General features: G+C 41.4%; 3 protein-coding genes across 4 annotated transcripts; 1 reads left to right on the forward strand and 2 right to left on the reverse strand.

Moving 5' to 3' along the window:
- Positions 1-14,843: 14,843 nt before the first annotated feature.
- Positions 14,844-30,036, forward strand: LOC135527111 (isotocin receptor-like). Of its 2 annotated transcripts, XM_064955763.1 has the most exons (3): positions 14,844-14,861; positions 23,200-24,115; positions 29,645-30,036. In XM_064955763.1, the coding sequence occupies exons 1-3, from the start codon at positions 14,844-14,846 to the stop codon at positions 29,896-29,898; spliced, it is 1,188 nt and encodes a 395-aa protein (XP_064811835.1). In that variant the 3' UTR covers positions 29,899-30,036. The 2 variants fall into 2 exon arrangements, with proteins under 2 accessions (XP_064811835.1, XP_064811841.1); XM_064955769.1 differs by lacking the exon at positions 14,844-14,861 and having other exon boundaries at positions 23,182-24,115.
- Positions 30,037-36,806: 6,770 nt separating this feature from the next.
- On the reverse strand, positions 36,807-39,488 carry LOC135527128 (caveolin-3-like). Its single transcript, XM_064955778.1, has 2 exons — positions 39,230-39,488; positions 36,807-37,692 (listed from the first exon to the last, which is right to left on the reverse strand). The coding sequence occupies exons 1-2, from the start codon at positions 39,350-39,352 to the stop codon at positions 37,351-37,353; spliced, it is 465 nt and encodes a 154-aa protein (XP_064811850.1). The 5' UTR covers positions 39,353-39,488; the 3' UTR covers positions 36,807-37,350.
- An 18,100-nt stretch (positions 39,489-57,588) lies between these two features.
- LOC135527135 (caveolin-2-like) lies at positions 57,589-59,437 on the reverse strand. Its single transcript, XM_064955784.1, has 3 exons — positions 59,094-59,437; positions 58,484-58,671; positions 57,589-58,339 (listed from the first exon to the last, which is right to left on the reverse strand). The coding sequence occupies exons 1-3, from the start codon at positions 59,331-59,333 to the stop codon at positions 58,189-58,191; spliced, it is 579 nt and encodes a 192-aa protein (XP_064811856.1). The 5' UTR covers positions 59,334-59,437; the 3' UTR covers positions 57,589-58,188.
- Between the last annotated feature and the right edge of the window lie 12,652 nt (positions 59,438-72,089).

Here is a 72,089-nt window from a genome sequence, read left to right on the forward strand (position 1 = left end):
GTTTGAGAGTGTAAAGAACTGCAACGCTGCTGGGTTTTTCACACTCAACAGTTTCCTATGTGTATCAAGAATGGTCCACCACCCCAAAGGACATCCAGCCAACTTGACACAACTGCGGGAAGCATTGGAATCAACATGGGCCAGCATCTCTGTGGATGCCGTTGACACCTTGTCGTCCATTCCCCGACAATTTGAGGCTGTTCATAAGGCAAAACGGGGTTGCAAGTCAATATTAGGAAGGTGTTCCTAAAGTTTTGTAAACTCTGTGTATATTTCAGTTGATACACCTGTGATGTGTCTGATATACATGAATAAAAATGTATTTACTTTGGACCTTTTCAGTCAAAAGCTCTAGGTGTATACATCTTGATGTTTAAGTTACGAATTTGAAGACCAACGTGACAAACATGTTATGAAAAGTTATTTTTTGGTAATATTACCATAAACAAAATGAAAATGTGTTGTTTTTAGCAACACTTTATTGCATTTGGGTACCCCAAAATGTGGCCATTGAAAAAACCTTGATAGTTGCATAGCCCAGCAGACTCACCTGTGGATATGACATGTTAGTTTTTATTAAAGGGAGACATGCACAGGGAGGAGATACAATCATAGGCCCTAGATAATATGCTATGTCATCACCACACAGACAGACTGACAATTCGAAAGAGGAAGAGCCTCACCCCTGACCTAGCGCTGGCCCAGGATCTCCTGCCTAACCCTCTAATCACAGTCTCACCAACAGGACATTGCTCAAGGAGTGGACAGGCGTATGGTGCATAGGGCTTCTCCACTCATATGAGTGGTATATTAGCTTCTGAAATGGTATCATGCAATGTAATGGAAAAAATAATATCATGACTTACTGACACAGAGTGCTCCATGTTCCTGCTGGTAGCAAGCCTCAACCTGGATGCAGATAAATGTCCTGTCTTACATGGAACCCAAACGGGCTGCGTGCGTGCGCCATTTTATCCCCCTACACCAAACGTGATCACAACACGCAGGTTAAAATATCAAAACAAACTCTGAACCAATTACATTAATTTGGGACCAGGTCGAAAAGCGTTATAAACATTGAGTTGTTATTTGACCTGAAATGCACAAGGTCCTCTACTCCGACAATTAATCCACACATAAAACAGACAAACAAATTGTTTCTTGTCATCTCTCCTCCTTCCATGCTTTTTAATCTTTGAATTGATATGGTGATTGGTATCTAAACTTTCATAGTATTACTACACCGACCGGCAACACAGTTTGTCTTTCATCTCCTCATAACCAATGAGGAGATGGCACGTGGGTACCTGGTTCTATTAACCAACGAGGAGATGGGAGAGGCAGGCAGGACTTGCAGCGCCATCTGCTTCAGAAATAGACGCAGACTCTCGAAATAGAGAAGATGCTTGTTGACGCGCCCGATCAGTGTGGGTGCAATAATTGAATAAAATAGATTTCTACATTTATTTTGTAACACTCACGCACGGGACGTGAGTGGTGTGGTCAGCCTATTAGAGTATGGTTGCATCTACCTCCACCAGGCTCCAACCTGCAGAGACGAACTAAAGAAAATGTTACCTGTATTTCAGTGGCAGTAAGTACAAAAGGTTGCTACAACCTACCCTATGAATGAAAGTTTACAATGTAGTGACACATGAGCAGACAGTTGCACATTCTTGCCTGCATCTGGATGATCTAGGGTGAAATCTTTAGTCCAACAGTTGCAAACAAGAATTTATATTGGACTAATTCCGATATGTTTATAACCGTTTCGTTCTGTTTGCTTCCTTATAAAAGTTTTTCAGCAGAAACAACTTTCATATCCACATATGAACAGCTTGTTGTATTCCTTCTCGAGTCTATGCACTCTCCTCCTTTCACATTGTCCCTTTGCTTGTGGACTTCAAAGCACAACACATCAGCTGTCTGTGACCAGGCGAAAAAACCTTTCCAAGCCAAATCTTCATATGATAACCTCTACTCACAGCCCACATTGTTGTCACCATATTAGCTAAAGTAACAACATAGTCAACATAGCTAATAGAACTAACGTGTTAGTAAACCCGCCACAATCATGCAATACAGTGTACAGCCAATAAGCAGTTTAGCAGTTACACCGACGGGCCCTGGTGGCAATAAATGAGTAAAACCAAAAGCTTTCCTTGACTTGGAAGAGTTCCAATGTTGGATAGTCATAGCCAGCTAGCTAACATATCATCCCTCTATTTGACCTGGGTGTTTGAGTAGGCTAAACTAGCTTGCTGCACTTGCTAGCTAAGTAAATTAAAGTGAAAAAAAAGAAAGAAATATAGCTACACTACATGACCAAAAGTATGTGAACACCTGCTCGTCAAACATCTCAATCCAAAATCTTGGGCATCTATGGAGTTGGGACTTGCATCCATTCAGACACAAGAGCATTAGTAAGGTCGGGCACTGATGTTGTCCGATTAGGCCTGGCTCGCAGTTCCAATTCCAATTCATTCCATAGGGGTTTGATGGGGTTGAGGCCAGGGCTCTGTGCAGGCCAGTCAAGTTCTTCCACACCAATCTTGACAAACCATTTCTGGAAGGACCTTGCTTTGTACACAGGGGCATTGTCATGCTGAAACAGGAAAGGGACTTCCCCATACTGTTGCCACATAGTTGGAAACACAGCATTGTCTAGAATGTCATGGTATGCTGAGGCGTTAGGGGGCCCAGCCCGAACCACTTGTCCGTGGGACTGCCAGATGGTGAAGCGAGTCCAATGGCGGTGAGCTTTACACCACTCCAGCCGACGCTGGCCTTGTGCATGGTGTTCTTAGGCTTGTTTGCGGCTGCTGGGCCATGGAAACATTTCATGAAGCTCCTGACAAACAGTTATTGTGCTGATGTTGCTTGCAGAGTCAATTTGGAACTTGATAGTGAGTGTTGCAACCGAGGACAGATGATTTTTACAGGCTTTTACACGCTTCAACACTCGGCGGTCCCATTCTGTGAGTTGAACCTTTGTTGCTCCTAGATGTTTCAACTTCACAGAAAGCAGCACTTACAGTTGACCGTGGCTGCAGTTGACCACCCTATGACAGTGCCACATTGAAAGTCACTGAGCTTTTCAGTAAGACCATTCTACTGCCAATGTTTGTCTATGGAGATTGCATGGCTGTGTGCTCGATTTTATACATCTGTCAGCAATGGGTGTGGCTGAAATAGCCGAATCCACTCATTTGAAGGTGTCCACATACTTCTGTATATATATATATATATATAGTGTAGCACTCGCTCTCTTGCTCCTCCTTCATTTTGGAAGAAATCTATTTGTTCAAAAATTGTCTTTCTCTCTCTTTGAGTCATCTATTCACTACATGTTATGCACCACAGTGCTAGCTAAATGTAGCTTATCCTTTCAGTCCTAGATTCATTCTCTGATCCTTAATTTGGGTGGACAACATGTCAGTACATGCTGCAAGAGCTCTGATAGGTTGGAGGATGTCCTTCCGGAAGTTGTCATAATTAGTGTGTAAGTCTATGGAAGTGGGTGAGAACCATGAGCCTCATCAGTTTTGTATTGAAGTCAATGTACCCAGAGGAGGATGGAAGCTAGCTGTCCTCCGGCTACACCATGGTGCTACCCTACAGAGTACTGTTGAGGCTGCAGTAGACCTTTTTTTGAAAAACAGCGTGTTTTAATCAATTATTTGGTGATGTTAATATATTTTTTATAGTTTTGTCAAAAAAGGATAACTTTTTAAATGTTTAACTAAATTTAAAAATGATCACATTCACTGAGGAGGTATTCAGTCAGGAGTCTTGTCCTCCCCTTCCTCCTCTGAGGAGCCTCTACTGCTGTATTTAAGATTCATGTATCAGTTTGCGTACTTCATTATTCATGTCTTTAAATGGCAAAAATAGAGCTGACAACAAATATTCATGCCATTTTGTGGCTATGACAAATGACATGGCATCCATGTGAATTTATAGCTAAGCTATTATTTATATTATGGCAGCACGTCTCAACTCACTAACAACTGTTACCTCAACTTATTCTATCATGACACCATGCTCCTTATTTGACTGTGGTTTATCTGCTAGCTACCTTAGCTAGTTGAATGTGATTGTTAAGGGCTAATTTTGCAGCCCAACTAAAAATAATATGGTGATTAGCCTAGGTAGCTAGCTAGCTAACTACATGACAGCTCTAATAATTCTTGGGTAGGTACAACAGACAGTAAGACAAAAAAAGTACATGAGTTTGACAGAGAGGACTAACTGATGTCTCCAACTAGCCACACACCTCTCCAAAGTGTGCACGGTTCCTAAGCAATTTCAATGCACTTTCTTCAAAGAAGAGTCTTCATCAATAAGGTCATTATTTAAGCTTTCCTAGCTGTGCCGTTGAGGAACTAGAGCAAGCACACTTAGTGTGCTAGTAGTTATTTAATTTGGAACACAACGCTGCATCCCCACCATCACACAATTACTGTTACTGTTTATCCAAAAGCAATCCATTATAAATTGCAATCTGTGTCAGCTGGGCATGATTTGAAAGCTTGTTCTATTGTCAACATGACTAGCTAAGTTACACTATAAAATTTGATCTTACAGTGTTAGGCTTTCACAAGGCAATTCAGAGAAACAGATCGTAATTTTAGTGCTCATATAATTGAGTCATGATGGTTGCATTCAGGTGCATGTGACAGGCAAATTTTCTTCACAATAAATAAACATAGGCTCATTCTGTTCAAAACAACCCAGTGTATGACACCATGTCATCTTGTAACTGTACTTCAAACATACTGATCATAGGTACTGTCAACTGATACATTGACACTGTATATGACATGAGTTTTATGATTTGGAAATGTGAAGTGCTTGCTTGTATAACATTAAAGCAGTGTGTATTATAATACTCAACATCTTTCAAAATGCAAGGAGTCATCTTAATTTGCAGCATTTACCTCACTCAGAACCCAGAAAAAGTTGCCCAATTACCACGAGGGATGTGGGCAACTTTTTGTCACCCGTGGTGCTCATGTTCAGAACATCTGTCAGTCAAAATCCATATAGTACTGTGAAGCACAGAGCCAGAGCTCTGACGAGTGTTACGGCTACTGAAGAGGAGGTCATCACTTCAGATGTATGAGAGAGAGGTGCTCATCTGAATGCTAAGAACCCTGAATAAAATCTCAGTCAAACAGCAAAGGGACATTCAGTGATGCCCTCTCTTTCTCTCTCTCGCTCTCTATCCAGTGATCACTCACTTTCACATCTGTTCCCATAAGGTGTTGAAAAGCTTTAAGCCTTCAGTAGGTGTAGGAAAGAGACCATTAATCAACCTGGGCTCCTGGGGTCCGGTGTGGCTCCATTGGTAAAGCATTTCGCTTGCAACGCCAGGGCTGTGGGTACCAGTTCGAAAAAGGACAAATTATGTATGCACTCCCTGTGCTGTAAGTCACTCTGGAAAAGAGTGTCTGGTAAATGACTTAAATGTATATGTAACCTTCTAAAGGACCGCTAAAAACTCTGTTTTTTTTCCTTCTGACATCTGTTCCGTTTGCAGTGACCCGTAGGACAGTGGTATTAAACAGCTGAGAAATCGAACAGTCTTGACATACTGTTTAGCATATTAACGCTGCTGTTTTTTTTATAACTGCATTACCAGAGATCTGTGTGTTAGTGTTATAGGCTTAGACTGAAATCTGTGAATATAGAGGGCTTTTCCCAAAAATTGTTGCTACTTCTCTACTTCACTGGAGCACCATTTGGAATGCCTTCTGGAACATGTGAACGTTCATGTGCCTTAATAACAAACGAATACACTTGTTAAATTACGAGTCTCGTTGGTTTAGCCACGGAAAAGGGATCAAACTTCCAGCTAACCCTGATAGGCTGAGATAATGAGTCTGTCTATAACATGAGCTGGTCTGTATGTGTAGGTATTCCTTTCTAACAAGGCTTTTTTTGAAAGATATCAGATAGTAGAACTGTGTTGCTCTCCACTCTCCGAGTTTTGAAATCAGTGGAATTAGAGTATGATAAAATATTGTAATCAGACTACAGATTCTTTTGAAAAACTAGATTACTTCGAGAATTACTTTTAAATTCAGAAAGGATGTTTTTGGAAAAAAATATCATTCAAATCAGCATTGAAAAAAGGTGCAAGTTAAACAATTTCTAACCACCATTTATTTAACCAGGAAAGTCAGTTAAGAACAAATTTCTTATTTACAATGACAGCCAACTCTGGCTAAACCCAGACAATGCTAACCTAATTGTGCACCACCCTATGGGACTCCCAATCACAGCCAGATGTGATACAGCCTGGATTTGAACCAGGGACTGCAGTGATGCCTCTTGCACTAAGATGCATTGCCTTAAATCAATGTGCCACTCGGGAGCCCAAGTCAGAGACCACTATGAAGACACCACCAAATGTGTTTGATGGATCACGGGAAAAGAGCAGGAGTAGACTTTTGTCTTCCAATGGTGCAACTGCTGTCAGCATTCCAAAGATTATCCAACTTGAATAAACGCTTGGAGGTAAGGATGACAGCAGTGCTGTATTCTATGGCCATACGGTTATCACTTATTATTGATATCTACACGGCGCATTGATGTGAATCACACTGCTGCTCTCTCATTTAGCTATTTGCGCCTACGGATTGTGGTTGTTGTGGATGGCTGTTCACAAATCTAAATGTGTATTTGAACCCAATAATGGTTGAATTCAAGAAGTTTAAGCTGCCTATCAATCATTGTTTTTGAAACCAGTGGACAGCCAGTGAAAAATGGGCTCTTGCAACAGCTGCATAGTGCAATCCCAGCCTGTGGAATAAAAGTGGGGATCAATATATTGATCTAATTATTTAATTTTCGAATAATCTAATTATTGTTCAATCTAATTCATGCTGATTAAAAAGAAATCCACCGGCCTAACGGACACATGCTCAAACTCGCACACTTTTGATAGACTTAAAGAGGAAACCTGTAGTTGCTACATCCATTTTTGGATTTATGTTTATATCCACTGATTCTTGATGGACTCCATGAGAACCCAAAATATAAGCTTGTTTTTCTCTATTGTAAATGTAAATAAACACTGTATAGCCTCATAACATGGTTAAAACAATACTTTTGATATCATGGATGGTCAGTCCTTGCATCCATAGCTCTGTCTATTAATCTGAGAGTGGTAACATTTCTCCAGGCCCATCCATCAGCTTTTTACCAAAACAGAGGCAGGGAAGCTGTTTTGTTATTGTTTCATCTGTGGATTTGCCTTTTAAACAGCTGCATATTATCAAGATATCAAAGTGTCACCAACAAAAAGGTAAACAATAGGCCTATAGCAAATGCAGCATATGGCATTCATTTTCCACATGTAAATAGCACTTTTCAGTAGTGCTCAAAGCATGACATTCCATGAGTGGAGCATTTATTTTTCAACTGGAATCAATGAGCCCAATCAGTATTCCATGATGGCAAAATCATAAACAACTACTCTGTAGCTAATAAGTCCTAAACAACTACTCTGTAGCTAATAAGTCCTAAACAACTACTCCGTAGTTAATAAATCCTAAACAACTACTCTGTAGTTAATAAATCCTTAGTTTTGGGGTTAAGCTCGGGTAAAATAATTTGGCTAATCTATACTTCCATATTTCCAAGTCCTATTCTTGAAGATCAAGGGGTATAACATTTACTGGAATGACTGGAATTCTGATAGACTTTGGTTTTTATTGTAAAAATATAATTGAATTGTATTATTATATGTAGTAGAACGCGATAGCTTAGAAGAAGCCTACATAACCAATCCATAAAGTAACATTTTACATCCATATGTGGCCAGCTATGTAAACTTTAACATTGATTTATCCTGCAATAGATGTGGTTCAATTTGTAACATACATTTTTGCCTTCTTCTAATGCCTCTTAAGGGGAATGTAATCTAAAGGGAACTGAATGTAATCAGATTATGTTACTGAGTTTGGGTAATCCAAAAGTTACGTTACTGATAACAATTTTGGACAAGTAACTAGCAACTGTAATGGATTACATTTAGAAAGTAACCTACCTAGCTCTGTTTTTAGCCAGCTAGCTACATGTCTAAACAAAAGACTCCACAAGTAAATATTTCAATAGAATGTTTATGATGTCACCGCGACAACTGTCGATAGACGTAGCTTGTAAATCTACTCCAATTTCAGAGCACTCTCATCTGGGTGTGCCAGAGCGCAGAATAAATGACACATTTTCAAACACTCAACACCCGTTGAATGTGTCCGGTGTCAGTAAACGCTGACAAAAAACACAATTAAATTGTTGCCAGAAGCACAGTTGCAGTCACCAATGCTCTGGATAACATAAAAACAGCCTCACCGGCTCTGCTAGGGCGAGTAAAATGGTCAGAGTGAGCTGTTCTCTCACTTGTGTCTGGAAGTAGCTAGCAAGCTGGCCAACATTAGACAGTTAGCTTGGGTGCTTGACTGTTGTTGCTAGGTCAGAACGCTCGGATCAACCCTACCCCTCAGCCAGAGCGCCCAATGTGGGCTCTGAACACTCTGAGAGCGAAACGCTCTGAATTTACGAACAGACAATCTGACAACGCTCTGAGTTTACAAACGCCCAGAGCACACTCTGGCGCTCCAGATTAAATTTACGAACACACCCGTAATATAAACCAGCCTTTAGTCTGGTCTTTAGACATGTGAATCCTTAAAGAGAGGGGCTAAAGTTTAAGAGGGTGTGAACAATGCTGAATGGGTATTGACAAAGAAGAGCTTTCCAGTAGGTACCAAAATATTCAAGGGCCATTTTCTCAAAAGTAAGGTTACAAGTTTTTCAACTTTCAAAGCAGAATTACTTTCCCATTGTTCCTCAACTGTAGTGTACGATATACAATTTTTTCAGTCCAATGTAAAAAACACCATTTCAAATTTTGCTACATAAGACCGAATCGAGCAGGTTGGTCACATATTCAGTAGTGGAATAGTACAGTATACCCACCGGGCAAAACCTTGCTGAATCAATTTTGTTTCCACGTAATTCAAAAAAAGAATACCAATGTGATGACATTGAATCAACATGGAAAACTGATTGGATTTTAAAAAGTCATCAATGTTAGGGAGATTTCATTTTATCTCACCCAATGTTTTACCTAAATCCAGTGACAAAGGCACAATTATTTGTTGATTTCACTTTGAATTCACATTAGTTGACCACTCAACCAAATGCAAATCAAAACTGGACATTGGAATGACGTCTGTGTCCAGTGAGTAGGTTCACATGGATTTGGATATGATAAGTTCCCACAAGAGTACAAACTACAGCCTCATTATCGTGGGAAAGGCTCCATTCTCCATATAATCTTCCCACGGAATAATAAGCAGAAATAAATGGGATTAAAATGTGATCATTTTTCTAATCCAATATCATTCCAACTGGAGAAATCTGTGTCCAATTGACTGAAACTTCTCATCAAAAGTCTTAACTAAATTCCCATCTCTTCCAATCAGTTTGTTTATGTGGTTAGTTGTCACCACTTTGTGGACTATTCTTCCCATTGTCAGTCCATGGGAAGCTCACTCTCTCTGCACGGAATAATTAAAAGGCGCTTGAACTTCATGCAACAAGCCTCTCAACATCCGTATCATCAAATCCCACATGCCAACTCACTGAAACCACTTCTGTAATCCTATCTCACTGTTAAAGCCCCAGAAAGAATGTAAAACAACATACAAGGGAACTGCCAGAATCCATTTGGACTGGATTTGATATTATGTAACCTTTTATGCAACACATCCTTTCCAACATGGCCGCTATTGTCCCTGTCACAGCTGGGGTGCATCCGAAATGGCACCCTATTCCTTTTATAGTGCACTACTTTTGACAAGAGCCCATGGCTCTATATAAGGAATAGGGTGCCATTTGGGACACAGCCCTGAACGTCCCATGACTTGAGCACGGGGACCTTGTCAAGCACCAGGAACTAACAGGGTTCTACATGGAACAGGAAATTCCTCCTGTGAGCCCTGTCCACACACTGGCCCAGTTTAGCTATCAAGATGTTGAAGGATTTAAATCACCCTCACCACCTTACCCCATTCTCCTGACTCAGAGCCATGTATTTAGCTTGTTGATGTTAGCTAGCTAGCTACTGTAAATGATTGGCATTGTCACTAGGCTAACCGGCTATCTAGCTAGCTTAATTCCTACCTTGCTTGCCATGGCATTGGCTATTAGCTAGCTAGCTAATCAAGCAAACCAGAATACAGGTTTGATATGATGTAGCTGCTAGCTAGCTTTCAAAACGACCTGGCCAGATAAAATTCCTGCTAGCTAGCTAGTTTGTTTCAACTCTGATTTGCTAGCTAACGTTAGGTAGCTAGCATTCGAGGGCTGACTGTTCTCATTACAGTTTATTGTGGGGTGCAAAAATAAATGAAGGATCCAGCTATGGTGGTAATTTATGTCATGTCTGACTACTAAGCTAACATATGGAATTGCTTTAAGATGGTCATAACTACAACAATTTAGCTATTTGATTTCAAATTTTAGATATCAAATAAAATATAATTTTTTTGGGATAAAATATTGAATTTGGCCTTTATTACAATAGCCCATAGAAACACATTGAATAACACATTCATTACTGTTTTGAAGAGTCTATCTTATATCTAGGTGAAATAAGAAAGTTCAGAACACATATTTAACCCCTTACTTTTCTTGACACAAAACTACCTCCATACTTCCATTCGTTTGTATGGGTTCCATAGAGTGGTCCTAATAGTTTCTAGGCCAAACCGTTCAGACGCTACAGACGTTTTCGTGAGAAGACCGATTTTCAGGATGTCTCATGGTCTGAAAAACATCACTGGAGCTGGGCTACCTTCCACCGCAGATGCACTGATATCTCTAGCTTAAACTGCCAGATTTCGATGTGGATTCTTTTATTATGTTACTTAGTTTGACATTTAAGGATTAATTAAAAGAGTGTCACTCTGTTTTATTTTTTATCCAATCACCACAGGGGAGAGAGTAATATGATTTGTGGAGCAAGCAAGTGAACAGCCGAGCACTAGCTAGCCAGGACGTAAAAACAGGTGATTACACCTCGCGTGCAAAATTATTCAGCCCCTTTACTTTCAGTGCAGCAAACTCTCTCCAGAAGTTCAGTGAGGAATGAATGAATGATCCAATGTTGACCTAAATGACTAATGATGATAAATACAATCCACCTGTGTGTAATCAAGTCTCCGTATAAATGCACCTGCACTGTGATAGTCTCAGAGGTCCGTTAAAAGTGCAGAGAGCATCATGAAGAACAAGGAACACACCAGGCAGATCCGAGATACTGTTGTGAAGAAGTTTAAAGCCGGATTTGGATACAAAAAGATTTCCCAAGCTTTAAACATCACAAGGAGCACTGTGCAAGCGATAATATTGAAATGGAAGGAGTATCAGACCACTGCAAAACCTGGCCGTCCCTCTAAACTTTCACCTCATACAAGGAGAAGACTGATCAGCCAAGAGGCCCATGATCACTCTGGATGAACTGCAGAGATCTACAGCTGAGGTGGGAGACTCTGTCCATAGGACAACAATCAGTCGTATATTGCACAAATCTGGCCTTTATGTAAGAGTCGTAAGAAGAAAGACATTTCTTAAAGATATACATAAAAAGTGTTGTTTAAAGTTTGCCACAAGCCACCTGAGAGACACACCAAACATGTGGAAGAATGTGCTCTGGTCAGATGAAACCAAAATTGAACTTTTTGGCAACAATGCAAAACGTTATGTTTGGCGTAAAAGCAACACAGCTCATCACCCTGAACACACTATCACCACTGTCAAACATGGTGGTGGCAGCATCATGGTTTGGGCCTGCTTTTCTTCAGCAGGGACAGGGAAGATGGTTAAAATTGATGGGAAGATGGATGGAGCCAAATACAGGACCATTCTGGAAGAAAACCTGATGGAGTCTGCAAAAGACCTGAGACTGGGACGGAGATTTGTCTTCCAACAAGACAATGATCCAAAACATAAAGCAAAATCTACAATGGAATGGTTCAAAAATAAACATATCCAGGTGTTAGAATGGCCAAGTCAAAGTCCAGACCTGAATCCAATCAAGAATCTGTGGAAAGAACTGAAAACTGCTGTTCACAAATGCTATCCATCCAACCTCACTGAGCTCGAGCTGTTTTGCAAGGAGGAATGGGAAAACATTTCAGTCTCTCGATGTGCAAAACTGATAGAGACATACCCCAAGCGACATACAGCTGTAATCGCAGCAAAAGGTGGCGCTACAAAGTATTAACTTAAGGGGGCTGAATAATTTTGCACGCCCAATTTTTCAGTTTTTGATTTGTTAAAAAGTTTGAAATATCCAATAAATGTCGTTCCACTTCATGATTGTGTCCCACTTGTTGTTGATTCTTCACAAAAAAATACAGTTTTATATCTTTATGTTTGAAGCCTGAAATGTGGCAAAAGGTCGCAAAGTTCAAGGGGGCCGAATACTTTCGCAAGGCACTGTAGGTGCACACAGGTCGAGAGTCAAATTTGAGGTAGCAGTGGCATTCAATACCGCATTGCACACTCTTTCTTGCATCTAGGTTATATAGGGTGTAATCATTAGTCCAACAGTTACAAACAAGAGTTTCTATTGGACAAATTCAGGTATGTTTGTCACATCCTGACCTCAGTCTCTGTTTTAGTATGGTCAGGGTGTGAGTTGGGGTGGGCATTCTATGTTCTAGGTTTTGTATTTTGTATTTCTGTGTTTGGCAGCTGTCGATAGTTGTCTCTGATTGAGAACCATACTTAGGTAGCCTGTTTTCCCACTATGATTTGTTGTTAGTTATTTTCTGTTTGGTGTTTTTGTTGCACCTTGCAGAACTGTTCGTTTGTCGGTTTGTTGTTTTTGTTCGAGTATTCATCTTTATTAAAAAGTATTATGAATACGTACCACGCTGCACTTTGGTCCTCTTCTCCTTCTCCCAACGACAATCGTTACAATGTTTATCCCCATTTTGTTCCGCTTCGTTCCGTTTAAGAAACGTTTTTCAACAGAATCGGTGGAATGAATACCCCCCTGATCACGTGTTAACAGAGTTCTCTCTCATAACAGCCACGTTGTATTCCTTCTCTTCCCTTTGCTCGTGGACATCAAAGCACAACAAATCAGCTGTTTGTTTTCCAGGCAAAAAAAACTTTCCAAGCCAAACCTCTACAAAAAACTACATCGTACTCACCATATTATCTAAAGTAAGGTCAACGTCAGTATAGCTAATAGAACGAATGCATTAGTAAACCCTCTACAATCATGCAGTAACGTTAGTGTACAGTCAGTAAGTACATACAGCGGCAGGCCCCGGTGGCAATATATTAGTAATACCAAAGCTTACCTTGACTTGGAAGAGTTACAGTTTTGTGTTGGAAAGTCATAGCCAGCTAGCTAACATAGCATCCCTCTCTTTGAGCAGGGTGTTTCAGTAGTATGAACTAGCTTGTTACATTTGCAAAGTAAGTGAACCTGAAAGTGAAAAAAGACTTCCTTCTTTTAATCAATTATTTGGTGATGTGATTATATTTAGTATGGTTTTATCTAAAAATGATAACTTGTACATGTTTTGCAATTTAAATGTTTATGAAATTCACTGAGGAGGATGGTCCTCCCCTTCCTCTGAGGGGGAGCCTCCACTGGTGTATGGTTGAGAAAAAGAAAGAGAGGAAGGAAGAGAGAGAGTGTGAGAGGGAGATTATGTTCCTGACCACAATTGTATCCTATTTGTTGCTCCTATCCTCTCCCTATGTTGCTCTCTTCCTCTAGGTCAGTGAAAGTGAAGGAAGTGATGTGGAGAGTCAGGGTTCAGCAGCAAAATGCAGGGAGGAAGAGGAGTAAGAGATGATTGGAGGGATAGAGATGTGCTGTGAGAGGTAAGTGGAGGAGGAGAGTGAAGAGGGGGGAGAGGAGAGTGAAGAGGGGGAGAGGAGAGTGGAGGGAGGGGAAAGTGGAGATGGGGAGAAAGAGGGATATGAGGAAGGAGAGGAGGAGGAGGAAGAAGCTGAGGGAGAGGACGAAGCAGAGGGAGAAGAGGAAGCAAAGGAAGAGGAAGAGGGAGGGGAAGAGGGAGAGCACACTCAAGAGGGGAGCCTACGTTTCCATGGAGTGTGTCTACCGCAAGTCCCACCATTCACCCTTGTACCACAGAGCCTTGGCCTAAAGTGACAGTGGCAGGGGTTTGAAATTGTTTTAAAAAGTGGTAGAAACGTATATATGTTCCAGTGCTTGAAATGGATTACAACAACAAAGTGGGTGGGGTTGACCATATTGACCAACCGAGGAGCTATTAGAATGTTGGACGAACAGGCAGAAAATGTTGGAAGTATGGGGGATGCTCAACATTTCCATCATAAATGCATACATTGTACGGGGGAACCTGAAATGCCCATTTCCCAGAAACCACAGGCACTGGTCCTTGAAGGCATTCGAAATGCAGCTTGTGCATTCACTTTGTGATATGGCTACAGTGGCAGGAAGAGTGGAGCCAAGAGCGTGCCACCAGGGTGTGTGGACCGAGTTGTAACTCATTTGAGCAGAGTAAAAAGTGGGAGATGTGTAGAAACCTCTTTAGGTTGCTATACTGTACATGTCCTGTGTCACTTTGCAGGATGGGGCAGTGCTTCCAGAAGTTTCATGACATGTTGTAGGCTAAATTCAAGCACTAGTGTAAAATATGAATTTGTCCTACAAATCTTTTATTATCTCCGAACAGTTGTTGTGTTTTGTATCTTCTCCCTTTATCTGTCTCTATCTAGTACTTGTTGCATTCACTGAATTGTTGTCATAGTAGGCTATGATTTCTACAATTCTTGTCAGGCATGGTGTGTACTAAATATTATTGAGAGAGGTTACCTACATTTTGAAATAGTCTCTGAATAGTTGTTTGCATTTTTACATCATTGCAGAAGTAATACTCATTGTCAATCAAATAGCCTATTTTGTGTGGGTTTTGAAATACTTTCTGAATACTGTCCTCTGGTCACAAATGTTTATGTGAATTACATTTTTAAGTATATTTATAAGTATAATATATTATACTTGGTACATTTTGAGATAGTCATTTAGTCAAATCTACTACAATGGAAATACTTGTTGTGTTGAGTGTTAATCGTTTTATGATATTGATATAGTGAGTGTCTTTATACAATGGAAGACAAATGAGTGTTGACGTGAATGTGGTGCCATATTAAAGAAGAGGTTGTGGTCATTAAAACTAAGTTAACTTGTTGTTATCATTTGCTCTTTGTTTTTGAGCTCTGTCTGTTTGTTTGAAATGTATTTGTCATACATGCATTGAACACACATACACACAGGTATCCAAATGTGTAAAGTATGGATTTGTATTCCGAACATAACGCACTATCAATACAAATAAGGGGAAAAAGTGACCAAACAACAAAAGCGCAGTAGAAGAAAACAAAAGCATTTGTGCTAGAAAAAAAAGGACAGAAAGAAATGAGGGGGGAGATTGAGTGCGATGAAAAGTGTGAACCAATTGCGGACCACAGCAGTCCCAGATGATAGAGTACCTGGCCTGCTCTGGCCCCTGGTCATTAGGGATTAGTCTGTTGTGGAGGATGTCCAGAAATGTGATAATGTGTGCAGTGTTGTATGGGCCTAGGATTGCATGATGGTGAAGGACGCCGTTTTGACTAATAGCCACACACATTGTTATATTGCAACCACGTATTCCCGGGACATTGATGATGGCTTGGTGTCCGATGATATTTCTGCCGCAGCTCCTTGTTTTTGCAAGGTTGAAACCTGCCTCGTCCACATATATTAGCTCATGATGCACTGCATCTGCTTCTTGCTCCATGATTCTCTGAAAGAGACAAGACAAAACAATGTAGCACAGTATGAAAAGACAGGGATCCGTCAATATGATGTAGCACCATCCACTTCCAGATCCAGTACCAATGATAGGGTAGTATAGCTTACCTGCACATATTCATATCTCAGTTGTTTTACAAGATCTGTGTTTCTTTTGAAAGGGACTCTGTACAGCTGCCTCATCCTAATTCTGTTGTGTTTCAGTAGATGAGACAGTGCAGAGAGACTCACTCTGTTGACGTTTTGGAATATGGTGCTATCTGCCATTATGTGGTCCTGCAGTTCTCTGAGTCTGATGCAGCTATTTGCAATAACCATATTTACAATATGGGTCTCCTCCTATTGGGGTGGACAGTCGACCTCTTCCACCAGATACTGGTTTTCTTGCAGTTCTGTTAAAACATTTAAATGGTTTTAGTGATAGATCCTTCTCATTTTGAAAGTACAGTACATATTACTGTACCAGTAAGACTACAGCACAGAGTTACTTACCGGTTCTCATTTCAAAATATCTGGATGATAAATGCAACAGTATAGCGGCTCAGAATTGGTTGAACCCATTGCCCAGCCTCCCTCATGCAATGGCAACATGGTCAACCACGGTCACTCTGATTTCATCAGTTATTTTGTTCCTGACTCCCCTTCCTCTTCAACTGCCCAGTCCTCTCCTTCTCCCCCATCCTACTTCACCTCCTCCTCCTCCTCTTACTTCTTCATCTTCTCCTCCTCTTCCTCCTCTAGTTCTCACCCCTCTTACTCTCTGTCCAATATTGACCTCTATTGTTGTCCAAACCAAATGTTTACCTGTGGCCTATTTATATTGCTCAAGCGCTGATTTGTAAGTGAACTCATTATCTAAAAGTGTTTTCACATGTGTCAATGTGGAAAGGCAATTGTTGAAATAGTGTAGCAATGTAGAGACTAATGTTTACAGTTTTTCTAGCAGTGTGTAATTAAATTGCAAACTGAGTGTAAAGCAATGAGTTGTGTTTAAAGTTTTGCAAAAAGTGTGTAATAAAATTACAAACTGAGTGTAAAGCAGAGTTTGGCACACTTGGTAAATGCATTGGCTACAAGTATTAATGGTTTCAGAGATAGTGCTTCAAGAATTAACTGTAAAGAGAGAACACTGCGCTAATGAGGAAAGGATATGTCATGACCAATTGGAACTTTATGGTTTTACTGTATATGATCATTATTAGACTGTGATTTGATACAGAACATTGTTCATTTGGTATCCATTGATATCAAGTTTCAAGTTTTTATTGTCACGTGCACAAGTACAGTGAAATTATTTTCTTGCAAGCTATTTCCCAACAGTGCAGTAATCAATATAGTACTAAATATAACATAAGGTAGATTAAAAACACAACAAATAAATATAAGAAATGAGAAGAACACAAGAAAGTAAGTTAGCTATATCCAGGGTCTGTTCCAATACCATATTTACAATGTGCAGGGATACTGGAGTGGTAGAGGTGGATATATAAAGGTGTGTGTTATTTGTGTGTGTGTGTGTGTGTGTGTGTGTGTGTGTGTGTGTGTGTGTGTGTGTGTGTGTGTGTGTGTGTGTGTGTGTGTGTGTGTGTGTGTGTGTAGTCTTGTGAGTGTACATAGAGTCAGTGCAAAATACAAAAATGATCAAGTGGGTTGGAAGGTCCTGTACAGTGCCTTCAGAAAATATTCACATCCCTTGACATTTTCCACGTTTTGTTGAATTACTAAATTCAAAATCGAATTAAATTGAGATTGTTTGTCACTGGCCTACACATAATAACCCATAATGTCAAATCGGTATTATGTTTTTAGGCATTTTTTACAAATTAATTACAAACGAAAAGCTGACATTCCTTAAGTCAATAAGTATTCAACCCCTTTGTTGGCAATTAAGCCTGAATAAATTCAGGAGAAAAAATAAGTTGCATGGGCTCACTCTGTGTGCAATAATAGTGTTTAACATGATTTTTGAATGACTACCTCATCTCTGTACCCCACACATAAAATGATCTGCAGGGTCCCTCAGTCGAGCAGTGAATTTCAAAAACAGATTCAACAACAAAGATCCCCCCCTCCGACATTGAATATCCTTTTGCACATGGTGATGTTATTCATTACACTTTGGATGGTATATCAATACTACAGTCACTACAAAGATACAGGCGTCCTTCTTAACTCAGTTACAGAAGAGGAAGGGCACCGCATAGGGATGTCACCATGAGGCCAATGGTGATTTTAAAACAATTACAGAGTTTAATGGCAGTGATAGGAGTAAACTGAGAATGGTAGTTACGCCACAATGCTAACTTAATTGACAGATAAAAAGAAGGAAACCTGTAGAGAATTTAAAAAATCCAAAACCTGCATTCTGTTTGCAACAAGGCATTAAAGTAATACTGCGAAGAATGTGGAAAAGCAATTATTTTTTGGTCCTGAATACAAAGTGTTATGTTTGGGGCAATACAACACATCACTGAGTACCACTCTTCATATTTTCAAGCACGGTGGTGGCTGCATCATGTTATGTATATACTTATGATTGTTAAGGACTGGGGAGTTTTTCAGCATAAAACTGAATGGAGCTAAGCACAGGCAAAATCCTAGAGGTAAACCTGTTTGAGTGTGCTTTCCACCAAAGAGTGAAAGATGAATTCACCTATCAGCAAGACGATAACCGAAAACACAAGGCCACATTTATGCTGGAGTTGCTTGCCAAGTAGACAGTGAATGTGGCCAAGTGGCCTAGTTACAGTCTTCACTTAAATCTACTTGAAAATATATGGCAAGACCTGAAAATGGTTGTCTAGCAATGATCAACAACCAATTTGACAGTGTTGGAATAATTTAGAAAATAATATTGGGCAAATGTTGCACAATCCAGATGTGGAAAGCTCTCACACACACAAACACAAACACACACACACACACACACACACACACACACACACACACACACACACACACACACACATACACATACACATACACACACACACACAATCCCCTATCATGCTACTACTGTACTGTCATCAGGAACTATAATTCCATATTTCTCGAGGTACTATTTAGCAATAGGATTTTGCCAATGACAGCACTCTGTACCAAAATCATCACAGCAAAGACCAAGAGATGTTTTTTCTGCAGCACGCTGTAACAAAATCATCAGAAGAAAGACCAAATAACCTTTTTCTACATCACTATGTACCAAAGTAATCACAGCAAAGACCATCAGATCATAAGAGAGGATGACTGACCACAGAAAAGTACATCAAAAACATTGGCTCTAATGGATGTTCAGAGCATCGTTAGAGGAGACAGAACAAATAAACCAAAGAGAGGAAAAGAGAGATGAAAAGAGAAGATACAAGATAAGAGCATAGATTCATTTTAAAGGTCATACTGAATATGAGAGTTTGAGGAAACTTGGGCACACAGCAAAACGTATTGGTGCTTTGTGGTTGTATGTAAATATTGGTGCTTTGTGGTTGTATATGTATGATGGAACATTGATGCTGGTGTAAACAAAGTAGGAGATATAATTGACACAGAATGTTATCTATAATCTGTCTTGTTTTTTTTTTTTTTACCTCAGAGAGAAGCCTTGAATTTGAGCGAGATGTGAGGAGCAAGGAGAGGATCCACTGTGTGATATCTCCACACACTCCTAAGAGCAGACATGACAGGGCTTTTAGTACCAGACACACCATTTTGCTAAATTTCACACACTAAGACGATTATCATTGTTTCACTATCTAATCGTGGCATATTATATTTGTTTGAAATCTATCATTTAATAGTTTCATTGCAGAGAGACTATATGCTATATATCCACCTAAATAATTAGTACAGCTAGGTTTTACACAGGCAAATGTAACAAGTAACTACATTTTTTAATAAAGAAATGTACATATGATACAAGTGAAAATATTTTTTAAGAGAATCGATACAATAATATTAGATTTGAATGTAAAATATCTACATTTGACACTTCAGCCATTAAGCAGATGCTCTTATCCAGAGCGACTTACAGTTTGTGCATTCATCTTAAGATAGCTAGGTGCGACAACCACAGTCAACTATACAGTATACAAACATCCCATTCCAGCGTAACAATGGAGATATATCCATGTATAAAAACCTATTTTTCACACACATGAATGTACCCATAAGCAATCATTTCTGATGGAAAGACACAAATGTGGAAAAACCGGTGTATATAGCGTTTCGGAAATAAACTCTTCGTATATTGCTCATCGAAATGTTTATTCTTGAATTTGTAACAGCCAAGTATAATGTTTGATAGTGCTTTGATATACATATTCTCCAGGGTGGAGGTTTACTGTGGTAATGTTTTACAGTTCTACAACCTTAAAACCTTGGCACACGTCCAGTGAGAATGTGATTGTGATCCAAGCACAGATGGTAAACCTTGTCACGTCTCCACTCCCCCTTAACTCTCCATCCACCTGTGGGACTAAATCTGAAAATCTCTTTCCTACCTTGACCCTCAAATAGACATCAAACTCTCTCTAAAATGCTCACATCCCTCTCTCCCTCTCTTTTACACACACACACACACGCACACGCACGCGCACACACACCTAAAATGGTTTTACATGCACCCTGCCGAAAGCGCAGGCCTTTTCGTCGTGAAGACATCACAGTGCTTTTTTTCAGTGTGTTTCCTGCATTCAAGAAATTTATTTTTGAGGTTTTTGTTTGAGGGGAAAGATTGGCAGCATTTTCTATGACGTTCTCTGCATCCTGATTATGCTTAAGAGCCAAATGTGAGAGAGCGTGAGGGATAGGAAACAAAATGTTTAATCAGACACAAAGCAGACTTGTTGTGGTCAATTGAAGGAGGAAAACTAGAGAGGACTGTGAGTCACCTGGAGTTCTTCTCACAACAGCACAAAGTAAACATCTATTTTCAGACACAGGCTGACTGACACATTCAGTAGTCCCACTGATCCTGTATTGTAGCTGTGCTGTGTTTTAATGGAATCAACACATCCATTTTACACAATTTGCCATTAAATTGCACTATTTTCTTTTGCTGTAAGTATAAGGCTTTTAGTCATGTTGTACCTCCACCACTAAAATAAATTGCACTTTCTCAGCTCTGGGAGTGGAGTGCACTCTGTGTGTAGTGCAGTTCTACATTGTGTGCCAGTTTTCAAAGAGTACCTTACAAACTTTTCAACAGTAACACAGGACATTGACTCTTAGACACTTGGAACATTGAGCCAATAATGATTTAGAATACATTGGTATGAAAATACATAAGTACTAATAGGGTTAAAGCTCATCATAGGGTTCTATGCAACCCTCTCAAATTAAATTAAAAATTAAATGGTCGGAGTGTTTCCATGAAGTAGAAGTTGAGAAAGCATCCCAAAAGCACCATTTTCCCAATAGGGCACTCATTTTCCCTTTATGGGGCCCATAGGGCACTGGTCAAAAGTAGTGCACTATGTAGGGAATTGGTTGCTATTTGGAACAAAATCTTACTGTTTGGAATTGGCACAATATACAGTAATCACATTAAAGTTAATCAGTTCATGGATAGCATATAACATCCTAGAACATCATAGGGGGTAGTTTTCTTAGGAAATGTTCTTATGTGTTTGACTAGAAAAAAAGAAGAAAAACGCTGTTTTTATTTATTTAAGTGACATATATTGTCACGGGTGTTGTTCGTAAGGTTTATTCAAATCTCCACTGTTGAAAACTAAATGTTAGTATAAAAGAAATGTAAGATAATGTCTATATGCTTTTTATGGTGGAGATGAAGTTCACAAAGTGCCTGGCTGGGCTGATGAAACAGTGGATTGCGCAGTCAGATGGAACAGAATAAATGTTTACGTAATACATTTAGCTGGTGGTAACTTGTGGAATAGACACAGGATGGAATGAGGTTTTAACCAATCAGCATTCAGGATTAGACCCACCCATTGTATAAATAAAGTATATTGACACAGGTATGGTGCTGGAGTTAATATTTGTTTGATACCCACGCAAGCCGATGGAGATGTGAGAGTACTTTTCCTATTCTGAGGTTGTGAATTGAATTGTCCATCATTAACAATATCAGGGATAATTGAGTTTCACACCCTCGGGACTTTCATGGCGGTACATTAAAAACAGTTAGAATCAGTCAAAACAAGAGGTCAATGGGCGTGGCCTTTTATTTGTTAAAATAAGGACAATGGAGGCAGGGGAAGAGGAGTTATGTAAAATGATTGGATTATCATATTCATCATATTCTGTTAACCCCCAACATGGTTTGTCTTTTAAATCTACTCAGTTTAGGTTTCAGGTTGAAGTTACATTTGAGGTTATTAGCCATGTGTTGGTAACTGTATGCATGCACTGGAATGATTGTATTAAGGGCTTTCATAAGGTACATAGGCCTAGTAATAGCGTACATAGTCCTCGTAGGGCTCCTGCGTGGTGCAGTGGTCTAAGGCACTGCATCTCAGTGCAAAAGGTATCACTACAGTCCCTAGTTTGGGTCCAGGCTGTATCACATGTGATTGGGAGTCCCATAGGGTGGCACACAATTGGCCCTGCGTTGTTTGGGTTTGGCAGGGGAACTTATTTACATCAATTGTAAATAAGAATTTGTTCTTAACTGACTTGCCTAGTTAAATAAAGGTTCAAATAAAACATTTAAGTTTATGTATTTTATTTTATTCATTGAACTACAGTTCAATAAATGGATACTTGTGATTGTTGCTATCCCTGCATGTTTGGCAAATGACGTTTCTCACTAATAAACCCCTAACGCACATCTAGCAAACACTGTTGAAAATAAAATTGTGGCGTCTGGAGATTGATTGTAGCCTAGAGATGTCGAGGTAACCTTCTCGGTATGAATTGATACTAAATAGAGCAAATACGTTTCATGCGTAAAACAGTGTGCCAATTAAACATCTATTAGTGAATCCACTGATAACGCATGTTGTTTTTGTTTTAATTACTGTCAAAACAAAAAATTCATGTCCTGCGTTAATTACAGATTGGAAGATCATACATACGGTGGCTTGCATAGCCATCTAGCGATGGCAGTTAGTATCTCAGCCGCTCCTCCGCTGAGACGATAGTGCTACCAATAAGGATGCGGGACACATTGCGCGCGGGCAGAGGGCGGGTCGAAGCTTCTTCAATTTGGTATACTGTGCTTGAAGCATTTCATTAGACCTCATGCACGCTGCACAGACACATACGGATGCGGTAAGCAAAAGCCTATCTTGAAAAAATCTCTGCACACGAGTTGTGTAAAGTTGGAAGGTCTGGAGGACCTGATGGAGGACCAGCGAGACCAAGAACTGTGGGCGATGACGAACGATTCATGGACCAACTCGAGTCGCGGTGGAAACGAGACGGGTACCAGGAACCAGACCGGCGTGAACCCCCTGAAGCGGAACGAGGAGGTGGCCAAAGTGGAGGTGACCGTTCTTGTCCTCGTCCTGCTGCTCGCGTTGGCCGGTAACCTTTGCGTCCTCTTGGCTATACATACCAGCAAGCACAGCCACTCTCGAATGTACTACTTCATGAAACACCTCAGTATTGCGGACCTGGTGGTGGCAATCTTCCAGGTCCTCCCGCAGCTCATATGGGACATTACATTTCGCTTCTACGGGTCTGATTTACTGTGCAGGCTGGTGAAGTACCTACAGGTTGTCGGGATGTTCGCGTCCACCTACATGCTTGTTCTAATGTCCATAGACAGATGCATGGCGATATGTCAGCCCCTCCGCTCTCTGCACAAGAGGAAGGACTGTCTTTATGTGATTGCTTCTTGGATGCTTAGTCTGGTTTTCAGTACCCCTCAAGTGTACATATTTTCCTTGAGGGAGGTGGGCAACGGAGTTTATGACTGTTGGGGAGACTTCGTAGAACCCTGGGGCGCCAAGGCGTACATTACATGGATTAGTCTTACAATCTACATCATTCCAGTGGCTATTTTAAGTATTTGCTATGGCCTGATAAGTTTTAAAATATGGCAAAACTTTAAAATGAAAACCAGACGCGATCAGTGTATGTCTCTGACACCGCGTACGTCCAAAGGTGCAGCGCTCTCTCGGGTGAGCAGCGTGAGGCTCATATCAAAAGCGAAGATCCGGACTGTCAAAATGACTTTTGTCATTGTCGTAGCTTATATTGTTTGTTGGACTCCTTTTTTCTTCGTACAAATGTGGTCGGCATGGGACCCTGCTGCACCCAGAGAAGGTAAACTATAAAGGGCTTTATGCATGCATTACACACTGCTTTATATATGGATGGGGTTATAAGGAGGGAGGCACAGAGAGTGACATGTCATTAGTTGTTCTCCTGTCTCTCCTGATGCTATTTGTCACTATCTGAACAAGTCAAATGTTGTTTTAGTAAGAAAGTTATGGATTTGCTCATAAGAGGGAAGAGGGCATTTTCAATGGCTTTTTGATCCGGCTCAAATGACCGGCTCAATTCTGTCTTATGTAGCAAAATTTGATTTATTTTTTACATTGGATAAAAGTAGAGACTCAGTGCTAGAAAATTGTATATTATACACTACAGTTGAGGAACAATGGAAAAGTAATTCTGCTTTGAAAGTTGATAAACTTGTAACCCCACTTTTGAGAAAATGGCCATTGAATGTTTTAGAGAGCTCTTCTTTCTCTACACCCATTCAGAACCATTGACACCCTCTTAAACCCGATCCCCACCCATCTCTTTAAGGATTCACATGTGAGGCCATGTGCTAAACAGAGTGAGTACGGTGATGTACTAAACAACCAAAGATTTCAAGACTAATGGCTGGTTTTAACTACGTCTGTAAACAGTTACATTATGACTGATACAGTTACATTATGAACATTCTATTGTTGTCCATTCTATTGTCGTCCGACATCAAACTTGTCTTTGTCGTTATGAAAAAGTATGAACACAAAAATGACGGGCTGCATGACATCAACAGCCTGGTGGTCCAAAGAAAGCAGGTATATTTTAACACCAATAAACCCATCTGTTTAAAAATGAATTTAGTATATGTCAATCTAGAAAACCAGGCAACTAAAAGCAACTTTCAAACCAATGTTTTTGTTTATTTCTAGCTTGTTAGCTAGCTAGCTAATGTTAAGTTAGCTGGCTAGCCAGTTCAAATAATGACCATATCATATAGCTTACAACACCTTAACTTTAGCTAATTTGTATTCATTATTACAGGAAAATAAACTCACAGCAAGATCCGTATTTACAAGTTAATGGCGAGCTAATTGCAGAAAATAGCTTACGGTTGTGAGTGTGACAAAATAAAAGCAGGGCATTCTACCGGAGAAATTTAGAACTTAGACACTATCTCGTTGGGCTAAAGTTATATCCCAATTTGACTTTAGTGCAGGTCATGTTGTTATTCACAAAACCGTCTCTGGTAAACACACACACTGTATCAAATTAATCAAAGTTTATTTGTCACATGCACAGGATTTAGAAGGTGTAAATGGTACAGTGAAATGGTTACTTGCATAGTCTTTTGTTTAGAAATGTAATTAACTAGTTAGCTAAACAATGAACCATAATCCCAACTCATAATGTTACTATCCTGCATGAATCTGTAGCTAAAGCTAATCAACTAGGTTCAATGTTAGCTAGCTAGCTAACATTGGGCTATAACTAGCAATGCAAATGGTTCTGAGATACCAATAATATTACTACACAGAACGTACACATAACGTTCGCTAGCGAGCCAGCCAGCTAACGTTATCTAGCTAGCTAACAGTATGCTTTAACTTGCAATGACAAATTTAGAAACGTATAGTATCAGAAAATCTAGCTAGTTAGACTATTTTACCCGAATAAACGGAAAAAAACTTCCTCCTCTGTCACAGATGCCATGGTTGCCCTTAGTGTGAAGATGTAATCCGGAGACAGGTGTTCTTTACAACAGCCTTTTGTGCATTCTTTTTTCGACTCCCTTCCCATATTTGCAATCAAACACTTTTGCAGTTCTTCGTGGTATCTTTCCAAAAGCCGTGTTATGAGGGATTACCTACACATACTGAGCAGCTCAAATTATAGACAGGAGCGTGCTACATGTCAGACCTATCCAAACTCATTTATCGGCATGTCCAGCCCATCCATTATCTAAGCCAATCATGGCAAGAGGGAAGATTCCTGTCTTTTTCAGTGGCTAAAGCAACTATGATCGTAATTTAACCATTTTATTTGTAATTACAGATGGCATACAATTGTGTTATTAAGGCACATGAAAGTTCACATGTTCCAGGCATTTCTGCCAAAAAACGCATTTTGATAAAACATTTACGTTTTTGTTCAAATGCCTCTCCTGTAAAGTAGTGACGCGCGACATATGCCTAGTTTTCTTAAATGAGTCACAAATGCCAACATGTATACTATAATCACAACCGGCAGTGATTTGGAGTCCCATAGGGCGGCGCACAATTGGTCCAGCGTCGTCCAGGTTTAGCCGGTGTAGGCTGTCATTGTAAATAAGAATTTGTTCCTGACTTGCCTAGTTAAATAGAGGTAATACATAAATAATAATAGTAAAGTATATGGACACCCCTTCAAATGAGAGGATTCAGCTATTTCAGCCACATCGGTTGCTGAGAGGTGTATACAATCGAGCACACAGCCATGCAATCTCCATAAACAAACATTGGCAGTAGAATGGCGTTACTGAAGAACTCAGTGACTTTCAACATTGCACAGTCATAAGATGCCACCTTTCCAAGTAGTCAGTTTGTGTAATTTCTGCCCTGCTAGAGCTGCCCCGATCAACTGTAAGTGCTGTTTTTGGGAAGCGGAAAGTCTAGCAGCAACAACGTCTGAGCCGCAAAGTGGTAGGACACAAGCCCAAAGACCCGGACCACCAAGTGCTGAAGCCCGTAGCACGTACAAATCATCTGTCCTTGATTGCATCACTCACTAATGAGTTCCAAACAGCCTCTGGAAGCAAAGTCAGCAAAATAACTGTTTGTCGGGAGCTTGATGAAATGGGTTTCAATGGCCGAGCAGCCGCACAAAAGCTTTAAATGCAATCCATAAATACACCTCAAAATGGAAACAACCAAATTATTGGGGATGAGGAGGAGAAAGTAGCAGTTAAACATTCCAATAGCCCTGCAGAGCCCGTTGAGCGTTAAGGGGGGGTAAATGTACTGTGCCATCAATGTGTCGGCCTTGGGACCTCTGGAAGTGGGGGAGGCTGGGAGCAACTCAGGTTGTGAATGAGCACTGTAATTTGAAAAGTCAAATATAAAAATGAAATGTATGTTCTTGACATGGCCTATCAGTGTAAAAATGTCTCCTTCAGCCAACCAAAAAGTGTTTGAAAGCTTCAGCCCCCTCTTTTGTTTACCCATTCATCAGTAAAATGGGATTTTCAACCGGTCTGGGTTCAAATACTATTTGTAATACTTTCACATACTTCGACTGTGATATGTGATTGTATCACCTAGCTGTCTTAAGATGAATGCACGTACTGTAAGTTGATCTGGATAAGATCCTTTGATATATGTAAAAGTATGCTTGATTTAATGTAGCTGGCATGTTGTAATGAACCAATAGCAAAATGTGAACCCCGCCCACCTGGTACTCCAGGCATGCTAAACCAAAACATCTATGTATTAGAAAGATTTAAACACTTTTTTGAACTTAGGTCTGATGTCTTGTGGTCATGGCCATGCCTTAGGCCTTCAGTCCATAAGTGATATAGATGGTGTCTGTGGCAATGATTTGCACCGTTGTCTGCCTGAGTTGTCACCGTGAGCCTATTTGTCAGCTTAGCTCTGAACGCCTGTCAAGGCCATTAATGTTGAGGAAATAGAACAGTGGATATACTGTATGACTATGTCGTTTGGCGTGTGATTCATTCTCTGGATGGTGAAAATCATGAGCTGGTCCATGCTTCATAATTGCCATGGCCTCCTGCACCAGGCTAATCTAAAATTCAAGGCCTTATTTGGGCAAATGTCTATTCTCCGTGCTCTCTCCTCCGTCCTCTCTCCTCCATGACCCGGAAACCGAGTCCTTCCCAGAAGAGTTTTAAATCTGCCAAAACCCACGTTGAATCAGCTATTGTTTTCATGAAGGAGAAAAGCATGCAAACATTTAAAAACAGTATGCTACTTATCCCTTTATCTATACGATGTCTGCACAACAAACTGTATTTGTTTTTATCACTTTATACATTTATTTTGGGATTCCAACCTGTAAACTTAATTTTCCTGAGGGACCACGACAAGGAGTCTCATTTCATACAAGCGCATTTTCGTTCATTTTCCCTCTCCTGGCCGCCTCTCCGAGATTACCTTTGACCTTTTTCAAAAGGAAGCCAGAGAGGACAGAGGAGGAGGATGCAGAGTTGAGCTAATCTAATTGAGAAAAGGCCTGTGTCTTCGCACAAATTAAGATCCAAGACCAGAGAAGGATATACAGTCTTAATGACAACATCCAGCGAGATGGCTCTCTCTCTCTCTCTCTCTCTCTCTCTCTCTCTCTCTCTCTCTCTCTCTCCCTCTCTCTCTCTCTCTCTCTCTCTCAAGTCTAGTGGAGGTAGCACAACACAATATTAATTGGATGATTTCAGGAATAATGAGTGCACCTGACAAGAGTCTCTCTCTGTGTATGATTAATACATGAGTAGGAGAAAATTATTAATACATGGGTACGCCCATGGTGACTTATAATTGACACCTGTTCAGCTGTTCAGCTCTCAACTCTCCTAATTGATTATTATTATTATTTTAGCACCTAGCAACTCAGACGCTCGTTGGTGCGCACGAGCAGTGTGGGTGCAATGATTGAATAACATGTATGTGTAAATTGATTTTGCAGAGTTCACGCACGCGTGTGGTCAGCATGTAGGGTCATGTATAAAGATGCTGGGCAGGCCATTATTTTGGCTACCATGGCTACAGGGCATGAGTGGTCACTGAATGGTTTGTATGAAAACAATATAAAACCATATGCAATGGCCGTCTCAGTCACAAAATCTCAATCCTATTGAACACTCATGGGAAATTCTGGTGCGATTTCCGCCAACAATAAAACACGACATGATGGAATTTCTTGTGGAAGAATGGTGTCGCTTCCGTCGAATAGAGCTCCAGACACTTGTACAATCTATACCAAAGTGCATTGAAGCTGTTCTGGTTCTGTCAGGATTTGGCCAGGGTTGTTCCGGGTTTTGGTCAGTAGATGCCCCCATTGTGCTTTTTGTCCCTATGTTTTACCCTTGATCCCCATTATTATTTGCACCTGTGTCTCGTTTCCCCTGATTGTATTTAAACCCTTTGTTTCCCTCAGTTCTGTGCTCTGTGTTTGTATGTTAGCACCCTGCCCTAGTGTTCTATGTGCTCTTGTCGATTCCGGGTGACGTTCTTGTGGGTTTTTGTTTATTTTTGGTGAGTTTCTTTTGAGGTCTTTTTGTGTTTTACCTACCACCTTTTGGATTTGCCATTTTTTGTATTTGGGATTTTTTCTTTATTAAATACACCGTCTTAAGTACTGCTGTGTCTGCCTCATCTTCTGGGTTCTGCTGTCTATTCGTGGCTCAGTTGGTTAAGTGACTGTTTCTCACTCCGGAGACCCAGGTTCGAAACCGGGTCCTGACAGGTTCGTGGTGGCCCAACTCCCTATTAAGACACTTTATGTTAGTGTTTCCTTTATTTTGGCAGTGACCTGTGTATTGAAAGCTGTCGACAGGTGAAAATGACGGTATTTATAAAGCCTTCCTTCTCTCTCTCTTTATCCTAGACATGGCGTTCATCATTGCCATGCTGCTGGCCAGTCTGAACAGCTGCTGTAACCCATGGATCTATATGTTCTTCGCTGGCCACCTGTTCCATGACCTGATGAGGTGCTTCATCTGCTGCTCCTCACAGTACCTGAAGGCCTCGCAGTGCGGAGGGTGTGACCGCCAGCAGAGCCGCAGGAGCATCTCCACCTCCACCTTCGTCATCAAGAACCATAGTAGTCAGAGGAGCATCACTCAGACCACCAGCACATGAGGAGTGAGGACCATGGAGGAGATGAGTTGGGGTGGGACAGGAACTCACTACTCCCGAATGCCCTTCTTCATATCAGTCAAAGAGGGGGTTGCATGGTGAAGACTTAGATCTTCACCATGCAATGCTTATCGATGGGGTGGGCCAGATACCAGCAAGAGGTGCAGCACACAGATCTCCAGCACATAAGACCATGAAGAGAGGTTAAGTTGCGTACTCTAAACCTGAAAGACCTTCATCCAAGGCTTGGTGTGGGCCAGGTATCCCTGTAAAACCAGGGCCTCATTTCCCAGAGCCTTTGTAGCGTTAAGATCATTGTTAGAATGATCTTACGATGTATCTTTAGTAGCCAAGCTGTTTCTCAAAACCATCATTACTAAAATTGCACTTGAAAACCCTCATTAGTTTCCAAATGCCTCAGACCACTCGTAGAACAGCTAAGTGCATCGTTAGTGTGCATTGCCCTTTTATTGACAGAATATCTTAGCCTAAACATCTTGATTCTATGTTCAGCTCTCTGTCTGACTGTGACCGCCGATAACTTCTGAACGAAGTTCAATACAGATATAAAGTTGCGCAAGTATTTGCCATTGTTATAAGTGGAGGATAAAACAATGCTTCAAATTGAAACTGAGATGACTTCATTGAAAGATAAATAGGCAAATGGGCTTATTCAGTGCCTTCAGAAAATGTTCACACCCCTTGACTTTTTCCACATTTTGTTGTGCTACAGCCAGATTTGAAATATCGCATAATATCAAAGTGGAATTGTGCTTTTGAAAATGCATAAAAAATGAAAAACTAAAAATGTTTTGAGTTAATAAGTATTCAACCACTTTGTTATGGCAAGTCTAAATAAGTTCAGGAGTAAAAATGTGCTTAATAAGTCACATAATAATTTGCATCGAGCCACTTTGTGTGCAATTATCTGTAAAGTCCCTCAGTCGAGCAGTGAATTTCAAACACAGATTCAACCACAGAGATCATGCGGCTTTCCAATTCCTCGCAAAGAAGGGCACCTATTGGTTGATGGGTAAAAAAAAAAGCAGACATTGAATATCCCTTTGAGTATGATGAAGTTATTAATTACACTTTGGATGGTGTATCAATACAACAAGTCACTACAAAGATACAGGTGTCCTTCCTAACTCAGTTGCAGAAGAGGAAGGAAACCACTTAGGGATTTCACCATGAGGCCAATGGTGATTTTAAAACAGTTACAGAGTTTAATGGCTGTGATACGAGAAAACTGAGGATGGATCAACCACATTGTAGTTACTCCACAATACTAACTTAAATGACAGTGAAAAGAAGGAAGCATGTACAGAATAAAAATATTCCAAAACATGTGTCCTTATTGCTATATGGCATTAAAAGTAAAACTGCAAAAATTTTGGCCAAGAAATTAACTATATGTCCTCAATACGAAGTGTTATGTTTGGTGCCAATCCAACACCTCACTTAGTACCACTTTTCATATTTCAAACATGGTGGTTCTGCATCATGTTATGGGTAGTGAATGCTTGTTATCGTCGGTCATAACATTTACTCTGTGTTTTAGTCTCACAAACCTCTCCAGCACGTTAATGATTATACTATTACTCTCTGTATTTCTCAGGTCTAGGTAGAGAAACTCAGCAGAGCTTATTCACACACCAAGCTGACCTTTCAGTCACCACAATAACAAAATGGGAAATAGAATGAAGTTTCACAATGAAACCTGTTCTCTTGGTGACCTTACTGCTCAGCCAGGGATATTGCATTGTTATTGATCTCTACACAGAGAGATGTTAGATTAGATTGCCGATATCTTCAAACCATGGAGGGGATATTAAAGACACTTTATTGTTATTTATCTAAGGCTGTGTGTCCCAATTTGCACCTTTTTCCCTATACATTGCACTACTTTTGACCTGGGTGTATAGGGTTCTGGTAAAAATGTAGTGTAGAGGAATAGGGATCAATTTCTGACGCAATGTAAGTTACACTGTAGCTTTGTAAAATAATAAACGTGCATATGCTTTGAAATGTGCTCCAACATGTATATTTTTACTTTATTGTTGTGTGGGTGATTACAGTAGATCAACGCAGGTGTTATTTTGTGTATATATGTATCTGCTCATTCACCTTTCCAGTAGGTTTCGCCAACTTTTTCTAGCGTGAGAGCTACTTTATTTAATTTTTTAATGAAACGTCGCGAGCTACAATTGAATTTCATAGCTTTTAAATAGGCTATTCGTTTTACTCCTCGGTGTACAAGACGTGTTTTTTTTGTCAATATACCTTTGAAAATAATGGTTTATAAACAACTCTAATGGGGCCTGATAAAATTTAGAAAATGATGTGTAAGACTACCTGAAATTTCAGACTATTTTGACCTTCCATGGTGACATAACCATGCAGGCAATTAGTTAATAGACCAATAAGAAAGATATTTCCAAACCTTTCTGTCAATAACAGCAAATTTTCAGTTTTCCCCTCCCCACTCAGACCACTCCTAGACAGTCCTAGTTAAATTATTGCTCGAGAAATTGGTCTTTGTTAAGAAGCTATTTTCTTTCCTTCTTTTTGAATATTTAATTCGGAAACAATCACAGCAAAGTACAGTGCCTTGCGAAAGTATTTGGCCCCCTTGAACTTTGCGACCTTTTGCCACATTTCAGGCTTCAAACATAAAGATATAAAACTGTATTTTTTGTGAAGAATCAACAACAAGTGGGACACAATCATGAAGTGGAACGACATTTATTGGATATTTCAAACTTTTTTAACAAATCAAAAACTGAAAAATTGGGTGTGCAAAATTATTCAGCCCCCTTAAGTTAATACTTTGTAGCGTCACCTTTTACTGCGATTACAGCTGTAAGTCGCTTTGGGTATGTCTCTATCAGTTTTGCACATCGATAGACTGAAATGTTTTCCCATTCCTCCTTGCAAAACAGCTCGAGCTCAGTGAGGTTGGATGGAGAGCATTTGTGAACAGCAGTTTTCAGTTCTTTCCACAGATTCTCGATTGGATTCAGGTCTGGACTTTGACTTGGCCATTCTAACACCTGGATATCTTTATTTTTGAACCATTCCATTGTAGATTTTGCTTTATGTTTTGGATCATTGTCTTGTTGGAAGACAAATCTCCATCCCAGTCTCAGGTCTTTTGCAGACTCCATCAGGTTTTCTTCCAGAATGGTCCTGTATTTGGCTCCATCCATCTTCCCATCAATTTTAACCATCTTCCCTGTCCCTGCCGAAGAAAAGCAGGCCCAAACCATGATGCTGCCACCACCATGTTTGACAGTGGGTATGGTGTGTTCAGGGTGATGAGCTGTGTTGCTTTTACGCCAAACATAACGTTTTGCATTGTTGCCAAAAAGTTCAATTTTGGTTTCATCTGACCAGAGCACCTTCTTCCACATGTTTGGTGTGTCTCCCAGGTGGCTTGTGGCAAACTTTAAACGACACTTTTTATGGATATCTTTAAGAAATGGCTTTCTTCTTGCCACTCTTCCATAAAGGCCAGATTTGTGCAATATACGACTGATTGTTGTCCTATGGACAGAGTCTCCCACCTCAGCTGTAGATCTCTGCAGTTCATCCAGAGTGATCATGGGCCTCTTGGCTGCATCTCTGATCAGTCTTCTCCTTGTATGAGCTGAAAGTTCAGAGGGACGGCCAGGTCTTGGTAGATTTGCAGTGGTCTGATACTCCTTCCATTTCAATATTATCGCTTGCACAGTGCTCCTTGGGATGTTTAAAGCTTGGGAAATCGTTTTGTATCCAAATCCGGCTTTAAACTTATTCACAACAGTATCTCGGACCTGCCTGGTGTGTTCCTTGTTTTTCATGATGCTCTCTGCGCTTTTAACGGACCTCTGAGACTATCACATTGCAGGTGCATTTATACGGAGACTTGATTACACACAGGTGGATTATATTTATCATCATTAGTCATTTAGGTCAACATTGGATCATTCAGAGATTCTCACTGATCTTCTGGAGAGAGTTTGCTGCACTGAAAGTAAAAGGGCTGAATAATTTTGCACGCCCAATTTTTCAGTTTTTGATTTGTTAAAAAAGTTTTAAATATCCAATAAATGTCATTCCACTTCATGATTGTGTCCCACTTGTTGTTGATTCTTCACAAAAAAATACAGTTTTATATCTTTATGTTTGAAGCCTGAAATGTGGCAAAAGGTCGCAAAGTTCAAGGGGGCCGAATACTTTCGCAAGGCACTGTACTTAATTGTTACTCAGAAATTATTTGATTTTGAGATAAAATGTCCAATGTATCTGTTTTTAAGTAGGAGAGGAATGTGTTGGTCTAGCGATCTTCTCCTGTTAAGTGTAGTGCTGCAGCACATGTCATGGCAGAGTTTTCAAAACAAGGGCCACCCAATTGATGCAAATTGTCATAATATCTTTATATCAGGTAAGCCAGCCTGGTCTTATAGACTAGAGGTAACATAGTAAATGTAAATCCGGGACACTAAAATTAGTATGATACTGTATGTTATGTTTGGTATGGTTACATAAGACAGATGGTTACTTAAGGCAACAAAAGTGGGGTAGGCGTATAAAGCGAACGTCTAGCAACCCAAAGGTTGTGAGTTTGAATCAACTACTTAATACTTTTTAGCTACTTTGCAATTACTTAGCATGCTAGTCAACCCTTCCCACGAACCATAACCCTAACCTTAGCCCTTTTAGCTAACTCTTCCCCTAACCTTAACTCTTTTAGCCAACCCTTCCCCTAAACTTAACCCTTTAACCTAACTCATAACTCATAAACTTAACCCTAACCCCTAGCCTAGCTAATGTTAGCAAGCTAGCTGACGATAGCCACCTCACCACCTAGCTAGAATTCATAACATATCATATGTTTTGCAAATTAGTAACATATAATACAAATTGTAATTCGTAACATACAATACGAAATTGGTGATATACATCCACAAATTAATAAATACCATTTGAAACATAACATATCATACTAAATGGGGTGTCCCGGATTTAAGTACAGAATAAAACAAAATGCTCTGAGACCAGGTTGCAGCAGTAAGCCTACTTTGCATTTAACTACCCACTAGGTGGTTATCATTAGCATCGATAACTGGCTACATACAGGATGATAGCCAAATGCACGCACCAAATGTACAGATGGGAAATATTGCTGGAAATGAAGTGGTAGATATTGTGTTACCATTGGCTTTACAAGCAATAGAGGCTAACCAGTAGTGGGATAATGTCAAATTGGCTTTGATTGGATAGTAGCATTGTATGATGGAAGTTTGTGATGGAACACATTAAAAAAATGCATGTACTTTCAGAATTGCTTGGCGAGGTACTCATAGGTGGGCTGAGAGCTAATTGGTAGCTAGTGATCTACCTGTTGGAGACCTCTGCCGTACAGTGTTCACAATATATTCAGGAAGTAAAGATTCCCTTTATATCAATTATTTATTTCAATGTAAATAGAATAAATGTATCACTAATGTATGAGAAAAAAATAAAGGATTTGTGTGTGCTTAATTTTCTGTTCTTCTTAATGCATAGATAGAGGAGCTTGGTCCATCCACACTAAATAAGTTAATAAGTAGTCAGATTGTTGTCAGTATGAATGAATGAATGAATAAATGAACGAATTAATGCATAATGTGTCATGTTTGTAAAGGTCTTGTTTTACTCAAGTCCTCTCAATGTCTATGATTCAGATCAAGTCACTCCCTGCCAGATAGCATTGAACAACATGCAGAGGCTGGAAAACGTTCCATGTAGTTCTACCTAGTGGCCAAAAAGGTTTATGTCTTTCAAAAAAAAGTGTGGATTTACTCTGAAGCTGGGTAGTGTTCTTTAGGGCACACAATGCAAAATGTTTTGCAATGAAAAACTAAAATGACTGTTTCATATTGGACAAGTCCAGGTAGTCACCCCGTGTTTCAATCCTTTTTCCCCATTTGATGCCTAATGAACATGACCCGGGGGTCGGTTATAACCTTTAATCTGTGCTTACAGGTCCATGTTTGGAGCGTACCATGGAGTGATGACACTTTGTCTCCACTTGGTGATTTTGTAAATATGTATATATTAGATTTTCTGTATTTACTACATGTGCCCATCTCATTCATATAAAATTATTAGAGGTACACAAGTTGTTTTTGAAATAGGTCACTCTAATTATATCTACTGCCACCACTTGTCATGCGCATATTGGTCAAATGGGCGGGTATTCCAACAGTTTCCAATGTAATCTCATTTTTTTACTGTTGTGTAGGAACTTGAACAGATTTGTATGTATATAACCCGTTATGACCATATGCACCTCTGTGATTATGCGCAAATGTGAATTGAATTGTTTCCCCACCCACCATGCGTCATGTGCGTAATGGTCATGTGAGGTGAAATGTTTAGATTTTAGGATGTGAGCACTCAGTCATTGTCAATAAAGCAGTGAATTTGGAGCATAAACAGTGTGTGGGCCTTCCTGTTTTTTTTATTTTAAAATCTTTAACTAAAATTGGATTTTATGGTGTATCTTTGGATCAGATAACAGAATATTCCTCATCCTTTGTTGATGGTTACCTGGGTTGAATAAGACCAAACGTGGCGTCTTTATACATTTCATCTCTGGGTCATAAGATTATTTTCTGTTATAAACATGCTGTCAGTTCCTATAGATTGCATTTCCATGTCATTCAACAAATAGATAAATTAGATATAATGTTCCCCATTGGTACTAAGACATGAGTGTGTAGATCCATCTGGCCTCACTCTTGCCTTAACATACTGGGAATTCTTTCACTAAATATTTTCTATATCAATTACGTACTGTAGGCAAGTCACAACTAGCACTAAAGACTGACATAACAGCTAACTGTAACAATAAACAATTCATTTGTTGTCGAATCAATGTGTGAAAAATAACTAAAAAGAAAACACAATATATCTTTTTTTTTATAAAGTTTGTAAAATAAAGTATGGAATACCATTAAATCAATCATGGATGAGTGTTTTTTGCAGTGTACCATGTTGTACAGACCATAATTGACTCCCCATCTACATGTACAAATGTACAGTAGGACCTTATTTTAAGGCAGTTTGCCACAGCAGAAAATAATCCTGCAACAACAGGAACTTGAAACATTTTTAAAGTCAATTCTGACATTTTAAAGTGGAAATTACATTTTTTAGAAGGCATTTTAAACCTTGAATACACTAAACATTTGCAATTCTCAGCAACAAAAGAGAGGTCAAATTAAGAGCACTATTCTTTTTGTCTTCTGATTGAACACACTAATCTCTATCAATCACAAGCTCTTTTTTGAAAAGGAGTCAGACTCAGACCCAGCATCAGCAACCAGACATGTGGCCAGGGAAGTGGCCTACTTTAGAGAGGAGAGTAGACAGTGCAGCACCATCACTACCCTATCCAATTATTAATCTGACCCATGCTTCTGAACCTTACACATCCTTCTGTAGCACCACCCGAACACTTGAGAATATCTTTCCCAGGGCTTCAAATAGCGGGTCGCAGAAGATGTGTATGGCCAGGGAGTAGATACGGCTGAAACACTGGGACTCTATCATGCAGCTCTTAATGCACGGCACCACAGCCCAGATGTGGCAGAAGGAGAGGCAGGCAAATAGGAAGCCCCACAGTAGAGCCATGGGGATCCCCAAAATGGCAGACAGGATACGGTAGCACCAGTATTTGGACACAGTGAAGGTGGTGTAACTGGCCTTCCACACCCCGTCCAGACTGTGAGTCCCGTCAGGCTCAGCGATCACGTCCTCAAAGTCCACCTGCAGTTGGAGACAGAGAAGCCATTGTAATTGATATCAGGATTCCACTTCTGACACAAATGCCAATTAGACAAGACACCATTATGCAAGCTTCAGGCACATCTGTACTAAAATAAAACCTAATGTCTTACACAAAGCATTATGGGTATTGTAGTACATCATGCTACAGCCATCCACAGCTAGACCTTCTTTTAGATAAATCATTTTTTTGCGCAAAACTGTTGCTTAACCATTATTATATTGTGTGAAACCTCTCACTGTCCAATGCAAATACTTATATAATGAGCAAATATCTTAAAGTAACTGTCCAGTGAAAATATCAAACAGAAATAGTTTTTACTCATCCTATACTCATATTTGTGGCCAAAGTATACATTTTAGAGGACAAAAAAACAACACTTTAAAAGCCCGACCTCAAACTTGTATTTCAAACAGACCATTTCAAAATGTCTGCTATTTCCTCAGAGGATGATGTTATCCTCGTGAGAAGGATGAGCTGGCCAATCAGCGGTCTACTCGTATTAATATTTTAATGACCAGTATATGCCCACACCATTCTGTTATTGAAGTACGCCCAGATTAATCCAACACAGGAGAAGCTTTTTAACATACATATTTGCCAATTTTTGTAAGGAAAATGATTTCACTTATATGGTAATTCATTCTAGGTCATATTTCATAGAAATCTGGAGACACTGAACAGTTTCTTTAAGAAATCACTTAAGACAGGCCAATTGGATACATTCTCACCGCATGGACACATAGATGTTCTCTTTCTAACATCCTGCCTATTTTAAAGTCACAGATCTAATTAATGGAACAGTATCTGATATCACTAACGGTACTTATGAATACACTTACTGTATATCTATACAGAGGCCCATGTGTGCTTTAAAAACCACAAAGGCTGAATTTTTTCATTTTATTTCACCTTTATTTAACCAGGTAGGCTAGTTGAGAACAAGTTCTCATTTGCAACTGCGGCCTGGCCAATGCTTAATGAGCAAATCAAAGAATACCACAGAAAACCATCAAAGACATTATGTTAAAATAACGAGATTAGAACAAATTCAATGATGGCAGTATTGGCAGATAAACATGTTTAACTGCATCTCACGCCCTTACATTGGCCTTCCCAGAAATAGAGCTACTATCTGTAGCTGGGCTGGTAAAACGCTATAGGAATACAGGCTATTTCAGGGAACATTTTGATGGGGCACAATCATAACCCAAAGGATACACTGCCAGCTCAAGATATCCACCTGGCTACTCCATAGCACGAGCAATAAATAATAGCTGAATAAATCATTAACATAGACCAATGTGCGCATATAACAGAGTGATTCCAGTCCTTCTCCTTCCAACCTCACTCGGAACCCTCTATTCAATGAGACAACAAATTGCAAAACCAGAAGCTCTGTCACTGACACAAAAAAATGCATTTCCAAGTCCAGTCCGGGGGGCGACAATACTTCAATGGGCCCATACTTAACTATCTGGTGCCCACACGCACGCACGCACACGTAATGTAGCCTACCTTCACTACATCCTCGTTGACTTGCTTGGGGTCTCTGTTGATCAGGTCAATCTCTTTATGATGTCTGTCCGTCTGGAACTTCTGTTCATAACCGTTGTTGATGTCAGCCATGGTCACGGTCATAGGATAGTCAGAGGAGGGGGGCAGAGAGGTACAAGGCAGGGCCCAGGTCCTGGAAGAGTACAGAGGTCTGAGAAGAGTGGTCTGAGCAGGGCTGTTACCTATCCTGGAGCTGGGCAGTAGTAGATGTAGTAGTCAAAGGGGCAGAGTGGGGAGTGAGACAGGGAGTGGCTGTGCCCAGGCTTCTGGATCACCAATCACGTGATGTCACTCCTGGAATCCCAGCAGCACCCAGCAGGCAGCTGCAACTACTGACAGCCCCTAGATGTCCTGTCAGACTGTAGCCACTGTAGCCATAGAATAGCATAAACACACAAACACACATAGACTACAGGGGCAGCAGGTAGCCTAGCAGTTAAGAGTGTAGCTCCTTGAACATTGACTAAGTCAGCCCCACTTCTCTGATTCAGAGGGGTTGGGTTAAATGTGGAAGACACATTTTGGTTGAATGCTTTGCCTGTCCACTTTCCTACATATGCTGTGTGGACAATATATTGTAAACACACACACACGGGTGTGACATTCAATGTATGATACTCATGCTAAAATGTTTATTCAATTCTACTGTGCCATTTACTTTTTGTTCATATTCTTGTCTTTTCGTATTTCTTATTGTTGTTGCGTTGATGCGAACGAACCTGCAAGTAATCATTTCAGAGGACGGTGTATACCATGCGTATCCCATACAACTATGAAAACTTGAAACTTGACACTTTCTATGAGGCATCTATTCATAGTGCCTTGTGATACACTACCAAGATATGTTCTGGTTATTCCCTCTATGGAGAGACTTGTAGTATATGTCTGAGCGGGTGGATCTGCTGCTGGGACAGAGAACTGTGCAACGATCTGAGACTGACATGTAGGCCTATGCAGTATGATACATTGACTCCTACACCTTCAGTTGAGAGCAGAGTGTGGTGATAAACATCATAACAATTATTTCCCTTCTAACATTAACTCCATAAATTTAAAACACAACTTGGCAGGAGATGTAGCATGCTGCTGCTGATGGAATATACCATGAATATCTGCCTGTGTTTCCACAGCAACCATGTCATTAATTAAGTGACACTCTTTTCATCGCCATTGCAGTATACAGTTATAAAATGGTAGGATGACTTTACAACAACAACAACAATATATCAGCTTTATTTCAATCACAGTTTCCCCTTTCGCTTGATTATAATATCCATGGGGTTGGGTAACATGATATTTTGCTTTGTTTTTTAAAAGTGGTACCGTATAACAAAATGTTTGATTTATTCCTTCACCTCCATGCTTATCTGATTATGTAAAATCAAGCCTTTTTATGCTAACATCAGTACAGTACAACCTCCTCTCCTCATAGAGGAGGTCTGGAGTATTGCAGCTAATTTTGGTATTTTTTAAATTTAACCTTTATTTAACTAGGCTCGGTCAGTTAAGAACAAATGCTTATTTTACAAGGACGGCCTACCAGGGACAGTATTGTCAAGCAAAACACATTCAAACCAACCACATTCAAACTTGTTTTTGCATGGACTCCGGCTACGTAATCTCAATTTCTGAACATCCTCTCCTGCTATCCGCCTCACCCAATGTGGTACGGATCTGCTATTTGTTATACTTTAGAACCGGAACCCCCATCAGAGCTAGTCAGCTAACTAGCTACTAGCTAGTGGTCAGTTAGCCACTGCTAGCGGTCATCACCGTTAACTCGGACATCAGCCATCCTCAGCCCAGTCAATTCCTGCCAGTCTGCACAGCGCGATATCAACCCAGAGCATATCGGACTGGTTTTTCTCTACCACATCTCCGGATTCCTACAGCAAGCGCTGAACCTTTACACAGGAACATCACAGCTAGCTAGCTGCTATCTGAGTGGCTACTCCTGGCTAATGTCTCTGTCCCGAAGCAAGCACCAGTTTGCCTCGAGCTAGGCCCGTCTCTAGCCGAAGAGGTCCATCAGCCAATTCTTGGGCTACAATACATCTTTTGCCAATTGGCCTGGACCCTTTACTGCCGACACGGAGCCCCACCGATCCATCACGACTTGTCTGCCGACGTAACCGTCCGAGGTGGTCTCAACAGGCTCTTCCGTTGCGACGTCCCCGGAGACCCATCTGCTATCCCTGGCCCGCCAGCTGTCTGAATTGCCGTGTCTCCAGCTCGCCTAGCATATTAGCGACTACTGAATTGGCTCCCTGACTCATCTATTGCTACTCACTGGACCCTATGATCACTCAGCTACACATGCCACATGTCAATATGCCTTGTCTATTGCTGTTTTGGTTAGTGATTATTGTATTATTTCACTGTAGAGCCTCCAGCCCTGCTTAATATGCCTTAGCTAGCCCTTTTGTTTCACCCCCCCCCACACATACCTCACCTGGCTTAAATGGTGCCTCTAGAGACAAAACCTCTCTCATTGTCACTCAATACCTAGATTTACCTCCACTGTACTCACATCCTACCATACCCTTGTCTGTACATTATGCCTTGAATGTATTATTCTGCGCAGAGAAATCTACTTATTTTACTCTCTGTTCTGAACGCACTAGACGACCAGTTCTTATAGCCTTTAGCCGTACCCTTATCTTACTCTGTTTATCTGGTGACGTAAAGGTTAACCCGGGCCCTGCAGCCCCCAGCACCACTCCCATTCCCCAGGCGCTCTCATTTGTTGACTTCTGTAACCATAAAATCCTTCATTTCATGCATGTTAACATTAGAAGCCTGCTCCCTAAGTTTGCTCTATTCACTGCTTTAGCACACTCTGCCAACCTGAATGTCCCAACCTTGTCTGAAGCCTGGCTTAGGAAGGCCACCAAAAATCCTGAAATTTCCATCACTAACTAAAACATTTTCCCACAAGATACAACTGCCAAAGAGGGCGGAATTGCAATCTACTGCAGAGATAGTCTGCAGAGTTCTGTCATACTATCCAGGTCTGTGCCCAAACAACTCAAGCTTCTACTATTAAAAATTCACCTTTCCAGAAACAAGACTCTCACTGTAGCCGCATGTTATAGACCCCTTCATCCCCAGCTGTGCCCTGGACACCATATGTGAATTGATTGCCCCCCATCTATCTTCAGAGTTTGTTAGGTGACCTAAAATGGCAGATGCTTAACACCCTGGCCGTCCTACAATCTAAGCTAGATGCCCTCAATCTCACACAAATTATCAAGGAACCTACCAGGTACCACCCTAAATCCGTAACCATGGGCAACCTGTCAGAACCCGGTTTCGAACCTGGGTCTCCGGAGTGAGAAACAGTCACTTAACCAACTGAGCCACGAATAGACAGCAGAACCCAGAAGATGAGGCAGACACAGCAGTACTTAAGACGGTGTATTTAATAAAGAAAAAATCCTAAAATACAAAAAATGGCAAATCCAAAAGGTGGTAGGTAAAACACAAAAAGACCTCAAAAGAAACTCACCAAAAATAAACGAAAACAAAAAACAGAATACCACAAGAACGTCACCCGGAATCGACAAGAGCACACAGAACACTAGGGCAGGGTGCTAACATACAAACACAGAGCACAGAACTGAGGGAAACAAAGGGTTTAAATACAATCAGGGGAAAAACGAGACACAGGTGCAAATAATAATGGGGATCAAGGGAAAAACATAGGGACAAAAAGCACAATGGGGGCATCTACTGACCAAAACCCGGAACAACCCTGGCCAAATCCTGACAGAATCCCCCCCCTAGGAATGGCTCCTGACGTTCCTACCAGCTCTCTCAGGGTGGAGAACCCTGAACTGACGAATGAGGTCAGGGTCCAGGATGTCTTTGGCAGGAACCCAGGAGCGCTCCTCAGGACCGTAGCCTTCCCAGTCCACCAGATACTGCCAGGACCGCTGCACCCGGCGGGAATCCAGTATCCGGTGGACGGTATAAGCCGGCTGGCCTCCAATGACACGAGGCGGAGGGGGAGGTCTGTCTGCCGGGACAAGGGGAGAAAAACAACAGGTTTTAACAATGACACATGAAATGTGGGATTAATCTTAAGGGATCTGGGTAAGTGTAGGCGATAAGAAACTGGGTTAACTCTCCTGGCAACCTTGAAGGGACCGATGTATTTTTGGGACAGCTTGCGAGACTCCACCCGTAGAGGTAAGTCTCTTGTGGAGAGCCAGACTCTCTGGCCGGGGCGCAGGGTAGGCCCGGGACGGCGACGTCTGTTGGCTTGTTGTTGATACCTCTGTGAGGAACGCATCAGATTAAGACGGGTCTTCCTCCACATAAGCCGACAGCGTCTGACGAACCTCAAGGCTGAAGGCACTCTGACTTCTGCCTCCTGGTCCGGGAACAATGGAGGAGCATAGCCAAACTGACACTCGTGCGGGGACATACCAGTGGAGGAGGAGCGCAAGGTGTTGTGCGCGTATTCGGCCCAAACAATAAAGGATGACCATGTGGACGGGTTGTCACGAGTCATACATCGGAGGGTGGTTTCCAGCTCTTGATTCATCCTCTCTGTTTGGCCGTTGGACTCCGGATGGTACCCTGAAGATAGACTGGCAGAAGCCCCCATGAGTTGGCAGAAGGCCTTCCAAAACCTTGAGGCGAACTGGGGACCTCTGTCAGAAACCACATCTTGAGGAATGCCGAAGACTCGGAACACATGATTAATTACCAACTCAGCCGTTTCCTTGGCAGAAGGTAACTTAGTCAGAGGGACGAACCTGGCCGCCTTTGAAAACCTGTCGATTATGACTAGGATAGTAGTATTGCCATGGGATGGAGGAAGTCCAGTAATAAAGTCCAATGAGATATGGGACCAGGGTCTGTGGGGAACAGGTAAAGGGTGAAGGAGTCCTTGAGGGCGGAGGTGAGAAGATTTGCCCTGGCAGCACACGGGGCAGGCATTGACGAAAGTGGCAACGTCTTCTCTTATGGTAGGCCACCAGAACTTACGCTGGATGAACTCCAAGGTGCGACCTACGCCCGGATGACAGGTGAGGCGAGAGGAGTGCCCCCACAGAAGGACCTGAGTCCTCACTGCCTTGGGGACAAACAACCGATTGGCAGGGCCTCCTTTAGGGTCCGGTTCGCTAGCTTGAGCACGTCTCACGGTATCCTCAACTTGCCACGAGATCGGAGCCACAATCTTAGCAGCAGGAAGGACAGACATGTCCGTGTCATCTCGAATGGCAGGAGCGTAGACTCGGGACAGGGCATCCGGTTTGAGATTCTTCGACCAAGGCCGATAGGTGAGGATAAACTGGAATCGATTGAAGAAAAGAGACCATCTAGCTTGTCTAGAGTTCAATCGCTTCGCCTGCTGGATATACTCCAGATTTTTGTGGTCCGTAAGCACTTGAAACGGGTGAGAAGCCCCCTCGAGCCAGTGTCTCCATTCCTTCAATGCCATCTTAACCGCTAGGAGTTCACGATCCCCCACATCGTAGTTCCTCTCAGTCGGGGTAAGCCGGTGTGAGAAGAAAGCGCACGGATGAAGCTTCTTGTCTTCACCCTCTGAGACAGGACAGCTCCAACACCAACCTCTGATGCGTCTACCTCCACCACAAATGGTTCATCCGTAGTCGGTAGTATCAGGATGGGAGCAGAGAGGATGCGCTGCTTGAGTCCTTGGAAGGCCGTCTCAGCTTCTCTTCCCCAAAAAAACCTTGCATTGCCACCTTTGGTTAAAGCTGAGAGAGGAGCTGTCACCAAACTGAAGTTCTTGATGAACTTGCGGTAAAAGTTTGTAAAGCCCAGGAAACGCTGAACATCCTTAACGGATTTGGGGGTGGGCCAATCCGCTACCGCCCCTACCTTCCTAGGGTCCATTTGGACTCGACCGGGTTCCACTACAAATCCCAGGAATTGTACTCGGGATGAATGAAATTCACATTTTTCCGGCTTAACGTACAGATGGCTGTCCAGGAGGCGTTTGAGTACTTGTCTGACATGCTTAGTGTGTTCTTGAAGGGAGCTCGAAAAGATGAGGATGTCATCCAAGTAAACGAACACAAATATGTTAAGCATATCCCTAAGCACATCGTTTATGAGCGCTGGAACACCGCTGGGGCGTTGGTCAGGCCGAAGGGCATCACCAAGTATTCATAGTGACCAGTAGGCGTGTTGAAAGCGGTCTTCCACTCGTCACCAGGTCTGATCCGCACAAGATGGTATGCGTTCCGCAGGTCAAGCTTAGTGAAAACAACTGCTTCCTGGAGCAGCTCGAAGGCTGTGGCCATAAGGGGTAGCGGGTAACGGTTACGGACGGTTATGTCATTGAGTCCCCGGTAGTCGATGCAAGGACGTAATCCACCATCTTTCTTGGCCACAAAGAAAAACCCTGCTCCCGCCGGGGAGGTAGATGGACGCATGAGGCCTGCTTCCAGAGAGTCCTTGATGTAGGTATCCATAGCAGCTCGTTCGGGTGGAGATAGGGAAAAGATCCGACCCCTGGGGGGCAAGTGCCCGGAAACAGGTCGATGGGGCAATCGTAAGATCTATGGGGTGGTAGCATGGTGGCCCTCTGTTTGCTAAACACCAGTTTGAGGTCATGGTAACACTCGGGAACTCGGGTCAGGTCGATGGATTCTAAAGACTCGGGAGTAGAACTCGGGAATTCTGGAAAATACAAGTAGCTTGGCACGTAGGACCCCACTGCTTGATAGTGCCCACAGACCAGTCGATGTGAGGGTTATGGCTGTGAAGCCAGGGGTATCCAAGGACGAGAGGGAACTCGGAACAGGAGATCAAATGAAAGTTCATCAATTCCTGGTGTTGTGAAACTGAAAGTCTCAAGGAGGTAGTGACATGAGTGACAAGTCCAGATCCCAAAGGGCTTCCATCCAATGTAGTAACCCTCATGGGGTCACTTAGAGGTTCAGAGGGAACGCCATTCTCCTTCGCCCAGACACCATCCATGAAGTTACCTGCGGCTCCAGAGTCTACCAAGGCTTGAAGGTGAAGCTTGTGGTTGTCCCAGGAGAGGGTGACTGGAATGAGCAGACGGGAGTTGGACGGATGGGAGGAGGTTATGTTTCCCGTTACAGTTCCCCCGGTCTGTACGGGACAGAGCGTTTCCCTGGAGCCCGGGACACGTGGAACGGAAATGGCCCGGTTTGCCGCAATATAGACAGCGTCGCTCCCTCATCCGGCGGTCTCTCTCAGCCTGGGAGATGCGTCCAATCTGCATGGGTTCCGGTGGAGCCAGCGATGATAAAGGTGGGGACTCGGAGCTGGGACTGATAGGGGCTAGAGGTCTACGGTTGAGTTCTCTCTCTCTCAGACGCTGGTCAATGCGTGAGGCCAACTTGATCAGGGACTCGAGATTGTCCGGTGGTTCCCGAGTGGCCAGTTCATCTTGGATAGTGTCGGAAAGGCCTTTCAGAAAGCACACCGTGAGCGCCTCGTTGTTCCAGCCACTCGCTGCTGCCACCGTGCGGAACTGGATGGCATAGTCCGTCACGCTGCGCCAACCTTGATGGAGAGTCAGGAGCTGTTTGGCTGAGTCAGAACCACTGCTTGGGCCTTGAAACACTCGTTTGAATTCCTCAGCAAAGGCAGAGTAGCTGGCACAGCAGGAACTATGGGCATCCCACACAGCAGTAGCCCAGGCCAGGGCTTTTTCCGACAGCAGGGTGATGATATATGCGATCTTAGACCGGTCGGTGGGAAACGACGAGGGTTGCAGCTCAAAGGAGAGAGAACATTGAGTGAGAAACCCTTTACAAGCACTTGGATCACCTGAGAACCGTTGGGGAGGTGGAAGACGAGGTTCAGCCAGGGGGTTAACTGCCATGGGTACGTGAACTTGAGGTACTGGGACGGGAACTGTTGCCGGGGTAAGTCGATCAGATATTTGCTTAATGGAAGTCAGCATCTCCGACAGAAGATGAGAATGTCTAGCCATTAAGGCCTCTTGCTGAACCAGGGTGGCTTCGTGGCGTTGGACAGTCTCCTGGTGGTGGGACAGCGTGGCAAAAAGGTCCTGGGAACTGGCTGCCTCTGGGTTCATTTTTGGCTCTGTGTTTCTGTCAGAACCCGGTTTCGAACCTGGGTCTCCGGAGTGAGAAACAGTCACTTAACCAACTGAGCCACGAATAGACAGCAGAACCCAGAAGATGAGGCAGACACAGCAGTACTTAAGACGGTGTATTTAATAAAGAAAAAATCCTAAAATACAAAAAATGGCAAATCCAAAAGGTGGTAGGTAAAACACAAAAAGACCTCAAAAGAAACTCACCAAAAATAAACGAAAACAAAAAACAGAATACCACAAGAACGTCACCCGGAATCGACAAGAGCACACAGAACACTAGGGCAGGGTGCTAGCATACAAACACAGAGCACAGAACTGAGGGAAACAAAGGGTTTAAATACAATAAGGGGAAACGAGACACAGGTGCAAATAATAATGGGGATCAAGGGAAAAACATAGGGACAAAAAGCACAATGGGGGCATCTACTGACCAAAACCCGGAACAACCCTGGCCAAATCCTGACACAACCTCTTAGATATCATACTAACCAACTTGCCCTCTAAATACACCTCTGCTGTCTTCAACCAGGATCTCAGCAATCACTTCCTCATTGACTGTGTGCGTAATGGGTCCGCGGTCAAACGAGCACCCCTCATCACAGTCAAACGCTCCCTAAAACACTTCAGCGAGCAGGCCTTTCTAATCGACCTGGCCCGGGTATCCTGGAAGGATATTGACCTCATTCCGTCAGTAGAGGATTCCTGGTTGCTCTTTAAAAGTGCTTTCCTCACCATCTTAAATAAGCATGCCCCATTCAAAAAATGTAGAACTAAGAACAGGTATAGCCCTGGGTTCACCCCAGACTTGACTGCCCTTGACATCCTGGGGCATTAGCAATTAGCAACTTTTCAGGTAAGTCAGGAACCAATATACTCAGTTAGTTAGGAAAGCGAAGAAAAGCTTTTTCAAATAGAAATTTGCATCCCGTAGCACTAATTCCAAAATGTTTGGGACACTGTAAAGTCCATGGAGAAAAAGAGCATCCTCTCCCAGCTGCCCATTTTACTGAGTCTAGGAAACACTGTCACTACCGATAAATCTACGATAATCGATAATTTCAATAAGCATTTTCCTAAGGCTGGCCATGCTTTCTACCTGGCTATCCCTACCCCGGCCTACATCTCAGCACCCCCTGCTGCTACTTGCCCAGGCCCCCCCCTCTTCCCCGCTTCTCCTTCAGCCAAATCCAGACAGCTGATATTCTGAAAGAGCTGCAAAATATGGATTCCTACAAATCAGCTGGGCTAGATTGTTGCAACCCATATTACTAGTCTGTTCAACCTTCGAAATGGTCTGAGATCCCCAAAGATTGGATAGCTGCCGTAGTCATCCCCCTCTTCAAATGGGGAGACATTCTAGACCCAAACTGTTATAGAACTATATCCATCCTGCCCTGCCTTTCTAAAATCTTCGAAAGCCAAGTTAACAAACAAATCACAGACAATTTCAAATCCCACCGTACCTTCTCCACTATGCAATCTGGTTTCCGAGCTGGTAATGAGTGCATCTCAGCCACGCTCGAGGTCCTAAACGATATGATAATCGCCATTGATAAAAGACAGTACTGTGCAGTCATCTTCATTGACCAGGCCAAGGCTTTCTACTCTGTCAATCACCACATTCCTATCGGCAGACTCAACAGCCTTGGCTTCTCAAATGACTGCCTCGCCTAGTTCACCAACTACTTCACAGATAGAGTTCAGTGTGTCAAATCGGAGGGCTTTTTGTCCGGACCTCTGGCAGTCTCTATGGGGGTGCCACAGGGTTCAATTCTCGGGCCGAATCTTTTCTCTGTATATATCAATGAAGTCACTCTTGCTGCTGTTGATTCTCTGATCCACATCTACGTAGACGACACCATTCTGTATACATATACCTTCTTTGGACACTGTGCTAACAAACCTCCAAACGACTTTCAATGCCATACAACACTCCTTCCGTTGCCTCCAACTGCTTTTAAATGCTAGTAAAGCTAAGTGCATGCTCTCCAACCAATTGCTGCCCGCACCTTTCCGCCCACCTAGCATCACTACTCTGGATGGTTCTGACTTAGAATATGTGGACAACTACAAATACCTAGGTGTCTGGTTAGACTGTAGACTCTCCTTCCAGACTCACATTAAGCATCTCACAACAAAATCTCCTCCACTCATGCTGCCAAACATACCCTCGTAAAACTGACTATCCTACCAATCCTTTACTTCGGCGATGTTGTTTACAAAATAGCCTCCAACACTCTACTCAGGAAACTGGATGTAGTCTAACACAGTGCCATCCGTTTTGTCACCAAAGCCCCATATACCACCCACCACTGCGACCTGTATGCTCTCGTTGGCTGTCCCTCACTACATATTCGTTGCCAAACTCACTGGCCCCAGGTCATCTATAAGTCTTTGCTAGGTAAAGCCACACCTTATCTCAGCTCACTGGTCACCATAGCAGCACCTCCCGTAGCACGTGCTCCAGCGGGTATATTTCACTGGTCATCCCCAAAGCCAACACTACTTTTTGCCGCCTTTCCTTCCAGTTCTCTGCTGCCAATGACTGGAGCGAATTGCAAAAATCACTGAAGCTGGAGTCTTATATCTCCCTCTCTAACTTTAAGCATCAGCTGGCAGAGCAGCTTACCGATTACTGTACCTGTACACAGTCCATCTGTAAATAGCACGCCCAACTACCTCATCCCCTTATTTTTACTTACCCTCTTGATCTTTTGCACCCCAGTATCTCTACTTGCACATAATCATCTGCACATCTATCACTCCATCGTTAATGCTAAATTGTAATTATTTTGCCTTTATGGCCTATTTATTGCCTTACCTCCCTACTCTTCTACATTTGCACACACTGTACATAGATTTTTCTATTGTGTTATTGACTGTACGTTTGTTTATGTGTACCTCTGTGTTTGTCATGTTTTGACCATTGTGTGTTTTCCTTGTTTTAGGGTTGGTCAGGATGTGAGCTGGGTGGGCATTCTATGTTGTGTGTCTGGTTTGTCTATTTCTATGTTTGGCCTGATATGGTTCTCAATCAGAGGCAGATGTTAGTCATTGTCTCTGATTGGGAACCATATTTAGGTAGCCTGTTTTGTGTTGGGTTTTGTCTGTGGTTGTTTCCTGTCTTTGTGTTTTCTGCACCAGTTAGGACTGTTTCAGTTTTCACGTTTATTGTTTTGTAGTTAGTTCATGTCAAGTGTCTCTTATTAAAGAGCCATGAACTATAACCACGCTGCGTTTTGGTCCGCCTCTAATTCCCAGGAAGAAAGCCGTTACAGTGTTGTTGTTTTTGTTGAATTGGTTTGCTTTATCTTGGCCAGGTCGCAGTTGTAAATGAGAACTTGTTCTCAACTGGCCTACCTGGTTAAATAAAGGTGAAATAAAAATGATAAAAAGGACTGCTATTGCTTGTCCGGGAATCCCGCTTAGTTGTTAAGTTAAAGTCTGCTTGAAAGAGCCACTAACCTTGGCAAGCTGCTAACATTAGCCATCATGCTCACGAAGTTAGTCTCATATGAGTTATCCTATGGGAGCTGTATCTACTATGCTTTGTTTCGGGAACAAACTGGATCACTCAGAGTTCCAATGTGGCAATTGATTGCTTGCCGAGGATTATAGGCTTGAGGTGGCTTCCTTGATTACGCAGGTAGACAGCCTACGTAAGAAATAGTTGAAAACGCAGAGTGGAATGTTGACCTTTTCTACACCAGCGGCTCGATGCCTTTCACGCATGTTGGACGCATCGCTGTCTTGTCGTTTGTCGTTATCTGACTGGCTGGTGTTGTCCAGAGTTGGTTCGCCTGACGAGCCATCTCCTGCCTCTTCTCCCCCATCTGATAGCGGAGTCGAAGGAGCACAGTAAGAGGAGCCTGGCGATCAACGATGGTCGCATGTCAAGAGCTGTGGAAGCCGAAGACAGCGGCCTCACGCAAAGCAGTCTAGACTCCAAACGAGAGTCCTGGAGTGGATACAAACAACAAATAGTTTTGCCGCCCTGGAGCTTGCACCTTCGTTGCTGTGGGGTACCTGTGTCTGAGGCAGTTGTGCCTACTCCTACTCCTTCTCCACCAATTCGAAGTCGATGTCTGCAACCTTCCGTCCCTGCTCTGGATCGAGCGGGGTTTCTCCATCTGTCTGAGGCCTGCACCATCCTGTGAAACGTGGGAGTTGATTTCCTTGTCCTTCTCTCCAGCTCTGATTTTGGGCAGATCTATGGTAAGAAATGTGACTGTTCCCTGGTGCAAAAACAATGTCCTCTCCCAGAGCTCAAGTAAATGACATTACTATGCTGCTTCCAAATGTACTACACCAAGACATGGACATCGATTCTATTGTAGTGAGTTTTAATGACATTATGAAAGGCAATTCTCACCAGCTGAAACTGAATTTCAAAGAGTTGATTGACTCTCTGCTAGACACTAATAAAATACCTATCATATCTGGCCCTGTGCCCTCTCTGAATCGTGGCTTTGTATGTTTTAGCAGGAATCTCTCTCTTCACTGCCTTACGTGATTATTGCAGCTCAATGGGTGTAACTTTTGTTGACAATTTCGATACCTTTTGGAAACAAAACAAATTTTATGAGGATGGGATCCACCCAAATCATTTGGGTCCCTGGATCCTTTCATAGCCTTATAAGGCTGCATTGAGACAATGACTTATCAATGACCCAAGCCCAGATCAGTTAATCACTACCATTATGTTGTAATCATATGCAGCTTAAGAAACAAGGTTCGTGAAATGTAATAACTTGCTAGTAACAGATGAGATTCATATTCTGACTATCTGTGAGACCCCCTTAGACAATACCTTTGATGAAAGTAGTAGCAATACAACGTTATAACATTTACATAAAATACAGAAATGCCAGTGGTGGAGGTGTTGCTGTTTATATTCAGAACCACATTCCTGTGAAGATTAAAGAGGATCACGTGTTCAGTACTGCTGAAGTAATATGGCTACAGGTTTATCTGCCTCACCTAAAGCCCATTCTTGTGGTAGGCTGCTATAGACCACCAAGTGCTATCTGGATAACATGTGTGAAATGCTTGATAATGTATGTGATATCAACAGAGAGGTATATTTTCTGGGTGATTTATATATTGACTGGCTTTCATTAAGCTGCCCACTCAAGAAAATACTTCAAACTGTAACCAGTGCCAGGTTATCAGTCAACCTACCAGGGTAGTTACAAACAGCACAGGAATGGAATCAACATGTCTTGATCAGATCTTTACTAATGCTGCAGAAATGTTCTTGAAAGCAATGATCAGAATATAGTAGCTATATTTAGGAAAACCAAAGTCCCAAAGGCTGTGCCTAATTTAGTGTATAAAAGGTCATACAATAAGTTTTGTAGTGATTCCTATGTTGTTGATGTTACGAATATTTGTTGGTCCATGGTGTGTAATGAGGAGCAAACAGACATTGCACTTGACACATATGAAATAGCTTTTCCCTGGTTACTAATAAGCATGCACCTAATTAGAAAATGACTGTACAAACTGTTAAATCCCCGTGGATTGATAAAGAATTGAAAAATGGTATGGTTGAGAGGGATGGGCCGTGGAGGGGCACTGTAGATCTGGAGCGTAAAACTGGCACAACGTGTCCTGGACAGATGACAACCTTCGCACGGCAAGAGCGGGGAGCTGGCACAGGACATACCGGGCTGTGGAGGCGCACTGGAGCCATGGTGCTTAGAACCGGCGTAGGACGTACCTGGCCGTGGAGGTGCCCTGGAGGTCTGGAGCGTAGAGCTGGCACAACGTGTCCTGGACAGATGACAACCATCGCACGGCAAGTGCAGGGAGATGGCACAGGATGTACCGGGCTGTGGAGGCGCACTGGAGACACGGTGCGGAAAACCGGCACACATTGTACCGTAACGATGACACTCTCCTCAAAGCGAGTGCGGAGAGCTGGCACAGGAGGCGTCGGACAGCTAACACGCTCTTCCTGTCTTGACTCTCCAGCCAAACCAACAGCTCTTCCGCTTCACTCTCTTCACATTTCGCCAACCACTCCTCGAAGGTCTCCATCTCACCCCTCTGTTCACCCTCTCTCAATCTATCCAACTCTTCCTCCATGGTCTCTGACTCAGCGTCGCCGACCACCTCTTGTGCCCCGACCACCCCGTGTGCCGCCCCCAAATTGTTTTGAGGCTGCTTCTTGGGCCTACGTCGTGGCCGCGAACCCTGGTGTCGTCGCTGTCCCTCCTTTGCTGCTTCTGCCTGCTTCCATGGCAGGCTTTTGTCTCCTGCCAATATTTCGTCCCAAGTCCAGGATGTCCTCCACTCCCAGGATCCCTGCTCCTCCTGGGCATGCTGCTTGGTCCGTGGGTGGTGGGATCTTCTGACACGATCGTTGTTGTAAGAATCAGACCAAAATGCAGTGTGGTTTGGGTTCATCTTTATTTAACCTCTCTAGGGTACGTGGGACGCTAACGTCCCACCTGACCAACATCCAGTGAAAGTGCAGAGCGCCAAATTCAAACAACAGAAATCTCATAAATAAAATTCCTCAAACATACATGTATTATACACCATTTTAAACTTCTTGTTAATCACGCCACAGTGTCCGATTTCAAAAAGGCTTTACGACAAAAGCACAGCATGCGATTATGTTAGGTCAGTACCTAGTCACAAAAACACAGACATTTTTCCAGCCAAAGAGAGGAGTCACAAGAAGCAGCAATATAGATAAAATGAATCACTAACCTTTGATGATCTTTATCAGATGGCACTCATAGGACTTCATGTTACACAGTACATGTATGTTTTGTTTGATAAAGTTCATATTTATATCCAACAACCTCTGTTTACATTGGCACGTTGTTATGTTTTGCCTCCAAAACATCCTGTGAAAGTGCAGAGAGCTACGTCAATTTACAGAAATACTCATCATAAATGTTGATGAAAATACAACTGTTATGCATGGGATTGAAGATAAACTTCTCCTTAATGCAACCTTCTGTGTCAGATTTTAAAAAAGCTTTACAGAAGAAGCACACCATGGAGTAATCTGAGTACAGCGCTCAGAGACCAAAACAAGCAAAACAGATACCTGCCATGTTATGGAGTCAACAAAAGTCAAAAATAGCATTATAAATATTCACTTACCGTTGATCTTCATCAGAATGCACTCCCGGGAATCCCAGTTCCACAATTTAGTTTTGTTCGATAAAGTCCATAATTTATGTCCAAATACCTTCTTTTTGTTTGTGCATTTAGTACAGTAATCCAAATGCGCAGGCACTAGGTCCAGACAAAGTCCAAAAAGTTAAATTACAGTTCGTAGAAACATGTCAAACAATGTATATAATAAATCTTTAGGATGTTTTTATCATAAACTTCAATAATGTTTCAACCGGAGAATTCCTTTGTCTGTAGAAATGAAAAGGAACGGAGCTAACTCTCACCGGCGCACGCCTGACTGAGCACATGGCCACATGGTTTTTGCCTGTCTGTTATACTCACAGACATCATTCAAACAGTTGTAGAAACTTGGTTTCTATCCAAATCTACTAATAATATGCATATCCTAGCATCTGGGCCTGAGAAGCAGGCACTTTACTCTGGGCATGCTTTTCATCCGGACGTGAAAATACTGCCCCCTCCCCCAAAGAAGTTAACGTGAACCGGCAAAAAAATAAATAAAGAAGAAAGAAACGAAAGTGCAGTGCTCAAGCAACTATACACAAACAAGATCCCACAACAAACAGGTGGGAAAAGCTGCCTAAATATGATCCCCAATCAGAGACAGCTGCCTCTGATTAGGAACCATACCAAGCCAACCTAGAAATAAAGCAACTAGAATGCCCACCCGAGTCACACCCCGACCTAACCAAAATAGAGAATAAAGGATCTTTAAGGTCAGGGCGTGACACACTCATTGAATCAGATGGCTCATTCATCATAAAACTGACTGATTTTGACAACTACTTTAATAATTTTTCAACAGACAAGATTAGCAAACTTAGACATGACATGCCAGCAACAAACACTGACACTACACATCCAAGTATATCTGACCAAATTATGAAAGACAAGTATTGTAATGTTGAATTCTGTAAAGTGAGTGTGGAAGAGTTGAAAAAATGATTGTTGTCTATCCATAATGACAAGCCACCGGGGTCTGACAACTTGGATGGAAAATTACTGAGGATAATAGCTGACAATATTGCCACTCCTATTTGAAATATCTTACATTTAGGTCTGCTAGAAATGGTGTGCCCTAAAGCCTGGAGGGAAGCAAAAGTAATTCCACTACCTAAGAATAGTACGACCAATCAGCCTGTTACCAACCCTTAGTAAAGTTTTGGAAAAAATGTTGTTTGACCAGTTACATATCTATTTTACAGTAAACAAATTGACAACAGACCTTCAGTATACTTATAGGGATGGATATTCAACATACACAGCATTTATACCAAAGGCAGATGATTAGCTGAGAGAAATTGATTCTAAAAAGATTGTGGGGGCTGTTTTTTTTAGACTTCAGTGCAGCCTTTGACATTATTGATCATAGTCTGCTGCTGGAAAAATGTATGTGTTACGGCTTTACACCACCTGCTATATTGTGGATAAAGAGTTACCTGTCTAACAGAACACAGAAGGTGTTCTTTAATGAAAGCCTCTCCAACATAATAGAAACAGGAATTCCCCAGTGCAGCTGTCTTACTTTTTTCTAACTGTACTAATGACTCAACACTATACACGTCAGCTACTACAGCGACTGAAATTACTGCAGCACTTAACAAAGAGCTGCAGTTAGTTTCAGATTGGGTGGCAAGGAATAAGTTAGTCCTAAATATTTCAAAAACTAAAAGCATTGTATTTGGGACAAATCATTCACTAAACCCTAAACCTCAACTAAATATTGTAATAAATAATGTGGCATTTGAGCAAGTTGAGGTGACTAAACTGCTTGGAGTAACCCTGGATTGTGAACTGTCATGGTCAAAACATATTGATACAAAAGTAGCTAAGATGGGGAGAAGTATGTCCATAATAAAGTGCTGCTCTACCTTCTTAACAGCACTACAACAAGGCAGGTCCTACAGGCACTAGTTTTGTCGCACCTAGACTACTGTTCAGTCGTGTGGTCAGGTGTCACAAAGAGGGACGTAGGAAAATTGCAATTGGCTCAGAACAGGTTAGCATGGCTGGCTCTTGGATGTACACAGAGAGCAAACATTAATAATATGCATGTCAATCTCTCCTGGCTCAAAGTGCAGGAGAGATTGACTTCATCACTACTTGTATTTGTGAGAGGTATTTACATGTTGAAAGCACTGAGCTGTCTGTTTAAATTACTAGCACACAGCTCAGACACCCATGCATACCCCACAAGACATGCCACCAGAGGTCTCTTCCAAGTCCAGAACAGACCATGGGAGGCGCAGAGTACTACATAGAGTGAAAACTACATGGAACTCTATTCCACATCAGGTAACTGATGCGGGCAGTAGAATCAGATTTAAAAAACAGATTAAAATACACCTTGTGGAACAGCGGGGATTGCGAAGCAAAACAAAATAGGCACAGACACATGCATTGACACACATGATAACATACGCACTATACGCACACGTACACATGCAAATTGGGGTTGTAGATATGTAGTAGTGGAGTAGGGGCCTGAGGGTACACACTTAGTGTGTTGTGAAATATGTTATGAATGTATTGTAATGTTTTTAAAATTACATAACTGCCTTAATTTTGCCAATCCCCAGGAAGAGTAGCTACCTTGGTAGCAGCTAACGGGGATCTGTAATAAATACAAATACAACTAAAAATTATTAATTTGTGAAACATGGTTCACTTCAAATACAGTGAGTTTGCCTGTGCTATTGTTGAATTCATTGAACTGCCCATGTACTATTTTGGTGAAGGCAGATGTCTTTCCAGGATGAAGAGAGATGCGTCCAGACCCTGAGCTGTGAAGTGAAGATAAAGGGAGGGCCAAGGAGTTCATCCTATTGGATGTTAGCATGAGAAAGGCGAATCATACATAATGAGGTCACCTGCAAGCAGATTGGGTGTGAATGAATAAATTCAAGATTTGGATTGAACCACCATTCATGAACAAGAGCCTCTTTTACCCATCTATTTGAATCTAGTTTCTGTACTCAGTACAACATTGATATTCAGAAAAGGGTGTGTCTTTTGAAGAAGAGAGATATTTCAATGGATTAATTTTGTGTAAGAAAACAGGTCTGATATTGATATATTGATCATAATCTATAACACTTTATTTAAGATATATTTCATTTTTATCAGAATAGATGAAGACAAACTTGACATTTTCTGCAATACAACAAAAATAGTGGAGGTACATTTTGAACTGCGTGGTCAGATTTGATAAAGACAACACATTATTCCAGTGCCGTATCTGAATTATATGAAATGTGGTCATCAAACAAGTGAATCATCTAAACGCTATCACATAATGCGGAAAAAGTACACTTCAAAGCACACTTCCAGTTTATACTAGATACAAATTTGACCCTAAATGATTGAGCATCCTTTACACATTCTCCTTTTCACCTTCACTTGTGACAACTTCTCAAATAGGTAACCAATCTTCTTGTTGGAGCTTGATAAACACTTTTCTTCAGTCTTGATCAATCACACTGATCTCAATTCAGCTGTAAGGTACCATGATCCACCAAAAGGCCTGTAGTTGTGCCCCTGGTCGGACCCTAGAGCATCCTACAAAGCTTAGTCCAGCACTGACAGTCTCCCCAGAGGGCATTCCATAGTAGGGTAATGTTATAAACAATCCCATATTCCCAATCCTGTTCTTCCTATTATCTGGGTGTGAAGTTCTATCATTCCTTCATTCCTGTGTCAGGCGAAGTCTGATTCCACTGTGGCACCTTGCAGCACTAGTGAGGAATGGGCGGACACCAATGTCCAGTACGATGCTCCATAGGCTCTGCAGCCAGTATGTGATAATAAGGATGTAATGGACGCATGGGCTGAAGAACCTATCACAGTTAGATAGAGAATACATGGAGGAACAGAAGAAAAGGGAAGACAAGAGAAGAAAAGAGAAGAGAGAATTTCAACATGTTTCAACATTTATGGTTCATATACTATCAGTGGGCCTTGAACTGATATTATATACCTACCATATGTGTAGGAAGCTGAGGATGGCGAAGAGCAGTGCAGTGATGATGGATATAGGGACGGCCAGCAAGACAGTTACTATCCGGTAGATCCAGACCCTGGTGACCTCGAACAGGGCATTACTCCAGATCCACACTCTGTCTCCGCTACGCACTGACACCGGCTCCGCTATCACATCCTCAAAGGTCACCTAAAGGCAGAGTCATAGTCTCAGGGTGGACGTTCCCACAGTTTCCTTTCAAACTACTGCACATTTCCGCCACTCAAAGAAATATGGATAAGTGCAGTCAATAACATGTCCACAAGAGGGCAGTACAAGCATAGAAAACCAACTGTGAGAAACCACAGACTGTATTATTGTAGAACTATAAAATGTTTCAGATCTGTTTGCTAGTTTTAGTAATTAGGTTTGACTAATTGGGTTAAGACAGATTATATGCTTGACCCCACATCACCTAATATTACTATTGTGACAGAATTACTCCTTTCAGATGACAATCCAGAAATCACAAAGAACTCATTCATGAAGTCATGCAAATTAACACAACAAATGCGGTCTTGTCAGCACTTAGCGCCTGCGTTGATGCATTGATGCATGTTTGTGTGAAATACCTTCAGACAGTCGTTGACTCCTCTAGGGTCTCTTTCTTTCAGCAGGGGCTTGGTGTCACTAACGTCAACTAACGGGGACACAGCCTCCTCTTCATCCATTCCATCCCCCAGTTCAGCCTTCCATAGCAGCTGAGGCTCCTCACGGTCATCATCCAGGTCTTCGGCAAGGTCTTCATCATCAGAGTCTCCTAGGTCAATCTCTGTCCCCACTGGATCTGCTTCCCTCATCATGGTGCCCATTCAAAAGAACAAACAAAACGTTTTTCGAATTGATTTGAACTGAAGAAAAAAAGTATTCAAACATGAGAGAGCAACAGGACTCACAAGCCCAGGGCCAGAAATAGACTCGCTCCACCCACAAAAATACCTACACACTCCCACACACTGTCAAACCGTGACACTCTAAGGCAGAGGGTGACCAAACAGGCTGTTTACACGGGCGTGGTCAGCAGCAAGTGGGTTATATTGGGAAAGTGAGACTGGCCTGGTTGGAATTTTCAAAGGGGCTCTGGTGTGTAGATCACTTCCCCATACCCAGGCTCAGGCCCAGGGAGAGGGGAGATACCCTCCCTGCTGCAGGATATAAATACCTAGAGAGGAAACTATGTTCTGCCTGCTTCTATGATTATAGACGGATCTACTCATCTGATCCAATAGAGACTTTACATTACAGAGGACAATGACAACTCAATAGGGTCCTGGTTTTGACTTGCAAAAATGTATGAACAGAAGTTTTAAAAAAAAGTCACTTTCCACTTGATATGGAAAGGAGAAAGAAGAAACAATTTGCACACGAAACTTTGTAGAGTGAGCCAAAATTGTTATATGAATGTCATAGTGATATGGCAACAGGATCTCACAAACACACTTAGATAGCCAACGATATCACAAGAGCACGTAACCTAAGTGGTGATTAGCCCGCCCTGCACTCTGTGACTTATTAGAAGTGGTAACTTTACCTGGCCCGGTTCCCACAGGAAGGTATTGTAAACCAGTTCTGTAAACTAGCATTCTTAATTGACAAGTTCAAGTAGTCTCTCCCTGTTTTGTCCCGTTTGCTCCCGGTTTTGTTCCAAATGAATATCGCCCATTCTCCAAGAAGAAAAGGGTCAACTAAAGTGTGTACAGGCTGCAGCCCAACAATGACCTCCTGGTCTCTCAGGATTGGGGTCACAATTTTCTTCATGTTGGGGAATAAGAGATTTGAAAGTCTAGGTTGGAAATAAAATGTCCCCAAATATGTCCCCTGTACCAAGAGGAATCAGATCTTTAACCTGATGGTGGTGCTCTACACATCATAAAATTCCCATTGGAATACAGCCATTTTAAAAGTGCAGGGCTTGTGCAATGTGCCATGCCTTCATTTTATGTCTTTTTGGAATGATATAATGTACAAATGAAGAGAATGTTGAAGTCTCTACCTATCTATTGATGTAAATGTATCCCCTGACTGATTCTTATTTTTTCTCACCAAAATATTTCTTACTAGCTATGAGTCTGAAACGGGGAATTGAATTTGAATGCATTGAATATTAACATTTGTTAAATCTATTTAAGAAAATTCAAACAGAAAAATGTAAATAGTTAGATTTTTCGGGGATGTGCTCAGCAATTGTTTTATTTACTACATCTGGAAAATGCTTTATAAATGGGAAAATATAAATGACATTAAATTGACTGCATAGAATTCAAACATAGACATTTAATGTGGTGTTATAGATCATTGTCAAACTGCACAGTTAATTACCATAAAGTGTTTAGCTAGAAATGTTTTATGAATTAATAAATTTGACTTTACTTTGACTGTGTGTTATAAGTTGGTATCGACCAACTTAATTGTGATGTGGAGGGAGGTTGTTAATGAGAAAGAAATAGTTATGATATTACCCTCAACTACACAATTTGATCTGTAGAAGTTACCCTGAATATTCAACCATGTGGGGATTTTCATGCACCATTGACCTCAGTGAGAAGAAGAAGGTAAGTCATGGGCCTTTACAGGCCAGTGGGGGAAATGTGGATGGTTCAGGCTATATAGCAGCATCATTTTCAAAGGTGGTTTGGCCTTTTGGCATATTCACAAACAGAAGCACTTTTGAGAACAGCCATATTGATAACCCTGTGCTGTCATTGTAATAATGCATCTATTAAGAAACCTAAATAGGAGCTCTTGCATGACATGAAGGCTCTAGAGTTTTGATATGGCTATATTTACTTAACCTTTAATAATGTGGTTGGGACCTGCTATAACACATTCATGAAATGCTTATAGATGTGTATTAAATGCGTTATGGATAGCCAAAAGTAAATCGTTACCCAACCGATAACCAAATGTGTGTTCATTGTGGAGACATATTCTCAAAGTTTCAAAGTATATTTGTCACGTGCACAGGATACAACAGGTTTAAAACAGTACAGTGAAATTCTTACCATGAGAGCTCTTTCCTAACAATACCCTGATAATAATAATAATATAGATAATATTAGAAAATATGATTTAAAACCTCTTGGATCTACCTATCCCGGATCCGGGAGAATTGTCATCAACTGACACTAAGTAGCATGACACAACGGACAAAAAATCTTACTAGAAAATATTCATATTCATGAAATCACAAGTGAAATATATTCAAACACAGCTTAGCCTTTTGTTAATCACCGTGTCATCTCAGATTTTGAAAATATGCTTTACAGCCAAAGCAAAACAAGCATTTCTGTAAGTTTATCGAAAAATTATTTTTGTAGACAACAATAGCTCCGTTAGTTCTTCACCTTTGGCTGAGAAAACGACCGGGCCGTGAAATATTCCAAATTAGCTCCATAATATCAACAGAAACATGGCAAACGTTGTTGATAATCAATCCTCAAGGTGTTTTTCAAATATCTACTGATAATATATCAACCGGGACTTTTTTCAGTAAGACCGGGAGGAAAAATGGCTACCTCTGTCTTTTGCGCGAGAAATACACAAAGAGCCATCAGGTGAACACTGACGCAATGTCATTTTTCAAAATAAAAGCCTGAAACTATGTCTTGTGATACTAGACACATTAAGGAAGCCATAGAAAAAGGAATCCCAATGATATCCCATTCACTGCTCAATAGGGAATCATAGGAAGGGACTCTTATTTAGAAACCGCTGCGGTCCTGATTGGATGTTCTCATTCTTTTGCCTGCAATATCAGTTCTGTTATACTCACAGACAATATCTTTAAAGTTTTGGAAACTTTAGAGTGTTTTCTATCATAAGCTGTCAATTATATACATATTGTAAAGAGATTTTTCTAACTCCTCCTCTGACGAAGAGGTGGAACAAGGATCGGACCAAAATGCAGCGTGGTTGGTTAGATACATCTTTAATGAAGATGAAACACGAACAATACAAAAACAACTAACGTGGAAAACCGAAACAGCCCTGACTGGTGCAACAAACACAGAGACAGGAACAATCACCCACAAACACACAGTGAAACCCAGGCTACCTAAATATGGTTCCCAATCAGAGACAATGACTAACACCTGCCTCTGATTGAGAACCATATCAGGCCAGACATAGAAATAGACAAACAAGACATCCAACATAGAATGCCCACTCAGATCACATCCTGACCAACCAAAACATAGAAACATACAAATAAACTATGGTCAGGGTGTGACACATATTCTATTTTCTGGCCCTGAAAAATAGCCAGCGTTTACATTGGGACCGTTATTTTTCCAAAAATAAAAAAATGACCCCGAGATTCAACAAGTAAAAAAATTAAGTATGAATAAAAACCACACAAAAACTACGATGAGAGTCAAATAATAGGAGAATGCAAGTACAGTGCCTTGCGAAAGTATTCGGCCCCCTTGAACTTTGCGAACTTTTGCCACATTTCAGGCTTCAAACATAAAGATATAAAACTGTATTTTTTTGTGAAGACGCCCAATTTTTCAGTTTTTGATTTGTTAAAAAAGTTTGAAATATCCAATAAATGTCGTTCCACTTCATGATTGTGTCCCACTTGTTGTTGATTCTTCACAAAAAAATACAGTTTTATATCTTTATGTTTGAAGCCTGAAATGTTACAAAAGGTGCATAATCTGTGGGAGAGAGAGAGCAGTAGTTGTTAGCCAGAGTAAAGAAGCTATTTAGTATTCTGTTTGTCTAAGTCTTATGTCGTATGGGAGCATGGAGAACAGCCCATGTCTCGGTTGGCTGGAGTCAGACACCATCTGGCTCACCCCCAGTGAATCGCTGGGCCGTCTGCACCACACTGTGTAGGGCCTTCCGGGCGTGGGCGGTGCAGTTGCCTTGCCAGATGGTGATACAACCAGTTAGAATGCTCTCTATGGTACAGCTGTAAATGTTCCTGAGCATCTGAGGGACCATTCCACATGGAGGGGTGTTCAGTCCCAGGGTCTTGAACTTGGAGGTCACTAAGATGTTGAACGCTGAGCTGTAGTCGATGTACAGCATTCTCACAAAGGTATTCCTCTTGTCCAGGTGGGAGAGGACAGTGTGGAGTGCAATTGAGATTGCATCGTCTGTAGATCTGTTGGGATGGTATGCAAATTGGAGTGGGTCTAGGGTGTCTGTAACGGCGTTCTTTTTTTGTTGAAGGAGAGTCGGACCGAAATGCAGCGTGTAAGTTACTCATGTTTATTTAGTGAAGACAAAACGAACGAACTAACACGAATAACAATAAATACAAAAAAACAACAAACAGAACGTAACCTAATACAGCCTGACTGGTGCAACCTACACAGAGACAGGAACAATCACCCACGAAATGCAAAGCGAAACCAGGCTACCTAAATACGGTTCCCAATCAGCGACAACGAGAAGCACCTGACTCTGATTGAGAACCGCCTCAGGCAGCCAACCTATTTAACACACACACACCCCTAATCAGCTACAATCCCAGACACTACAAACCCCAATACAAAAACACAATACATAATAACCCCATGTCACACCCTGGTCTGACTAACTAATAAACTAAAACACAAAATACTAAGACCAAGGCGTGACAGTGTCTGGGATGATAAAGGTGATGTGTACACTGACCAGGCTTTCAAAGTAGTTCATAATTGCAGATGTTAGTGCTACAGGGCGGTAGTAATTATGGCAGGTAGCCTTAGAGTTCTTGGGATCAGGAATGATGGTGGTCAGTTTGAGATATGTGGGGATTACAGACTGGGAGAGGTTGAAAATTACAGTGAAGAAGCCTGTCAGCTGGTCTGCCCATGCTCATGCTCTGCTCTGTGAACGTTCCCTGCAATACTGTCTGGCCCATGGCCGTACAAGTGTTGACCTACTTAAATTTTCCTCACATCACCCAGTCCTCTGGGACAATGGGGGGCCCCATGCACAGCTCTGTGTTGTTTTTGTCGAAGCATGAATAGAATTCATTGAGTTTGTCAGGTAGAGAGGTATTATTGGATAGATTGAAGCGAGGTCTTCCTATGTAATCCATAATGGATTGTTGCCCATGCGACATGTGACGAGCGTCGGAGCCAGTTTAATAGGATTAAACCTTGTTCCTAAATTGTCCTTTTGCCTGTTTGATGGTCGTAGTGTAACTTCTTGTACTGTATGTGTTTGTGTCCTCAGCCATAGCCTCCGGGTTGGGCATCACGTCTTAGTGACGCATAATTACATTCACCAGCAACAAGAAAAGCAGCTTCCAGTTGCATTGTTTCCTGATTATTTTGATAGCCTCATACAGAGTGCCAGCTTGGTGTTCTTGTTGTCCTCAGGTGGAATATACACTGAGTATTCAAAACATTAAGGACACCTTCTCTTTCCATGACATTGACTGACCAGGTGAATCCATGTGAAAGCTATGATCCCTTATTGATGTCACTTATTAAATCCACTTCAAGCAGTGGAGATGAAGGGGAGGAGAAATAGGCTTAGGGCTGCAATCCCGTTCACGGATTGATATGACAACAAACAGCCAGTGAAAGTGCAGGGCGCCAAATTCAAAACAACAGAAATCTCATAATTAAAATTTCTCAAACATACATGTATCTTATACCGTTTTAAAGGTAATCTTGTTGTTAATCCCACCACAGTGTCCGATTTCAAATAGGCATTAGGGCGAAAGCACCACAAATGATTATGTTAGGTCACCACCAAGCCACAGAAAAACACAGCCATTTTTCCAGCCAAAGAGAGGAGTCACAAAAAGCACAAATAGAGATAAAATGAATCACTAACCTTTGAAGATCTTCATCAGATGACATACATAGGACTTCATGTTACACAATACATGTATGTTTTGTTTGATAAAGTTCATATAAAATAATTTGAGTTTACATTGGCGCGTTACGTTCACTAGTTCCAAAAACATCCAGTGATTTTGCATAGCCACATCATTCAACAGAAATACTCATCATAAATGTAGTTGATAATACAAGTTATACACATGGAATTATAGATATACCTCTCCTTAATGCAACCACTGTGTCAGATTTGTTAAATTTTTTTACGGAAAAAGCAAACCATGCAATAATCTGAGACGGTGCTCAGAAAGGTAATCAAATTAGCCGCCATGTTGGAGTCAATAGAAATCAGAAATTACATGATAAATATTCCCTTACCTTTAATGATCTTCATCAGAATGCACTCTCAGGAATCCAAGGTCCACAATAAATGCTTCATTTCTTCGATAAAATCCGTTATTTATGTCCAAGTAACTACTTTTGTTAGCGCGTTTGGTATACAGTGGGGCAATAAAGTATTTTGTCTGCCACCAATTGCGCAAGTTCTCCCACTTAAAAAGATGAGAGAGACCTGTAATTTTCATCATAGGTACACTTCAACTATGACAGACAAAATGAGAAACAAAAATCCAGAAAATCACATTGTAGGATTTTTAATGAAATAATCTGCAAATTATGGTGGAAAATAAGTATTTGGTCACCTACAAACAAGCAAGATTTCTGGCTCTCACAGACCTGTAACTTCTTCTTTAACCTCTTGAAACTCTGGGGCACTATTTCATTTTTGGATGAAAAACGTTCCCGTTTTAAACAAGATATTGTGTCACAAAAAGATGCTCGACTATGCATATAATTGATAGCTTTGGAAAGAAAACACTGAATTTTCCAGAACTGCAAAGATATTGTCTGTGGGTGCCCTAGAACGGGAGCTACAGGCAAAACCAAGATGAAACGGCAACCAGGAAATCAGCAGGAATTTTGAGGCTCTGTTTTCCATTGTCTCCTTATATGGCTGTGAATGCGAGAGGAATGAGCCTGCCCTATCTATCGTTTCCCCAAGGTGTCTGCAGCATTGTGACGTATTTGTAGGCATATCATTGGAAGATTGACCATAAGAGACTACATTTTCCAGGTGTCCGCCCGGTGTCCTCCGTCGAAATTGGTGCGTCATTTTCAGCTGCTGGTATTTTTCCATGCGATTCTGAGGGGAAAGCAGGATTCCACGAACTGCATATCAATGAAGAGATATGTGAAAAAACACCTTGAGGATTGATTCTAAACAACGTTTGCCATGTTTCGGTCGATATTATGGAGTTAATTCGGAAAACGTTTCACGTTTTGGTGACTGAATTTTCGTTTCGTTTCGGTAGCCAAATGTGATGTACAAAACGGAGCGATTTCTCCTACACAAAGATTCTTTCAGGAAAAACTGAACATTTGCTATGTAACTGAGAGTCTCCTCATTGAAAACATCCGAAGCTCTTCAAAGGTAAATGATTTTATTTATTTGGTTATCTGGTTTTTGTGAAAATGTTGCGTGCTAAATGCTACGCAAAATGCTAAGCTAGCTTGCAATACTCTTACACAAATGCTTGATTTGCTATGGTTCAAAAGCATATTTTGAAAATCTGAGATGACAGTGTTGTTAACCTAAGCTTGAGAGCTAGCACATTCATTTAATTTCATTTGCGATTTTCATAAATAGTTAACGTTACGTTATGCTAATGCGCTTGAGGCTATAACTGGATACAGGTTTTTTTCATAGCCAAACGTGAACAAAATGGAGCGATTTGTCCTACACAAATAATATTTTTTTGAAAAACTGAACATTTGCTATCTAACTGAGAATCTCCTCATTGAAAACATCTGAAGTTCTTCAAAGGTAAATGATTTTATTTGAATGATTTTCTTGTTTTTGTGAAAATGTTGCTGGCTGAATTCTAGGCTTATAGCTATGTTAGCTATCAATACTCTTACACAAATGCTTGTTTAGCTATGGTTGAAAAGCATATTTTGAAAATCTGAGATGACAGTGTTGTTAACAAAAGTCTAAGCTTGAGAGCAAATATATTTATTTCATTTCATTTGCGATTTTCATGAATAGTTAACGTTGCGTTATGCTAATGAGCTTGAGGCTATAAATAGAATCCCGGATCCGGGATTGCGTGACGCAAGAAGTTAAGAGGCTCCTCTGTCCTCCACTCGTTACCTGTATTAATGACACCTGTTTGAACTTGTTATCAGTATAAAAGACACCTGTCCACAACCTCAAACAGTCACACTCCAAACTCCAGTATGGCCAAGACCAAAGAGCTGTCAAAGGACACCAGAAACAAAATTGTAGACCTGCACCAGGCTGGGAAGACTGAATCTGCAATAGGTAAACAGCTTGGTTTGAAGAAATCAACTGTGGGATCAATTATTAGGAAATGGAAGACATACAAGACCACTGATAATCTCCCTCGATCTGGGGCTCCATGCAAGATCTCACCTTGTGGGGTCAAAATGATCACAAGAATGGTGAGCAAAAATCCCAGAACCACACGGGGGGACCTAGTGAATGACCTGCAGAGAGCTGGGACCAAAGTAACAAAACCTACCATCAGTAACACACTTCGCCGCCAGGGACTCAAATCCTGCAGTGCCAGACGTGTCCCCCTGCTTAAGCCAGTACATGCCCAGGCCCGTCTGAAGTTTGCTAGAGAGCATTTGGATGATCCAGAAGAAGATTGGGAGAATGTCATATGGTCAGGTGAAACCAAAATATAACTTTTTGGTAAAAACTCAGCTCGTCGTGTTTGGAGGACAAAGAATGCTGAGTTGCATCCAAAGAACACCATACCTACTGTGAAGCATGGGGGTGGAAACATCATGCTTTGGGGCTGTTTTTTTGGAAAGGGACCAGGACGACTGATCCGTGTAAAGGAAAGAATGAATGGGGCCATGTATCGTGAGATTTTGAGTGAAAACCTCCTTCCATCAGCAAGGGCATTGAAGATGAAACGTGGCTGGGTCTTTCAGCATGACAATGATCCCAAACACACTGCCTGGGCAACGAAGGAGTGGCTTCGTAAGAAGCATTTCAAGGTCCTGGAGTGGCCTAGCCAGTCTCCAGATCTCAACCCCATAGAAAGTCTTTGGAGGGAGTTGAAAGACGGTGTAACCAGCAACAGCCCCGAAACATCACTGCTCTAGAGGAGATCTGCATGGGGGAATGGGTCAAAATACCAGCAACAGTGTGTGAAAACCTTGTGATGACTTACAGAAAACGTTTGACCTCTGTCATTGCCAACAAAGGGTATATAACAAAGTACTGAGATAAACTTTTGTTATTGACCAAATACTTATTTTCCACCATAATTTGCAAATAAATTCATTAAAAATCCTACAATGTGATTTTCTGGATTTTTGTTTCTCATTTTGTCTTTCATAGTTGAAGTGTACCTATGATGAAAATTACAGGCCTCTCTCATCTTTTAAAGTGGGAGAACTTGCACAATTGGTGGCTGACTAAGTATTTTTTTGCCCCACTGTACATATCCAAACGCTTGTGCATTACTTCAGACAAAAACATCAAAAAGTTATATTACAGGTCGAAGAAACATTTCAAACTAAGTATATAATCAATCATTAGGATGTTTTTTTCATAAATCTTCAATAAAGTTCCAACCAGAGAATTCCTTTGTGTCTATAGAAGCAACGGAACGCAATTCGATATCATGTGGAATGCGTGTGACCAGAAAATGTCTCTCTGCCAGTAACCTGACTCATTCAGCACTTATTCAGTCCCACCACACAGTAAAAGCCTCATTCAAGTTTCTAAAGACGGTTGACATCTAATGGAAGCCCTAGGAAGTGCAACTTCTTTCATATCCCAATGTGAATTCAATAGGGCCTGGGTTGAAAATATACAAACCTCAGATTTCTCACTTCCTGTTTGGATTTCTTCTCAGGTTTTTGCCTGCCATATGAGTTATTTTATACTCACAGACATCATTAAAACAGTTTTAGAAACTTCAGAGTGTTTTTTTATCCAATACTAATAATACTATGCATATATTAGCAACTGAGACTGAGGAGCAGGCCGTTTTCTCTGGGCACCTCTGGGCACCTTTCATCCAAGCTACTCAATACTGCCCCTGCAGCCATAAGAAGTTAAAGAAGGACTTTTAAGCCTTGAGACAACTGAGACATGGATTGTGTATATGTACCATTCAGAGGGTGAATTGTCAAGACAAAAAATGTAAGTGCTTTTGAACAGGGTATTGTAGTAGGTGCCACCCACACAGGTTTGCATCAATAACTGCAACTCTCCTGGGGTTTTCACACTCAACAGTTTCTCATGTGTATCAAGAATGGTCCACCACCGAAAGGACATCCAGCCAACTTGACACAACAGTGGGAAGCATTGGAGTCAACATGGGCCAGCATCCCTGTGGAACGCTTTTAACACCTTGTTGAGACCATGTTCCGAAAGGAATTGAGGCTGTTCTTTATGGTTATAATAAAGCATTCATGATAACAGATGGAGGGTCGAAGGGTCAGCATTTGACCATCAAGTATTCCAAGATAGGTGAACAATACGTCAAGACTTTCTCTGCACTAGAGTCTGCACAACATCTGTTGTTGATGAAGAGACATACCCCTCCCCATCTGGATTTCCCTGAATCCAATGTCCTGTCCACACAGTGATAGGATAATCCTTTGAGTTGTATCTCACATACACTTCACAATTATTATACTGAATCATATGGTAATGTGGCTAATGTAATACATTATAGGTGACGCACCAATGTCCTCTCACCGATAGTCAGCTAGTGTTGATTCTCTATTGCCCCCCTATGGAAATAGGAGACCATGACATTTCACACAGGGGATTTTACTCAATAGTCTTTACTTGTGTCCTCTTGTTTCTTCTTCTCCTCATGTTCTCTCATCCTGTCCTCTCTTCCCTTCCTCTCCCCACCTCTTTCTAAAAATATCACATCAGTAGGACATCTTTTCACCAAAATAAGTCAGTCATACATGAAGGTTTTATTTGGAAAACTGCACTGAAGCACTATAGAATTTCTGACTAAAGACCGTCTGGTTAATACGATCATTAGTGGTGGAATGTAATTTTCAGTGCCTTCAGAAAGTATACACAGACCTTGACTTTTTCCACTTTTGTTGTATTCCAGCCTGAATTTAAAATGTATTAAATGTTGATTTTTCCCCCCCGCTGGCTAACATACAATAGCCCATAATGTCAAAGTGGAATGACGTTTTTCAATTTCATTCAATAACATTTTTTAATTTAAAGCTGAAATGTCTTGAGTATTGACATATTCAACTTCTTTGTTATGGCAGGCTAAAAAAAGTCCAGGAGTAAAAATTTGCTTAACAAGTCATATAATTAGTTGCATCAACTTATTCTGTGTGCAATAATAGTGTTTAACAGTATTTTTGAATAACTACCTCATCTCTGTTCCCCACACATACAATTATCTGTACGGTCTCTCAGTCGAGCAGTGATTTTCAAACACAGATTAAATCACAAAGACCAGGGAGGGTTTCTAATGCAATTATCGCAAACAAGGTCACCTATTGGTAGATGGTTAAAAATGTCAAAAGCAGACATTGAATATCCCTTTGTATATTTGTATGTATTATGGATTTCCTTTGAGGATGGTGAAGTTGTTAATTACACTTTGGATGTTGTATGAATACACACAGTCGCTAAAAAGATACAGGTGTCCTTCCTACTATAACTCAGTGACTGGAGAGGAAGGAAAATGCTCATGCTCAGGGGTTTCAGCATGAGGCCAACAGGGACTTTAAAGCAGTTACAGAATTTAATGGCTGTGATAGGAGAAAACTGACATTGTAGTTACTCCAAAATTCTAACCTAATTGACAGAGTGTTTGCAACAAGGTACTAAAATAATACTGCGAACAAATGTGGCAAAGCAATTAACATTCTGTCCTGAACATAAAGTGCTATGTTTGGGGCAAATCCAATACAACGCATTACTTACTCTCCATATCTGCAAGCATAATGGTGGCTGTATCATGTTATGGGTATGCCTGTAATTGTTAAGGACTGGGGAGTTTTTCAGGACAGAAAATAAACAGAATGGAGCTAAGCATAGGCAAAATCATATAGGAAAACCTGGTCCAGTCTGCTTTCCACCAGACAATAACCTAAAACACAAGGCCAAATCTACACTGGAGTTGCTAACCAAGAAGACAGTGAATGATCCTGAGTCACCAAATTACAGTGTTGACTTAAATTTCCTTGAAAATATATGGAAAGACCTGAAAATGGTTGGCAATAATCGAAAACAAATTGACAGATTTTGAAGAATTATGAAAAGAATAATGGGCAAATGTTGCAGAATCCAGGTGTGGAAAGCTCTTAGAGATTTACCCAGAAAGACTCACAGCTGTAACTGCTGCCAAAGGTGATGCTAAAATGTATTGAATACTTATCTAATCAAGATATAATAGTGACTTATTTTATTTTGTTACTAATGTTATAATTTTTCTTCCACTTAGACATGAGTATTTTGTGTAGATCGTTGACAAAAAATGACAATTAAATCAATTTTAATACCACTTTGTAACACAACAACATGTTGAAAAAGTCAAGGGGTGTGAATACTTTCTGAGGGAACTGTATGGTAAAATGCTTTAAAATCCATTTCGAATAAATTATGTAAATATTACTAGTGAGGGAGACACACCTTCAGCCCTTCATCAAGAACTGGACCATACTGTACTGTACAGTCGTGGCCAAAATTTT

Source organism: Oncorhynchus masou, chromosome 5, assembly GCF_036934945.1.
Source record: "Oncorhynchus masou masou isolate Uvic2021 chromosome 5, UVic_Omas_1.1, whole genome shotgun sequence".
In the NCBI taxonomy this organism is placed as follows: Eukaryota; Metazoa; Chordata; class Actinopteri; order Salmoniformes; family Salmonidae; genus Oncorhynchus; species Oncorhynchus masou.

Coding starts and splice junctions, on each gene's coding strand:
- LOC135527111 (XM_064955763.1), top strand. Junction 24,116..29,644: donor CCCTGCTGCACCCAGAGAAG/GTAAACTATAAA, acceptor TCTTTATCCTAG/ACATGGCGTTCATCATTGCC.
- LOC135527128 (XM_064955778.1), bottom strand. CDS start 39,352: ATGACCGTGACCATGGCTGACATCAACAACGGTTATGAACAGAAGTTC. Junction 37,693..39,229: donor TCAACGAGGATGTAGTGAAG/GTAGGCTACATT, acceptor CTCCAACTGCAG/GTGGACTTTGAGGACGTGAT.
- LOC135527135 (XM_064955784.1), bottom strand. CDS start 59,333: ATGGGCACCATGATGAGGGAAGCAGATCCAGTGGGGACAGAGATTGAC. Junction 58,672..59,093: donor GAGTCAACGACTGTCTGAAG/GTATTTCACACA, acceptor CTCTGCCTTTAG/GTGACCTTTGAGGATGTGAT. Junction 58,340..58,483: donor CTCAGCTTCCTACACATATG/GTAGGTATATAA, acceptor TAACTGTGATAG/GTTCTTCAGCCCATGCGTCC.